The following is a 67,898-nucleotide window of genomic DNA, read 5'->3' on the forward strand; positions in this document are numbered from 1 at the left end:
AGGCCTAAGCGGCTAAATCAAGCTGTCCCTAACCATGTGCTTGTAGCATGCAGGTCCAAGTGAAAGGCTTGAGACTGAGTGGTTAAAGTCGTGATCCAAAGCAAAAAGAGTGTGCTTAAGAGCTCTAGACACCTCTAACTGGGGACTTTAGCAAAGCTGAGTCACAATCTGAAAAGGTTCACCCAGTTATGTGTCTGTGGTATTTATGTATCCGGTGGTAATACTGGAAAACAAAGTGCTTGGGGCCACGGCCAAGACTCATAAAAGTAGCTGTGTTCAAGAATCAACATACTTAACTAGGAGAATCAATAACACTATCTGAATGCTGAGTTCCTATAGATGCCAATCATTCTAAACTTCAAAGGATAAAGTGAGATGCCAAAACTATTCAGAAGCAAAAAGCTACAAGTCCCGCTCATCTAATTAGAACTAATATTCATTGATATTTTGAGATTTATAGTATATTCTCTTCTTTTTATCCTATTTGATTTTCAGTTGCTTGGGGACAAGCAACAATTTAAGTTTGGTGTTGTGATGAGCGGATAATTTATACGCTTTTTGGCATTGTTTTTAGGTAGTTTTCAGTAGGATCTAGCTACTTTTAGGGATATTTTTATTAGTTTTTATGCAAAATTCACATTTCTGGACTTTACTATGAGTTTGTGTGTTTTTCTGTGATTTCAGGTATTTTCTGGCTGAAATTGAGGGACCTGAGCAAAAATCTGATAGGAGGCTGACAAAGGACTACTGATGCTGTTGGATTCTGACCTCCCAACACTTGAAATAGATTTTTTGGAGCTACAGAACTCCAAATGGCACACTCTCAACTGCGTTGGAAAGTAGACATCCAGGGGCTTCCAGAAATATATAATAGTTCATACTTCATTCAAGTTTAGATGACGCAAACTGGCGTTCAACGCCAGTTCCATGCTACATTCTGGAGTAAAACGCCAGGAACACATCACAAACCAGAGTTAAATGCCAAAAACACGTTACAACTTGGCGTTTAACTCCAAGAAAAGCCTCTACATGTGTAAAGCTCAAGCTCAGCCCAAGCACACATCAAAGTGGGCCCTGGAAGTGGATTTCTGCACTTAGACTTATTTCTGTAAACCCTTGTAGCTGGTTTAGTATAAATAGAACTTTTTACTATTGTATTATGGGTCTTTTTCCCTATTATTCGAATTCATATGCCATTTAGGGAGGTTGGCCATTCGGCCATGCCCAGACCTCGTTCTTATGTATTTTCAACGGTAGAGTTTCTACACACCATAGATTAAGGTGTGGAGCTCTGCTGTACCTCGAGAATTAATGCAAAGTACTACTGTTTTTCTATTCAACTCTTATTTATTTCTATTCTAAGATATCCATTCGCGCCTAAGAACCTGATGAATGTGATGATTATGGGACGCTCATCATCATTCTCACCTATGAACGCGTGCCTGACAACCACTTCCGTTCTACAAGAAAATAAGCTAGAATGAGTATCTCTTGGGTTCTTTAACTAGAATCTTCATGGTATAAGCTAGAATCTATTGGCAGCATTCTTGAGAATCCGGAAAGTCTAAACCTTGTCTGTGGTATTCCGAGTAGGATTCAGGGATTGAATGATTGTGACGAGCTTCAAACTCGTGAGTGCCGGGCATAGTGACAGACGCAAAAGGATCAATGGATCCTATTCCAGCATGATCGAGAACCGATAGATGATTAGCCATGCTGTGACAGAGCACTTGTACCATTTTCACTGAGAGGACGGACGGTAGCCATTGACAACGGTGATCCCCCAACATACAGCTTGCCATGGAAAGGAATATACACGATTGGATGGAGACAGCCAGAAAACAGACGTTCAAAGAGCCATACAGCACCTTCGTACGCTTATCTGAAATTCCCACCAATGAATTACATAAGTATCTCTATCCTATTTTAATTATCTTTTAATATATTATAACCTCAAATCAATTTGAATCCGCCTGACTGAGATTTACAAGAAGACCATAGCTTACTTTATACCAACAACCTCTGTGGGATCGACCCTTACTCACGTAAGGTTTATTACTTGGACGACCCAGTAGACTTGCTGGTTAGTGATGCGAAGTTGTGAAGAAAGTGCTGAGATTATAGATGCGCACACCAAGTTAAATGCCATTGTTAGAGATCACAATTTCGTGCACCAATGGATATCGGTCATACTTTGAGGAAGGTCATGTTGACATAGAAGAAGGTTCTGGAGATAGTGAAGAAGGAATTGGTGCTAGTGTGGGAGATAGGATTGAATTTCAACACATAAATCTTAGTTCTTCTAAAAAAATTAATAGTCAAAAGAGTACAAAAAAAAAAGAAAGAGAGAGATGTGGTGTGTAAAACAACAATAAAGAAGAAAAATTTAAAGTCCCTGCCTCAAAGTAAATTGCATATGCAATAAGTAGAATTGTTTCTGCATCTGAATCACGCTCAATTATTGTGTCCACATTTCTAGTATCCGGTGCATCTATTGAGAAAATAATGGCTAAGATTCAAAAGATGAAAATGATCACTAGTGATTGTAAACCCCGTAAAACTAACGAATAATTAATCAATAAATTAATTTTGGTTAAATTACACAGTTGGTCCCTACACTTTCAGTTAAATTGTAAATTGGTCCCTACACTTTAAAAGTTTGTAATTGGGTCCCTAATGAGAATTAAAATTTACAATTTAGTCCCCGCCGGTCAAAAAGTGTTGATTTAATAGAATATTCTTAGTAATGAGGTAAAGCTACTTAAAACAAGAATTTTGACACTAATTTTAAAGAATTTGGCCCAAAAATAGGCCAAACGGGCCAAACCAAACGAATCGAGCTCATATTGGGCCCAAGCCCAACTCAACTCCATTTAATCAAGTGAGCACAACCCATTTTCTCTCCCCATACATGCAAGGAATGTTGAAACATTTCAGTAAGGGGAGGAAGAATACTCTTCCATTTCAAAACCCTCACTCAATCTTTGATTCCACACAACTTCTCGATCTAAGTTTCGATCGCTGTACTATTTGCGGTCACGCGACCGCAGCGTCGAGCTCTACAAAGCCTAGTCAATAATTAGGTAAGGAAACCAATTATGTGTTCTGATTTCTTCCTTTCCAATTTCGAAATTTATGAGCAATTATGTTGAAAATTTTTTAATTCCGGTATTTAGGCTCGAATTAGTTTGAGAAAAACACTTAATCTTGCTTCATTGGTGCTTGAATAAAGTGAGAATCCTAGAACCCTAGTTAAATCATTGATTTTGTATTTTGGGTATTAAGTTTTGGTTTACATATGTGGAAATGTGTATTAGGTGTGTGTATATATAAATTGGATCTTGATTATGAACATTGGAGTCTTGGTAAAGTTTTGGATGTCATTGCTTTGGATCCTTGGGGCTGAGTTTTGAACCTTTTGGTGGTGCCTTTGGGCTATACGAGAAAATCGGCCAAGGTATGGTTTAGGTTTCTCGTATTTAATCTATAATATCTTGTGAAAACTTAGGCTAGATGACCTTAAGATAGGTGTGAATGCATGAGTATGTTGAATGCTCAGTAACCTCTGCTGATAATTGTTGATATAGATTGTGTAATTATTTTGGTGGTTGATCTTGGAGATGAAAATGGAATGTTAAATGATGACTTAATGATAGTTGATAAAGTGATGAGAATGGGTATGTATATGTGATGAATTATTGATGATTTTTTTGGTTTCGGTAAGTAATATATGTAAGAGATTGGAGTAAAATTGAGGTATGATTTGGTTGTGGTAGGATGTGGGGCTGTGATTTTGTGATATGGCATGTTTTGGAACTGATTATGGGCATAGGGAGTTGGCTTTGAGTTGTGTTTTGATAAAAATAGAGATTTGGAAGATTTTGTAAAAAAATCTGATTTTTAGCCAAATTTCGGCGAACCTTAACTTGTCTTTCAAACCCCCAAATTGTTTCAAACTTGTTTTATATGAAAATTGGGTCCGTGAAGTTTATGCCGTTCGAAGAACGGATGAAAAATATTTTAAAATAAGAAAGTTATGCGCGTCAGAAATTTGGTATGTAAAATTAAAATTCTGCAGACTTAACCATTTTTTGACTAATCTGTAATGTATGCATACGCGGACCCCTCCATACGTGGACGTTTGATTCTGTCCAGCGTACCTACGTACGCGAATGAGGTAATGCGTACGCATGATGGCCAGATTGCACTCCCACGAGTACGCGTGGCCCACGCGTACGCGTGCCCCCTGTTTTAGCAAACATGAATTTTGTGTTTTAAAACTTAATTTCAAACCTCTAAACCTCTATTTTCATCCTTATAGCCCTAGATCTTAATAGTATGCCTAGTAATGAGATGAAGCTAGGAAAATGTGGTAACTTAGGGGTGAAGTAAGCTTGGAACATGACGAATTAAGAATGAAAAGTGCGAAGATGTGGCTGAATTGAGGGGTGAAAGTTGAGACTGACAATGACTGGGTATTGCCGGAATGGTCGAGATGGCAAGGTTTGGGTGCGAACCCGCTTGCGTGTTAATTGAAAATGTGTTCAGATGGCAATTTGAGGACGGTTGATTCCCTCTCTTGTTGTGATGGGATGTGCAGAAGCTGAAAAGGTACTCTCCTTCGTATTGTTTCTCCCACATTCTTCTCTGGTTGCAAGGTGGAAAGGCACACTCCTTCGATATAGAAAGGCACTCTCCTTCATGAAACCTCCAGGAGAAGGTGGAAAGGCACTCTCCTTCGTTAAAGTTTCTTCTGGAAATGTGCAACTTAGAGACAAATGTCTGGGTTAGCTACCAGATGTGTCGGATTCTGGAAAAGTAACCGACGCGTGAGCTCACGGCTAGTAGGATGGACATTCATCATATACATATGTATGCTTTGTTTGCTTGTGCATTAATTGGGCTTGCTTATGTGATTATTATGCTTACTTGCTATATTTGCTACCTGCTGTATCTGTAATCTACTTGTGTCTGCTTTTTTTGCTTTGCTTATCTGTGTGGTTCTACTGGAGTTTGAGATGATTATGGAGGAAGGGAATAGTTAAGGGTTTTAGTTAGAAATTGGTTAAGTTTAACAACCTTAGAAAACTACTCCTGTTTATGGTTTCCGTTTTAATTTTTTAAGTTTTATAATTTGAGTGACGAAATTCTAGGATTGTCTCTGACTTTTTCGGGACCTTATATCTTATGTATGCGGGACTATTACCATGCTGGAAACTTCTGATAGCGGAAATCCTTGTCTTTGGGGATTTATTTTGGATATATGTATATATGTAGATACTTTTATCTCTACTGCTTATGTATTTGATGTATTAACTTCTTCTTAGAGGCTATTTTAGAAAAATAAGTTATGTAACTCTGTATTTTGGACTTATTTTGAGTTTTCTTATATATATGTATATATACTTATATATTTGTACATGTTCAATAATATTTATATTTATATCAATAATTATGAATAATAAAAATATAATTAATTTAAATATAAGTGAGTATAAAATTAAAATAATATCTAACAAAACTATTGTATATTTTTAATATATAATTAATAATTAGTATTTAGAAGAATAAAAAATAGTTTAATGACAAAGGAAGCATATAATAACAAAGAGAATTTGAGTTCAAATCATATTTTTATCAATTTTAAATTTTTTATCCGAATGATTCGATTGGATCGATTTTCATCAGATTTGATCGGGTTTCACCGATTCTTAATTTTTGGCAGTCTTAAGACTAGATCAAACTAATTGAGAATCTAACTCATCAATTTTTTGATCGGACAAGATAACTATGAGTCTATGACCCAAAAAACATATCATTAAAGGAAAACAGAAAGAAAGTAGAAAGAAAGAGTGAAGGAGTAACAATGGATGAGAGCAATGGATGAGGCAGTGAGTTATTGTCTCAACTTTTTGAGAAAAAATGGGACAAGTTTCTATGACCGCTAGCAACCTGGTATAAGATGATAGCATCTCAATAAGAGGATGAAAGAATTAAAAACTAATTGCATAGTCTGATTGAACCGTGTAAGTGCTCATTTCATTTGTCATTTATAAAAGAAAGAAATTATCAAAATTATCCATCTTATTTGTCGATATATATAAGTATATAACTATAAAGATGATAACAATAACAAAATCCTTAAAAAATAGTATTAATTTGACAAAAACTATATATATTCTAAAATTTGTCAAAATTACTTTTATAAAAAAATATATTTTATTTTTAATATTTAAAAGATAAGACATTTTATTATTAAACTAATATTATCTTTTGAGATTTTTTTGCAATTTTTAGTTCTTAGTTATTTTTGTTAACTTTTTCACACGATTTTTTTTATAATTTATTGAGTAAATTGTCAAATTCATTTGTGAAAAATCATGTTTTCTAAATTAGTTCTAAAAGGTTTTTTTAATTAAATTCACTTTTTCAAAAATTTTAAGTTAATCATAAAGTTCTTTCATCACTTCCGTTGGCAACGTTAAAATTTTTTGATATGACATGTTAAGTGACACAACATTCATCACAATACATATTTGACAGTTTTAACTAGTAGTTAATATGATAAGTTTATGCAATTATATTAAATTAATCCCAAATTAAAAGACTTTGAACATTAAAATTTATTAATTTAGAGTTAAACTGATTTAATTTCATAAATTTATTATGTGTTGTAGTGTTATTTAACATATCATATCAGCAAATTCTGACGACATGAGCAATAAAAGTGATAGAATGACTAATTTGACGAATTTAAAATTTTAAAAAAATGAATTTGATTAAAAAATCTTTCGATGCTTTTAAGGATAAATTTGTTCATTTACTCATAATTTATTCTTATATAATATTTATACATTGAATATCTTTATAAATTTTAATTTTCTAACAAAATTTATTATCTTTATCATTTTGACATATGTTCTCAAAAATAAAAATATTTGTAGTTACACTTTTATAGTTTTGTCGGCAACAGATTTTATTTTATTTTTAATTAGGAAGACTTGAAGTCAATGGTTGAGCTGATCGAGCAATAATTCCTCTGGATTCCACTACCTATGCACACTTCCAAGTTCCAACTTGTTTCTTCCCATTTTCCACTGCAGCCGTGTGTATTTGGAAAGTGAAAAAACTCCTTAATGGAATATTGGAGGTCCTCTTTTTCCACCTCTCTGGCTTCTTTTTTTTTTTTTCACCCTTGCCTTAATAATAGGAGTGTTGGTGGTGCAGCTCGATCAATTTAAAACAAAAACAATTTGATCTAAAATATATAATTTGTTATAGTTTAAATTGTATCAGTTTAATTTTATTTTTAGGTCCAATCTAAATTATTTCGATTCGGATATGTTCGATTTATTTAATTTAAAAAAAAAACAAAATTTTAAGATTTTATTTTTGAAAAAAGAAATAACTTTAAATTGATAAATCATATAAGTAAATGAATATTATTTTATATTCACAAAATTCTGGTTCATTTTCTATTAGGTAGCATAAGCTGATTGACATACAATAGAGATTGAACTACAATTGGTGAAGCTTCAGTTGGCTGAACCAAAAAGGGATAGGTGGAAGATAACCAAGGATCAGTGAAGATTTTGATATTGTCTCCTGTGCCAATTCTCCAGTGGAGTCCTTTTTCAAGAACTTTTCTTCCTTGCAGAATACTTTGCCAACTCCAAGAAAGTATCAGATTTACTTTATTTTACGTAAATAGTGTTATTTAATTAGTTGATACTTGATAGTAGTTATGTTGCCATCATTAATTCGATTATGTTGTGTGTTGTTTTAGTCTATTTACAACTTGCTTCAATAGTTCTATCACAAATATATAATGTCTGGAGCTAAAAATAATAGTAAAGATGGTTATTATGCCTTTAATATAATAAAATGCTCTTAACGTAATCTATTTTATGTAAAACATTCCAGAAAAAGATGGAAATTGTCACTGCTGTTGCTGGAAAAGTTGTAGATCTCACAGTTGTTCCTATTGGACGTCAACTTGGTTACCTAATCTTCTACCGCACCGATGTCAACAAACTCAAAACCAGTGTTGAGAAGTTGAAAGCAAAGATCGATGACACCAACATCTCTGTTGAAGCAGCTAAACAAAATGGTGAAACTACTCCGTTTCCTTCTGTCCAGAAATGGATTGAGGATGCCGAAGAAACTGTTGCTGATGCAACTGCACTGATACAAAAGGAAGCCCAAGGAGAAGGTAGCTGCTTGAAGTGGCCATTTCCAAACCTATGTAAAAGATACAGTTTGAGCAGGGAAGCAAAAAAGTTGGAAAGAGATGTTTCCAATGCCATGTTAGAGGGAAAATTTGAGAAATTGTGTTACCGTTCTCGTCCTGAAATGTCACTCCCTCCATCTTCTAGAGATTATGAAGCGATGTGGTCAAGAACGTCAACGCTGGATGAAGTTAAGCAGGCATTAAAGAATCCTGGCATGTGTATGGTTGGGGTGTATGGCATGGGTGGAGTGGGTAAGACAACACTGGCAAAAGAGTTAGCTTGGCAAACAGAGAAAGAATGTTTATTTGGTGTTGTGGTTATGGCTGTTATAACCAGTACCCCAAACTTGAGAGGCATCCAAGGCCAACTTGCTGATGGATTGGGTTTGAAATTTGATTCTGAGACTGAAGAAGGCAGAGCAGTAGAATTACGTAGAAGGATACACGGGGAGAAGAGTATTCTTGTTATTCTTGATGACATTTGGGGTGAGCTTGATTTGACAAAGGTGGGGGTTCCTTATGGTGATCAACACAAAGGATGCAAGTTGGTGCTAACGGGTAGAGATCTTAATGTGCTGCATAGGATGGGTACTCAAACAGATTTTCCACTTGGAGTTCTGTCTGAAGAAGAAAGCTGGAGTTTGTTTGAGACTATGGTGGGTGATGTTGTTAGACACGACAGTATAAAACCCATTGCAGTTGAGGTTGCCAAATGCTGCTTTGGTTTGCCCCTTTTGATTGTTACCGTGGCAAAAGCTTTGAGGAAAAAGGAGGATGAAAAATATTGGAAGGATTCCCTGAAGAAATTAAGGAAATTTGATCCTCAAAGGTTTCATAAAAGTGTCTACGACAGCTTGGAGTTTAGTTATGATTGTTTAGAGAATGAGGAACTGAAGTCACTTTTCATGCTAAACGGTTCTTTGGTGGATTGTTTCTCCAAATCTGATGGTAGTTTCAACACTCAAAAACTGCTTCCATTTTGTTGGGGGTTAGGCTTATATAAAGATGTGCACACGTTGCTAGAAGGAAGAAACAGGCATCATGCATTGGTAAATGACCTTATTGCTTCTTCATTATTGCTTGACAGTGGAACGGAAGGTGTTAGAATGCATGATCTTGTTCGTGATGTTGCTAAATTAATTGCTTCTAGAACTTTTCCTACTTTTGATGAGCAAGAGTTCCGTAATATCAACAAATGGCCTAATAAAGATCAACTTCAAAAGTATCATCACATTATTTTGCCACATTGTCGTATTAGTAAGTTTCCTGATGAGAAATTGGAGTATCCAAACTTGAAACTATTTTTCCTTCAATCAGTGGTTGGCAAACTGAATGTCCCGGATAACTTCTTCTCAGGGATGAGAGGAGTAAAGGTGCTTCATTTTGATATTGGATATTATGCTTTCCATCCCCTACCTTCATCTCTTCGACTCTTGGCAAACCTCCGCTCATTAAAGCTATCTGGACATTTTGAAGGCTTGGCAATGATAGGAGAGCTCACAAGTTTAGAAATTCTTGAGTTAAAGGATAAAGCAATCAAGGAGCTTCCAAAAGAAATAGGACATCTCACTCAACTGCGGTTGCTCAATGTTAGAAGGTGCGAAAGGCTAAGGCTCATCCCCAAAAATCTTTTATCAAACTTGAAGTCGTTGGAAGAGTTGTATATGTGGGATTGCAATATTAAATGGGAGGCTGAAGGAAGCAACAAGAGCAGTAACAATGCAAGTCTGTATGAGCTGAAGAATTTGCACAAGCTAGCAACTCTGGAATTAAAAGTTGAACATGGTTCACTTTTGCCAAATGACTTGCATAACTTGGCAAATCTGGAAGGATTCAAAATAATTATAGGCTCATCAAGGAACAATTATATGAATAGTTACCCTGTATGGCCAAGATCACTTATACTTAAGGGTGCTTCAACCGCATACATTTTACAGAATGATGTGGTTAAAGTGTTGTTGTCTTCAGCTGAGTACTTGGACATATATGATTTGGAATGCCTTGAAGATATCTTTCCTGGACTGCATGGGGATGGTTTTGCGGAATTAAGATCTATGAGCATAAGATGTACAGGTTTGCGGTGTATAATTAACTCAAATTTCAACCATTTCCAACTTACATTCCCTAAATTGGAAAAATTGAATTTGGACACGCTGAATAATATGAAAGAAATAAGCCATGGTCCATTTCCCAGTCACTCTTTTCACGCACTGAAATCTATTGTTGTTTCAAGGTGTGATGTGTTAAACCATATATTCTTGTGGTCTGAGATAGGACACCTTTCTCAACTTCAAAATATGGAAATTTCTGAATGTCAATCTATGCAAGAGATTGTAGCTGGTGGAATGCTTGAGATGAAAAATATTGTGCTCCCTCAATTGCGTTCTGTTTCCCTGAAAAGCTTACCTAGGCTTGTTAGTTTTTGTTCAGTCCCTATGACAAGTGATGATATGGGATTCGTTCCTGTGGCACTATTTGACAATAAGGTAAAATCTTGATTTATAAAAACTAGAATATCCGATTCCAAAATATAATGGATGTAACGAAATATGTGATGGTACTGTTCTTTGATGTATCATGTCACTGCCATGTTGCATATATTTCTTCAATTTGATGTAGATTCAGTGTCTATTTTATTAGGAGCAAGTAATTAAGGTGTGTTTGTGAATTGAGACTTTGAAGGGTAAAAATTTAAATAGAAAAAGAAATTTCACTTTACACTTCAAGTCATGTATGTTCTATTCCGTTCCATTCCCTAACATGTGCATATCTTAGCAAGAAAAAATTAGATTATTTAATGTTCTTAGTTTCCCATCATGTTAATAGGTTGCAATGCCCAACATTGAAACCATGGTATTGTTTGAGATCAACATATATAAGGTGTGGGATGACGGTCTTCCGATGCACCATTCTTTCATGAAAAACTTGACAAGTTTGACAGTTGAGGGGTGTGAAAACTTAATAACTTTATTCCCATCCTCAGTGGCTACGGCACTCCAGAAACTGCATCATCTTAAAATCATGTCTTGCCCATCTCTAGAGCAAATATTTGACCAAGAAGAAGATCTGGAAAATCACCGTTCATCGCTTGAACAGGTGATCATTATCCTACTTATAAACAACATTATAATAAGTTGACTATTTGGACCTTGTGTTCTTGATTTACTGTAAAATGTTGACTAGTGGTTTGAACTTTGAATTTTATACTTGTGTGTAATTGAATATTTTATTGCAGGTCATGCTTCCAAACTTGAAGATAATAGAAGTTCAGGATTTGCTCAACTTGAAGTCGCTATGGGCCAATCATATGTCTCCAAATTCATTGCACAAGCTATGCAAAATGAGGATCATGAATTGCCCCAAGTTGATTAATGTATTCCCATCTTCAGTGACAAAGCGCCTAATAAATCTGGAGACACTGCTAGTTACCAAGTGTGGTGAATTACAAGTTATATTTGAAATACAAGAGCCAAGTACAGTCACTACCAGCCAGCAACAGGGACTACCAACTCGTTTGAGAACACTGGATTTGAGTTTTCTTCCAAAGCTAAAATACATATGGAGTAAAGATCCTCATGGAATTCTAAGCTTTCAGAATCTCTGTGAAGTCAGAGTCTTCGATTCTCAAAGCCTGGAACATGTCTTCCCAGTATCTATGGCCAACGAGACTCACCAATTCAAAGTGCTTGAAATATATTGCTGTGGGGTAGAGAATATTTTTGACAAGAGTGAATTTGGCAGATTGAAGGATGCTCATATTGAGGTATTGACATTGAATAGTTGTGATCATTTGAAAAATATATTCCCGTCCTCTGTGAATTTTCAAAATTTGGATGGGTTATATGTGGAATGGTGCAAGGAACTAGTAAACATCATGACCCCATCGATGGCCGCGAGTTTGACGAGCCTTCGAGTTTTGAATATATCTGAGTGTGACATGATAGAGGAGATTATTGCAAGTGACCATAATAATAATGCTGATGTTGTTGATGATGGCGATGCACTGAGTGAGATTGCTTTTATGAAATTGGAGAAATTGGAATTGTCCAACTTACGAAGCCTCAAGTGCTTTTGCAAAGGAACTTACAGCTTCAAGTTTCCATCACTTCATAGTGTAACTGTACGGTATTGTCCCATGATGGAGACTTTCTGTGATGGAAACTCAAAACTCTGTGCACCAAGGCTCACAGAGGTAATCTCATCACGGGGCATATACGAATATGACACACCTCAACGCCGTTGGGACGGTGACCTTAATACTACTATACGAAATATTTTTATCCACAAGGTAAGGAGGAGTCTACATATATGTATATAAATCAAACATCATAATCTCTAATAATCCTATTATTGTTATTATTATTACTACATTAACTCTTTCTACTTTACATTCTTACATCTTCCAGGCTCAGGCTCGCTTAGTCGCTTGACATGCCAAAGTTCAGAGCAAGATTTGAGTCTGCTGCCATGAGTCTTTTTTTTTCGGTCTTGGTGCTGCCATGAGTCTGAAGATATGGAATGCTACTTATAGTCCTCACTCACATCATGATAAATATTCATATCATGGTTATTGAATAGTATTTTGGTAATATAAATTAAGGAATAAATTATCTTAATCTTGTTTGAGAGAAAAATGTATATTTATAAATAAAAAAATAGTCATTGATAGGAATATTTTAATTCTTTTTTTGTTTTGAGACAAAGGATAATAGAAAGTTTAGAAATTCTGGAGAACTAAACAAAAAAAAATGTTGTTACTTAAATGCTTTTTATTTAAAAAAATGATGTATTTTAAGAGATCTGTACTATATATTTATTACGTTTTATATAAATAGTTTATATTTATAAAAATAATTTCTTATTATAATAATAAAATTTTATCATATTATATAAGGGATATTACATTTTCTGTTTTCTTTTTTCCCCCGAAACTTTAGCATTCCCTCAAAATCGTCGTTTCTTTAGAGGTCAAACACATAGTATGAAAAAACAGAGATGACATGATAAATTATCATATTTTATCTTCAAATTTTGTTAACTAGTATCTTTACTTCTTTAGTATACTAGAAGTTTCATATGTTATAAAAAAAATTTTATATAATAAATACTTTAAAAACTTACAATTTTAACTTTTCATTATAAATCTTTTATATTTTGGAATACTTGTTAAATAAATTCTTTATTTTCCGACGCAAAGGATGCTTGAAAAGAAAGTTCTCCTAATCTAGTGCAATGGAACAATAACAAATTTTAACCTTAAATATGGCAAAGAAACAATTTTTTTTTTTTTAAGAAATGTTGGATGACAAAGTATTTTACTATTTTTAGTAGTCAAGTACAACTAAATCCTATTATATGTACACTCTTTTTTCTTCATAGCACCTTCCTAGTTCTCCTCTTCTTTCTTCTCCTTTAAAAATATGCCCAACTCAAAACAATTTATATATTATGTAACTAGAAATTTTTACATTTTTCAACCAAAATTTTTATTTTTGTTCTTTTATTATTTAACTAAAAAACCTGTATATGTATATAAAAATCCCAATAAGGTTGGGGATTTGTGATGTTCAACAATCATTTTTAATGATGCTAACCCAACCTTATTACAAGATGTATATTATTTTTCATTCTTTCAATAAATTAACCAATCATTAAAATAAACAAACTTTTAAAGCAAAATAATCAATTTGTTCATGAATTCCAAACATTTACCAGCATATATTTTAATTCTTTTATTTCTATTTTGGTTACAAATGTAAGACTAGTTTGATTATATTATTTGAGAAGTTTGATTATAAAAGTTATCAAGTTTGATAATATTATTTAAAATGATTGACACTTTAGCCGTCACGCCCTTCTTCTCACCTCGCGACTCACCATTGTCGCGCCTCTACCTCTCCCCGTCATCTATGATTTCATACACCCATGTATTACACACTCACACAACTCACTCACACACACTACATGGGAGTACACGAGGACTTGAACCCGGTGCAGCTCTATTGGAGGGGCACAAAGTGGCCATCTAACCCAGGCCTCGGCTGCTATTTCTTTTTCTTTTCGAATAGATGAATTTTTTGTTTTAAATAAATAAGCGGCCCGTTTAGGTCTAGTGATTTGTGTTAAATCAGCCCATCCCGCAAATGGGGTCTGGTAGACAAAGTAGACCAATCCATTTAAGCTTGTTTATTTTTTGCATGCTTCAACGGGCGGGCCTACCCGTTTTGACAGCCTTGATAGGTGCTCATCCATCATAGAAAAGTATGCTGATTCTAGTAGCCATATGATATCAGGTGCTAAACGTATCTAAACATTTTTGCATGAACAAAGCTTACCCATTAAACAAAGAAAAACAAAAAGTGAAACACTTGTATAACATCTCCCTTTTACCAACTCTCTTGCAAACCATACCTTTTCATTTCTTCTTTCTATAGTTTATGATTTTATTACACTATTGTCACCGAGAACAACCATCAGTATGTTCTATTATTAATTTATTATCAGCCAACTATAACGTCAAGGTAAACAAAATAAATCTACCAGTAATGAAGAGTAATTCATACCAGGAAAGAGGGGGGAAAAGGTGGTGTATCATTGCATTGTGCATGAGCTATTACCACGTGGAGCATACTAGAGAGCTAAGATGAGACATGGTAGCTTAACTATATCATTTTCTCACATCCATTTTGAAGTTAATTTCCATGTTGTCTATAAGTCTCACTTTCCCAAACCATGCTGCAACACACAAGACAACAGGGCCATTGATAAATTCCACTTTCTCCAGATTCTCTTGATCAACAATCTGAAGAAAAATGCATCTATCTAGTTAGCGTGCATCTAAGTCAATGTCTTTTCAGTATTCACTCTATTTCTTGGGACAAAAGTGTCTTTTCAATGTTCTTAATTGATTCTTTGGAAGCCATAGAATACACTACCCCAAAATAAAATTGTGTGTTGATTATGGATCTTGCTGCTAACAGAAATTGGTGCATAAAAAAGAAAAAAACAGCATTGAGTTGCCTGGATATTCTTTCAAGTTTCAATTCACGTTACTCCCTCTATAAATGTGTAGTGCAGACAATTTTGTTCCATTACATGCAAATCAGGAACATCCAAATATGAAATTTCTCGAAGTTACTTATATTAAAAATTTGTCCAACATTGTTATTTATAATAATAACTAGAACCATAATCATGTTAAATCATCTAATGAATTCTCAGGATCATCCATAGAAAGAAAAAGGACAACAGCAATGAAAGGAAATCAAATTTCCCTGACCAATTATGCAACTAATATCTTTAGCAATAATCATATTGCACATCACTTGTAAATATCTAATAATATATTGACTGAGACTGAAATATTTTTTAAGTTGAATATGTAATTAAACTATAGATTGCATGTGCATTCAAGGAAGTTTATGTGATTATCTCATTGAATAATCCAAATTAACTGACTACAAGCACTCACCTCAGCATAATCAATCTGTCCACCAGCCTCAGTAACACATTGGACCACTAAGTTTCTCAACTTCTCACAATGCACCTGACCATCTTCTACTGCTGATTTAACTTTTAACAAAGATTTATTTATAGATAGTGCCTGCAATGGATTGAAAGGGGTGGCAAAAGTTTTGCTAGTTACAGGTATGAGGATAACGATATTAACAATTTTATAAGGTGTAGTGAAGTTAGAAATCTCAAGGATAACATGTTAAAGATTTTATGATCCCAGTGTTACGATTATCATTACTATCATCACATGTGCTTTATGTTAAATACCACGACTAACTTGAACTAATTAAAGCATACATATTTGAATAAAATAAAATCATACATTTTGCCTGTCTTTTGTAGAAAGCCGCACATTACGCGAACTCATTGCCAGGCCATCATTCTCACGTGTTATTTCGGAACCGACAATTTTAATGGAAAAATCAAGATCTCGAACCTACAAGAAATTAATCAGTTAGTCTGTAAGAAGTATGAATCAACATCCAATTACAGGGGCGAGTAGAGCATCGAACTAATCTAGCAGACAATATTTTCTTCAAGAGTGTTTAACATCCCAAATCAAAGTGATACTATTCACTTGGTAGAAATTATTAGCTGGGACAAGGAAAACTTTCTTCAATCAATTGGCATAACTATCATGTAAAATGATTTTAGATCCCTGCTTATTTAACAAAGTTTGTCTTTCTAAACAAAATAACAATGTGATATGATTACTCATGCAGATCAGATAATTCCCAATGCATACAAAACCTGAAAACCACTGTCAACCCATGTATTGGGTAAAGAACAACAATATAACTTATCTTAGAGATACCGGGCAACTAAATAAAATATAACACAATTAAATTATCATAGTTGGGTATCTAATACGCAGTCATCATTACAGTCCATCTACTTTGTAGCAGGAGCAGATATCAACACTATCGTTAATCACTTAAAATATGTCTAACAGAGTCTAATCAAATAATTAAAATCTGTGTGTGTGTGTGCGTGCAAAATCAGGAACAAATTAAAACTAGAGGAACTTTCAACATATTATTACCATTCTTTGAATAATTCGCCACTGCTGATAATCTTTTTTTCCGAACACAGCTACATCAGGTTCCACTATGTTAAATAACTTGGTCACAATGGTAGCAACACCTCTAAAAAAGATAGGTCTGCTATTTCCACAAAGACCCTTTTGAAGATTTTCAACCCTAACCCAAGTTTCATGCCCGAGTCCACCTTGGTCAACACAAGACACCATTTTGTCACCCTCAATTGCAACATTACTATTCTTCTTATCATTTCCATAGTCATACAAATTGTGGGGATGGAAGACAACATCAACACCACCAGGAACAGACATGAGCTTTCGGATATCACCATCAAAGTCAGAAGGGTATGTAGAAAGGTCTTCATTTGGTGAAAATTGCCCCGGGTTTACATAAATTGACACAGCTATAACATTCGCATGCTTGTGAGCTTCTCTGACAAGGGTAAGGTGGCCCTCATGAAGGTAGCCCATGGTAGGCACAAGTCCGATGACCTTCCCCTGGCATCTCATGGCCCTTGACCATTTCCTCATCTCGTCCTTGTTGGAGATCACCAGTGGCTCTTTGGGTGCCATTGGGATGGTGGTTTGGAAGCAGCCTTGGAGTGATTTGCCCAAGTACCTCAATTAAGTGTGTATTTTCCCCTGTTTCTGAAAAAGATATGTGTTTTCAAGTCAAAAGGAAGCAAAAGCATTTGGATAAATGCAAAGATGCTGGAGCCATTCCATTGCCTGAGATATTTTCATATGTTCCTGAAGTTGTTACAGATCTAAATAGTTTAGATATAAGGCTTGGATAGCATTTATATGTGCCACAATAAACCTCTCGTCATGAGCTAGCTTCTCTGATTAAGTCAATACATGCGAAGCGTTGGTAGGCATAGCAAACGGGTTTGTTCTAAGTTCTAACCCAGATTAGATTCTAAACCAGCAACAATTAAAGGAAAATTTGTGGAAGAGTGGAAATATAGTGAAATTAAAAAAAACCGAACTCCATAATTTTATCTTCTAAGAAAGCATACTTTAATAATGTTCATTCCTCTCTAATCTCTATCACATCCTCTATAAATATTAGGCTCAAATTAGGAATACTAGTCCAAAATGTGCGTTATAGGTTCAAATTAAGAATACAATTAGAAGCCATTCCAACAAAGCAAGACTAATTTATAAGTAAATCAATAAATAATTATAGACTAACTGATTACTTGTTATCAACATCACACAATAAAAAAAACGTGCCAGCAGCATCACACATTGCGTTAACAAATGGAATAATTTGTGCATGTTTCAATTAAAACAACCAACCTTTTAACTTGGAAAGATCTTAATCTCAGTTTTCTCAGCAACGTAGATAAAAAGACCAAATTATACACCGCTGTATAGCATACATACTACTAAACAACAACAAAATCAAAATACCAAAAATAAACGCTAAAAACTTAAAAAAAGCCATTCCTATTTAGTTTCTGGTTTCCTTCTTTCGGTTTAATTTTTTAGTTTTTATTTGGTGTTTTTGTTGTTATATCAGGTGCAAGCAGAAACATAATGTTATACCTGCCGGCTGCCGCTACAAGCCTTCAAGGATGAGAGCCAGAGCAATGAGTTCAGAACTATGATGTGGTTTTTTGCAAATAAATAAAAGGTGGTTCAGGGATCACCAACGGCTCTTTGGAAATGGCGGTTTAGAAGCAACCTTGGAGTGATTTGCTGAGTATCTCAAATAAGCGTGTATTTGCCCCTATTTCTGAAGAAGATAAGAATTTTCAAGTCAAAATGTAAGAAAAAGCATGGGGACAAATGCAACGATGCTGGAATCATTCCAATGCCTAAACATTCTCATATGTTCCTGGAGTTGTTAAAGATTAAAATAACGGCATGGAAATTCTACCATATCCTGATTTTTGAGGGGTTGGCTTGCTATAAAGGAGTTTTTCAAATTCTTTTTTAAAACTTTGGAATTTAAAAAAAAAAGGTTATTGTTATCTGGTTAATTAAAATGGAAATAAAATTCAAAACCTAATAGGAAATACTTGATAAAAGTGTCATATTACTTGTACCATACCATACCATGCAATTTCTAAGGTGCAGACCCAAGCACCCTCAGGTAATCCGTTTATTTTAAAATTTATTATCACAAACAATTACGTACCTACATTGTCAAAGTTTTTTTATTGCAGATGGCTGCTCATAAGGGTAAGCCAAAAATCTTCTGTAGAATTATGGCAAGGATGGCATTGTGGAAAGTGGCGGAAAGCAGATTAACTAAAAAATACATATATGCTTAAAAAAATGCAGAAAATTTGTGTATGTAATAAATTATAAAATCTAATAAATTTAAATAATTTTTCTACTCATAAGGCATGCAATTAATTCAGTAGCAAATTCAACAAATAAACATAGCATCACGTCATAACACACCAAGAAGCATAAGACATAGAACTTAGAGGGAATTGGAGTCAGGGGCTGTTGGTTGTCTTGAAGTAGACATAATGAACCTATGTAAATTGAAACAGAGAGGGGAAAGAAAGATGGAAGAAGAGAGATTTATAACACTGAAACGTTGAAACAGGGGAAAGAAAAAAGGAATAGGAAGTAGGAACAGACAGAACGGAAACGAACCAGAGAGAAAGAGGGAACCGGTGGCAAGCAGCAGCGGCGAGCAGCGAATTCGGTTCGAGTTCGACAGAACTGAAGAGAGAACACGAGAGAATGGAAGAGAGGGAAGACGGAGAAGGAGGAAGTTGAGCCGGAACTTGGTGCCCGGCAGCCCAGAGCAAAGAGGGAGAGAGATAGAAGAGTTTTGGGACCGTTAGAGAGGAAGAAGCTGTTTTCTGTAAAAAGGAGGCTGAGGGGGGTGAGTTGTTGCATTTATGGTTTCCTAAACTATCAAAATAACCCTCAAAGTTTAACGAAATTCCTAAAACATCCGCCATTTCTATTGTGGTCCGGCATGGCGCCACCACAATTGTGGCCACCATTTCGCCGCCGTGAAAAATTTGTTGTGCCGAGAACTGTATGGCGGCGGGCATGAATTCTGCCACCCCATAACGCCATGGTGGCGCCATAATCGCAATTTTAAAACATTGCTCAGATTGTTTTCTTTAATACCTATATTTCTATTTCTTGAATATGCATAAATCCCTTTAAGTCTCCAATTCTAAATTTTGCACTGTTGGACACAACACCAAAAGAATTACGAAAATGGTTCTTAATCATCATCTCATTGCCAGGAAATCATTTGAACCCTTGAACCCCTCATCCATCTAAATTCCATACCCTTAATGTTATGCTACATGACATTCAACAGGCTGAACATATAGTAGGAGCAAACACTAAACTAAAAAGAGTGATATTGCACTTTCAAAGAAATATATATGCATAATATTAATATTAATGATATGCATACAATATTGCATCTTCATATGCCAGAAAAAGCTTATTGCATTCAATGAAACCAAAATTACAGGTACAAAGAAATGAAAATTAATAACCTAAGCCAAAGATTGGTGATCATCAACATAGAGTGCTGCCGCGGTAGATATGCCCTTTAAGACATTCCTTGCCTCCTCCCATGTAAAAGTTACAACCTAAATGGAAAATTTAAAAACAATATTTCATCGACCAAAGGGAAAGTTGGCATAAATTGTGATAAAGGAATTTAAAAACTTCGTGATGTAACAACAACAGAACAAATCCCAAAACATTAGAAACTGCAAGTCCACCTGGTTTGCTTGCTGAAAAAAATCGACAAACTTAACTTATATTAACAGTTTATAAAGAATTTTAGGTTCCAAAAAAATGAATTTCACTACTTTACTCCAAAATGAGTGACGCACATATTTTATCAAATAATTAAATAAACAATAGCATTAAAACGAAAATAGAAATAAAGAAGGGGGATACATAGTTTGTTTGGTTGTCATTAAATTATGGAAAAGTCTAGAGAGTCAGTAATTTTTGTGTTTTTTGGTCAATATTTAATCATTAAAATAAAAATGAGTGATCTCCTATTATTAGATGTAATTTCAAACCATTAAAATCAATTGATGGTTACAAAATATTAAAATTGTTAGTTCTCTAACATTCCTCTTAAATTATTGAATGAAAAAAAAATTTAATATGTTTAGTAAATTTTTAATAGTAAAAATAAAATTATTAGAAAAATAAAAAATATTTATTTTAAAAGTTATAATTTATATCATTTTTAAAAGAGATAAATATTAATTCAATATTCAAAAGATTTATATGCTAATAAAACAGTGCATAAAAGATGTTATTAACAAGAATAAATAATTATTTTTAACTATTAAAAATTGAGATATTGATAAAATTAACCTTAAAAAATCTAAATTAATATTATACCCATAAAAATATATTCTGTTTGACAAAAATACTTTAACCTGAATTTGTTATTAACTATGTTAAAAGTTACTCATTTATTCATCTTCGTTTTTACAACCACTTGAACCTATTTCCATCCCAATCTTTTCCATCGTGGTTATCGTATTTTTTCAACTTTTTTTCCGTCTCTTAATCGGCTGAAACAATAAAAAATTTCCTAATTCACTTCAAATGGAACTACTCCACCACCACCTCTATTAATCTCTATCCAATCCTCTAAAGACCAGAAAATAAATAAATAAATAAATAAAGTTGTAGAGTCCATTCATCTTTATATATTTTCTTTTTCTATTCTAATTACACATCCAAATTCTTACTAATTTAGGATGTATTTGGTAAACACGTTGGAAAAAAGAGAAATACGTTTGAGTTTCTTATAAAAGTTTCACTTTTTTATTTAGTCATTTTTATCTTCTTGAACGCAGAATTGATTCTGCTTCTAAACGCACATTCAGGAGAAACTAAAATTTGTAGCTTCTGCGTTTCACGTTCATAGTTGCATGTTGTCTTTGAAAAATTAGGTGAAATTTTATTTTTTTTACTAACTCTACCCTTCATTTTCTTCTATAAAAGAATACTAGTAACTTTTACTTTCACAATAATTCTTTGTAATTCTTCTTATTTCTTCATAGTTCTTCGTTCTAATTTTTTTTATTAAAATAATTTAAATTTATTTTAATCACCATGTTATGTTTTTATGAGTTTTTTTATCATTTATTATACTATTTTTTATATGTATATTTTTTTATGAAATCTTTTTTTTATTTTTGTTTGACTTTTTTATTTATTTTATTATATTTCTTTTATTCAATGACAAATGTTGTTGACTTTTTTTTAGGATATTTTTATTATTATTTTTATATGAATTTTTTTTCTATCCTTTACTGCATTATATTTATGTTGTGTATGAAATTTTTTATTTTTTATTTAATTTTATTCATACGAATTTTATTTACTTTTTATTATATTTTTTTTGTTCACATGATACATGTTATTGATTATGGAGTTTTTATTATTTGTTATGTGTACGATTTTTATTTTCAATTTTTTGAAGTACTCTATTTTTGTTTTGTATTAATTTTTTTATTCTGACTTTGTAAAATTTATAAGTGTAATTATTATATACTACGTTTATTATCAAAATTTTGTATAATATAAATTATGAGCCTATAAAAAAGGACAAAATAAATAAAAAATTAATTATGAGTAACAACAAAATCATAAATAATAAAAATTTATAGTAAAAAATAATACTAAATTAAAGAGTACTAACAGTACTAGAAAAATTATAGAATATTTTCTTTTTGTTTGATATTATAAAATTTATAGTACTCTCTTTTATATTTTTATTTTTTTATTGTATTTATTTTATTTATATGATAAATATTTTTTATATTATTTTTGTTAGTATTCTGATTTTGCATATAAAAAAAAATTATTTGAATTGATGATTTGCATATATAAAAAAATTATAAATTGATATCTCTTTTAATAATTTTTCATCTAAAAGTGATTTTGAATAGTATAATTCAAACAACATTTATTTTACTACAATCAATTTTGATATAAAGATTGCCAAACAAAAATCATGTTAACTCAAACTTACTTTTCATCAAAATCAATTTTACAAAATTAATTTTATGCAAACGGGACACTTAGATACACATAAGTTATGCACAAGAAAGAAAAAAGGAATAAAAAAAATGAAAGGAGGGAGAAGAAAAAATAAAGGAAATGCTAGAGAGAGAGAGAGTTCATAGAATAGAAGAAAAGAATAATAGAAGATATGGAGAAGAGAATGATGGAAAGAAAGAAAAGTGAAAATGAGAAGGAAGTAGGGACGGATCTACTTATTATATGGTAGTAGGACGAATGCCTCTACTACAATTTAAAATTTTTTTTGAATAGTACATAATAATAATAATAATATTTATTTATTTGTACCCATTAAATTATTAAATTTGATCCCACAATAATTTTTTATTCAACTTTTGACACTTGATAGTCCATTTAAAAACTTCATAGTAGTCGTTCATCATAATGATAAATTCTCAAATTTAAATGACATTTGTGTTCTTTCTTAGAAATGGACTTGAAAGAATATTATCTATCTATTGATTTTTTTTCTTTTGAAATTAGTTTTAATTTTTTTCATAATGATTACACTAATTAAATGAACTTTTTTAACTGTGAATATCATTAAGATCAGAATTAATTGTATGAAAGGTGAATTTTAAATGTTTTTAAATAATTGTTTAATAACATATATATAAAAAAGAGAGAGATTTTGATTATGTTGTCAATAAAAAATTATTCAATCTTTTTCAAAATATAAAATATAAAAAAATAAAATTCTAAATTATATGTTATTATTTAAATTACTATTTTAGCTTTTTAATTTGTAATTAGATATTCTGAAGACTAATCATATTTTATAATAACAAAATATAATTATATCAACAATTATGTTACGTATACATAAAAAATAATTACTTGTGTAAAATAAAATTTGAAATACAAATACATATTGAAAACAAGTAGATAATTTGATAGCTAATTTTTTAGGTAAGCATAATATTTTTATTATAAAAATTATCATATTATACATATTTTACTTCTACTATCAAAATTTTCTAAATTCGTCATTGAAAGGGAGACGGTGTCAGAGGGAATCGCTGCCACCGCCATTCGAGCACAAGACGAAGAGAGAGACACTATGCAGAGAGAAGACGACAACCGGAGAAGAGAAAAATGGAGGAGGAGATAATGTAAAAAGATGTCACCGTCGCCGTTACTACCACTGTTGGTTTGCCAAAATGGTTCAGAAGAAGTTGAGAGGGGGAGTATGAAAGGCAACACGAGAGGCATAGAGAAAGAATAAAAAAAGAGGATGTGACCGAGTTGAAGAGTTGCTGCCATCTTTCACCGCTGCAAAAGAGAGCTGTTATTCTGGACTTGCCAATAATGCTGGCTGGGGTTGTCCTGCTATCATTCTAAAACTACTCCTGTTCAAAGTCACCTTTAACTTGCTCATCTACTTGGATTTTAACCTAATATCTAATTGGATGGCATTCAGGTATTAGTCAATTTCTAAGAACTAAATTGTGAGTAAATTCTGTACTTATAGTTAGATTTTGGTATAATTCTTATGATTATAAAAAAGTTAATTCCAAACTAAGTTACTTGATTAATTAATCAATTAATGATTAGCACGTTATTTATATTAGTTCTTATATAAAATAAAATTTTCACATGAGACATAATATTTTGCTTTGAATAAAATTCTAGTTTGAATATATATATTCTATAATAGAAACTGCAACTAAAGGTAATAATAGGTGCTAGACTTAGTTGATCGAATATAATTACATTTTTAAAATTATATGAGATGAAATGGTATATGTCTATTCTTTGTCCACAAAATCAGTGAAACATGTTTTTTTTAGAGTTCACATAAAGAAAAATCACCTAATATGATTTCTGTCTATTGTTCTGAGAATTTTTTGGATTAAATAATCTTTTGATTATTTTTGTATAAATGAATATTAAAAGTTTGAATGCTTGATATCTAAATTTAATCATTTATGTTGTGGAATATATTTCTATCATTATTATTATAGTAGATTTGCTTATGTGTTTGAATAGTTTTTATTCATTATTACTATAATAGATTTACTTTAGTCAGTGCATAATATTTTTACAATTGTCTCATGTGGGCTATGGATGCTTTGTTTACTACTGAGTTGAAAAACTTATAGAGGGACTCTCCATCTTTCTGTCTGAAGGTCTGGACATTCACTCTAAATTTACTCAGCTTCTGGGGTGGAAAGAACTTGGTCAGAAATCCAGTGACTATCTTGTCCTATGTGTCTAGGCTCTCTTTGGGTTGAGAATCAAGCCACTGCTTTGCTTTGTCCCTTACGAAAAAAGAGAAGAGCATGAGCTTGTAAACCTCAGAGTTCACTCCATTCATCTTTAACAGTGTCACAGATCTAGAGGAAGTTAGATATGAATTTGTTGGGATCCTTCTGCAGGAGTCTATGAAACTGACAGTTCTACTGCACCAGAGTGACCAGTTGAGACTTAAGCTCGAAATTATTGGCACCAATGGCAGGTATAGATATACTGCGTCTATAGAAGTCAGGTGTGGGTGCAATGTATGAGCCAAGTACCTTCCTTGCTTGCTCTTCAGTGTTCGGATTCCCTCCATTAGCTGTCATAGTAGGTTCTTCAATTTCCTTCTCAAAAGTTTCCTTGAGATTCTCTTTTAGCTTGTTGTAAATGCCACCTCAAGGTTCTTTCAGGTTTAGAGTCAAACTCGAGAAGGGGTTCTTTGTCCCTGTTCCTTCTCATAAATAACAAGAAACAAAGAAAAAGTAGGAGTCTTTATGTCAAAGTATAGAGAACTCTCACTAAGGTATCCTATGTAAAAAATGAAAAAATAAAACAAAACAAAGTAAACAATTAACAAAAGGATTCGAAAATAAGTGTGCACAATTCAAGTTGAAAATTTTCGAAAATTAAAAAGAAAAGGGTTAAAAAAATTTTGAAATTCAGAAAAAAGAAAGGAAATACACTAAAGGGATACCAAATTTAAAATCTGGAATGAAATGAAAATAAAATGACTAAAACAAAATTTGAAAATAAGGGAAAGATAAATAAGATAAAAAGAAAAAATTTAAAAGAAAAAACAAAAGAAAAAATAAAAAATTAAAAGAAAAAGTGAATGAACAAAACTAAGAAAAATACCTAATCTAAGCAACAAAACAATCGGTAGTTGTCAATCGCAAACAATCCCCAGTAACAGCGCCAAAAATTTGGTGTGCAAAATTTAGAACTCGCACAACTTAACCGAAAAGTGCATCAGGTCATCTAAGTAATACCTCAGGTGAGTGAGAGTCGATCTTACGAGGATTGTCAGATTGAGCAAGTTATCTTGTTTGACTTAGTCAGGCAAACAGTAAAGAGAGTTGTTGTTGTAACGCATAAAACAAATAAACTAGCAAGTAAAGGTTTAGTGAAAGACAATGATGAGAAATCAGTTAAGATTTCGGAGATGTTTATTTTTTCAGATTAAAATTTCTTACTAAATATTTTAACAATGAATGATTCATTCTATGACAAACTGTAAATGATTAAACCCTAATGCCTTGGCGATTTAATCTCCTCTAATCTTCATCAAACGCCACTCCTGTTGTCATTCAATTCAGATCGGAGGGTGAAGTTCAGAAAACTAGTTTATACCACAAAGGCCCTAATCAACCCCCAATTCCGGCTGAATACATGTTGCTTATCCCATCAGGTTGTGTGATTAGCCATATAGGAGGAGTATTTTCAAGCTATAGTTCAAGCGAGATAACTCTCCCGAGCATCACAATAACTCATGTAGAAAAGGGTCATACTCCTGTTTCGCCAAATTCATAAGATTAAGAACGAAAAGAACACCTTAGAATTGAATCAAACATATAAAATAGAAAAATAATAATATTAATCTATAGAAATAAACAGAGCTCCTAACCTTAACCTGGAGGTTTAGTTGCTCATAACTTACAGAAAAAATATGGTTCTGAAAAAGTGCGAAAGGAAGAAGATCCTAAACCTAGGTGATCTTTTCTTTTAAATACTAACCTAATAATAAATGCTAGACCTAAAAGATTATTATTTTTGCCCCCACTACTAAAATTTTATGGATCCGTCACTGGTTATAACATGTGCATTCTATAATAACCAATAAACTGAAACATGTGCATTCTGTAAATTCAGAAACTCCTGCATTCTATTCCTTATCACTTTATTCAATTGCATTCTATTGTATTCGATTCAGAATGAACCAAAAATATTATCAAAGCGAAACCACTGTATAAAACTAAATGAACCGAAAATTGTCCATTATAATTTCAAATTCAGAAACACTTGCGTCTGGAATGAACTGAAAATATTATCATAACGAAACTAATATACAATATCAAATGAACAGAAAATTGTGTTCATAAACAATTGGATTTAGCGATTACATTCCATTCAATTCAAAATTGAGTAATCCAAACCTAGTCCACTTGATACAATTTAGAAGAATAATCCAAATCGCGCTGATTCAATTTATTTAAACTTGAAGCATTTATTATTTTGATACACTATTGAAATCTGAAAACGAAGAAAAAATTTGAAATTTAAAAATGAAGAAGAAAACGAATAACGTAAATACAATGTAGATTGAAGAGAGAAAACGAAGAACATAAATACAATGTAGATAAAAAAAAATGAAAAAAAAAATAAAAAAATCAGAATAAAGAAAAAATGAAAAGAAGCTTTACATTGAAAAAGAAAAATTCTATGGTGAGGAAGAAAAATGAACACAAACTTTACTTTAAGAAAGAGAAATTTTACGTTGAAAAAACTGCTTTACGTTAAAAGACGACGGACGCGTGAAAAAAAAAATGGTTAACTTGGTTAAAACAATTACATGGATGCGTGGATCATTTCTATTAATGTGACAAGTGGCTTTCTAACTTGAGAGTAAGTTAAGAATATTAACACTATTGACGACTACTCCTTGCACACCATTTTACCACTGATACTTTCGTCGCGAAACCATCACTTCGGCCACTTCTGCCGCCATTGCACATTCCGATATAATCCACCGTCGCCGAAACTCCTGAAGCTCCGGCGACTCCGATGAATCTTCTGTTGTGAACGCCAAATCACTCCATCGAACAAGAAATGGAATCTAGCTCCGGCAGCAATCACCGCAATTTGGCTGAGGAAAGCGAGAGAAGCATCGCCGCGGTTCATGATCAACCAGAGCCCCGCACCACCGGCGGCGGTGACGACGATGATCCACTCGAGAGAAGCTCCGAGGTTTTGGCGAAGGGATTGTCATCGATGCTCTCGTCCGTCATCAAGGACTTCGATTTCAGAGCACGAGAAACTCTTGGCAGCCAGGACCAGCTCTCCTCCGCCATCGATCGTCTCACTCGAGGTTGTTACAATTTACAACTGGTTAATTTAGTTTGTTACGTTATCTTTTAAGCTTAGTGTGATTCGAATTTTGAAGAATAGCAAGTGTTAGTCATTGATTGAAAATTATTAGCGACCTGACATAAGAATTAAGAAATTGAATCCGTTTATAATTTATATTGCTTTGGTTATAATTATATTTTTCTTACTTAAATTTTGATACGGTCGTGTAATTAGTGTTTAAATTTTATAATAAATTATCAATTATGCAAAATCAATACTAATCTTCTGTTGGTAGTTTGCACTTTGCAGTCACTTGGATAATTAGTGTAATTGCAAATTTGATTTTGGTAAATCTGGGAGAAATATCAAGTGTGGCCTTAAACGATAAATCAAATAATATGTTTTCTGTGACCTGTGTCTCAGATGCAATTTTGTGTATGTACATTGACAGGTTGTTGGGTTCAAAAGTATTGTCATTTGTTTTCTTTGTTACAGTAAGGAGTTGTCATGGGTGAAAATCTGAATTTGTCAATGAAGTAGTAACATTGTCTCTTAACTGTCTAAACAGTGTTCTTCTTTCAAGCTACTATTGAACCAAAAGTAGCATGATTCTGGGACATAATAAAGGAATATCCACTTCTCTAGTTATAGAAGCAGTTCTGAGGTTTAGCTATGAGGTTGTAACTTGTAAGAGAAACAGTCAGTCCACTACTACTGTGCATGTCTCAGCCATGTTGACTGCCTCGGAATCACTCAAACCTAAGACAACAGTGAGGCAACTAGGCACTTTCACTGCTTGGGGAGGGCTTTTTGTGGTGCGGTATTTTTTTTTTAATCTTTATTTTAGAAACTCAGAAATGGCATGAGAGATTAGGACATGATTGTTATCTTACATACACACTGGGAATAAAGAATATTGTGTGTAACATATGAAGATGAATCATCTTCTGCCCTTGTCTGGTTTTTTGGTCTGCACCTTACCAAAGGCCTTCTTATGAAAGTAAAACAAATATTCATGCAATGTTGCCTGCCTCAGGAAGGTAATTTTCCCCTTTGTCCATTTGCAGGAATGTAAACCAAACAAGTCAGTAGTGTATTCAGATTCCCAAGGGTCAACAAAAGTATGATTTCTATGGTTGGATCTGTCCTTGTCATCATAGTATTAATGTTCTTTATCTTTATATTTATCACTAACAAAGTGTCTGGGGCAAAAGAACTACCACTTGAACACAATATATATTCCTACCGAGGGAAAAAAATGCCACTTGGTCATAATATATATTCTCAAAATTACCCTTTTGTTATAATTTGGTCTTTTAAATTTCAAGCAAAAAAATAACGCAATTGCGGTTATATAAAGCTTTTGAATAGAATAACTACCTTTACGCAGTTTTCCTTTAACTTAACTTTTAAATTATTCCTTTTCTGAATTTATACTAGGCATGGAGCACCTATCAAGGTTTTAATTTATATGGTTAGATCTTTCCTTGTATTTATAATACTAATGTACTTTATGCTTTTGTTCTTCTGACAAGTATCAGAAGATGGATTTTTGTATCGGTTAAATTAAGTCTCTTAGCAAATAGAAGATAGTTTAAGTTAGTTTTAGTCCTGGCTTTATATAGCTTTGCTAACCTTATCATTGCTATTATAGAGTTAAAACACCAGAATACATTTCATTTGATCTAAGTGAATGCTTTACCATGAAGTGTCAATGCTCTGCAGGACTACTACAGTACTAAAATTAACTAAGCCAGAAGATTAGGGCACCAGAAATCAGATTTAGATATTTCCACAGCATAAGAAAATAATATATTACTTAAATTTTCTAGTAAGATTTACATATTCCTTGTCTGCATGATGATAAAAACTTGTTCCTTGGCAATATGCACTTGGTTGGCATGCTAAACTAGCTTCTGTATTATACCGGTTTTGGTTCCATTTGCTGTCATGCCATAATGTCATTTCTTAAATCTCTGTCTACAATTTGCTGACTCGAAATCCATCTTTCTTTTGACAGAACTTGATCAATTACTTGAAGATGCACCTTTACCGTTCATAATGCAACATGCTGCTAAGATTTCTAGTGTTAGGAAGAGAGTTTCATCACTGAATTTACTTCTAAAATCCATACAAGGGCGGATTGATAACATAGACCGCATAATGTCAATTGGCACCACTCATGGTATATACTTGTCTCCAGAGGCCCAATTCTATAGTCATTTCTTAATATTAACTAGTGCTAGTTTTGGTTTTTTATTTTTTGGATAAAAGTATAATTTTTGTCTCTTAACATTTTCAAAAAGTTTCAAATTGGTAACATTTAATTTATTTCAATTTTATCTCTAATATTTCAAATATATTTCAATTTTATCCTTGGACATTGACATCATATGACATGACAATCATAAATTGACGTGCTTATTTCAATTTTATCTCTAATATTTCAAATATATTTCAATTCTATCCTTGGACATTGACATCATATGACGTGACAATCATAAGTTGACGTGTCACTAACACGTCAATATAGCGTTGCGCTAACCCCCAATGGGATAACTGAAACATATTAGAAATGCTAGAGACAAAATTGAAATAAGTTAAACGTTATGGGCAATTTTGAAACTTATCGAAAATATTAGGTACAAAAAACATATATCCTCGTTTTCAGTTTTTATTTTGAGAAGTTTCCATATTATATTACAAGTCATTGTATTACATACTTGTAGTAGTTAGAAAGCTAAAAACATGGAAAATGAGATGACTCTTTGAGATGACCTATTATAATTTTGTCCTCCTTTTAAACTGCGGGCATGGTAGCTCTACTCAAATGATTCAGAATTTGTGCTAATAATATATCAGCTTTTCATCTATTTCTTGTGCATTGCATTATCATTGTTCTTAGTGCTAATATTATACCATCTTTTCATCTAGTTCTTGTGCATTGCATTATCATTGTTCTTAGTTTGAATCTGATTATTATTCACATATATCATCTTGACTGGATTTCTCTATAGAATGCAAGTTTTCTGAGAATAGAATGTCTATGCTTACTAGCTTGGTAGCCATCAAAGATAATTAGAACCCAAGACTATGTATTTTCCCTCTATAAATGAAATACTAAAGACTCCCTTCACATAAGTACGTATAGAAAGCCTGTATTTTCTGCTATATTCGGGATAATAATGCTTCTGTCACGTCATGTAAATTAGCTGAAGTGCATTACCATGTACGACTTCAGGATTACTTTTGCTTCCTTCTTCCTTTTGGTAAGAGAAACTGAGAAACTTCCTTGACAACTTTTTCCCATTACTCTATCATTGAGCTTTATTATTGAAAGAAAACTCTTGAACCCCACATGTACTTGCCATGAGTAAAAACACTGTCATCAATCAGTATAGCTGACATAGCGCAGATCAATCAGCTCACCATGATAATAGTAATCATATCAGATAGCCCAGAAGCCTCGTGGCTGCTCTGGCTTGATATGGAAAGTAGTCAGATTGCATTGTATGCTTAAATTACCTGCTAGATCCACCAAAGATTTTGACATCCCTATTAGTTAGTGTCTACAATGTCATGCTAACGAGGACCAAAGGACTTGAGGTACTGTCTCTGTAAAAGGAAAGGTACCTTGAACTGGTGTGGGTAGGCTACTAGACAAACTGACCAGAAAAGCCAGGCATGTGGCTATCTGATTCAGATCACTGATAATTCACCAAAGTGTAGACTATGCCTTTGTAGGTGCTAGGAAAGCAAACATTTCATAAGATATTTTGAAACATGTAGAGTTGGATAGTATTGTCTAAGTACTTGTTATAAGACTAATTTGTTGCAGTTATGGGTGGCTTGTGCCACATTTTGCTCCTTCAAACAAAAGACTAGCATTGGATTCCTAATATGCATTGATTACAATAATATGTATACCTTCATCCCTTTTTTGACCCGTATTCTTAGTAGTTTACCAAGATGTTTCATTTGTGATTTTGCAGAGAAGACAACCCCTGAAGGTTCTGAGTGAAACGTCAACATCTGGATCAACTTCAATTGTTTCCAATCTCCATACGTGTACTTTTGTGATGCACCCTTAACCCCTTGAGTTGTATTATTCTTAGGCATGTATTTGCATGGTTGCCAGTTAAAGATTCCTAATTGGCATTTATTACAAGTGTGTATTCAGGTTGCTTTTAATCATCAGTGTTATTGCTTAATTTCCAGTACGATCAAGGAGTTACTTTTGATTTTCATATTTAATTTTTTTAGTATGATCAAGACTTCTAAAGGGAGTTGAAGCGGTCATTGATCCATTATATGGATGAGGATGGCTTGTTTCGGGATCGTAACTCCCTTCATGCCTAGAGCAACACGGTATGACCCTAACTCCCTGTTAGTTAAATCTGGCACAATCTAAATTCTAAAATAAAGAAAGAGTTATAATTCATTTACTAATGAAATCTGTGTTAAATTGAATTGCGATAACTTTAAACTAGGCTTCCTTGAGATCTAGCTCTCTTTGCTGGAAGGTTAATCTTTGATTCAGTCACTCTCACTTAAAAATCTCAAACTCAAGTATATAATTGGATGACCATATAAAATTTTTTATACTGCAAATGTATAGTAATTGCACTCAATTCAATTTGCTTGCAGATAGTTTTGTTGCATTTAAGGATCTGTAAATTTAATCACCTTTTATGGTATTTATAATCCAAGTCATTGTATATTCATATGTATCCCTTTTAATACATGAACCAGTCATCTCATTCCCTACAGCTACAAAACGAAATAAAATGAAGAAAACAGGAAACCATAACACGGTGGGGCTTATTTGCAGGTGCCCCATCTAAAGTAGCATGCCCTGTTGGTTGGTAACAAATTGGCCCATTTAATTTTCCTGAACTACTGAAACAATGTTCAACCCAGTTCCATTAAACTCTAGGGTCCACCATAGATGGGGATATATAGGCTCATAAGCAATGCATATATCCGAACCCCCCTCCCCTCCCCCCACCAAAAAGATAAAAAAAAAAAAGGGTGCAATGCATATAGCCATATATATAGAAGCAGGAGATTCGAACAATTTTGATGAGGCATGCAAATTTTCGGATGCATTACCAAATCTTTATTACTTGGAACAATTGGCCTCAGTTATGCTTGGTTTACTATTGTCGCTTTGTTGCATAAACTGAAATAAAAATAACCCTTCTGATTCATCTGCGGTAAAACCGTAAAAAGAAGTTGTCCATGGTGTACAAAATTCCAAAGGGACCCAAACCCATCACTGTTTATTGCATACTCTAGCATACATAACAACAACAAATTATACTTCACAGTCCAGCTCATATAGATACTGTGATGTGACCTCTGTAGTTCACATGCCCCCACACTGTAGTACGTACTTCATATAGGAAATAAGCATTATTCTATTAATAAAACATCATCCATGCACTTGGTCTTGAATCTGGTAAAGAAAGACACTGGAATGCAGATCAAAATGAAGGATAGGGATATATTCCCAAGTCAAGCTATATCTTTTCCCAAATTCTATGTCAAAAGAAAAGTTTGTGGAAAGTGAAAATGACTAATTAATAATAGTACTAATTTGATTAATTTAATCACTTGCATGTTAACTAATATATAGCTTTGCCATGAAGATATTATTAACTATTTGTCTGTCTTCATCATCTTAGATACCAACCAACCCCACCCGTTTTTCTTAGCCGTTAGCATTTTAGCAAGAGCACCCACGCTTTCTCATGCCTTTTTTTGTAAAATGACCCACACACTCCGTATACAAGAGAGAGAAAGGTTTAGGGGGGCAGTGATGCATATGATAGGGTCGAAGGTATTGGAGGAAGGGGAATCTATGCAGAGGCCCCGGACTGTGCATTAGCACGTTCTTTCTTTGATGCCCCAAAACTCTCTTCAGCCTTTTGCAGGCAGGCTCTTTAATTATTTAATTGCAAACAAAACCCAAGTTGTATTATATATGCTATGTGACACAGAATCGGATCACCAAGATCACGCTTTAAATACGCGCCCCCGTTACGTAACAAAGAAACTATACGCTCCCTTATTGAATATTTAATCAGTTGGGAGGGGCCTCTGTTGCTGGGTTAGACATTGTTGTTCTCTTCCATTAATTTCCCCTGGGGCTGCTTTTCAGCTGATTTACCTCGCAAGATGGACATGATTGCACGTATCCTCAATCCTATATAAAGTGAAGAGAAAGTAATGACAAAGTTGAGCTCACTAACCAAAAGAACCAAACTATTATAAATCACATCACACCATCCTGACCAGGGCTTCCATGGGGCAATTAAGAACGGGGATTTAATGAGCAAACTTGGCAAGAATCCAGGGTTTATTTTGGATACCGGGTTTCATTTCGGGTAGTGAAGTGACCCCACAGGCCACATTACAAAGGCCACAGCATTTTCCTCCAATGGTGAAAGGACACAACTGCCCCGCTTGTGATGCTGCCGTATTGAGAGACACCAACATACGCAGAAGCAAAATAACTATATATTATCAAAAGATGTGACGGCAGGTGCATCCATTTTCACGTTGTCACAAAGCCCAAACTCAAATGGGAACAAATGTGATGGGTGGTATAATAGGAGTACCACCACTTATGACTGGTCAAACACCACACCCGTATCATATCATATAGTGCATCAAAATCTGAGCTTGATTAAACCCCAGAAAAAAAAAATTGAGTTGGGAACTATAAGATAACAAATCCATTACTGCAATGCAATGTGGCATTAGCACTGCATATGCTATCTATGAGCAGCCGAAGGTAGGTTGGGTATCTTACGGCTTATGAGCTACAATTATAGGCTTGAAAGTTGCAAAATCTACTAGCTATGCAAAGCTATACAACCCAACAAAATGATTCATAGGTTCTCATGCTATGTACCTATGCCATGGATGCAAAGATGTCAAATCAATAGTGGGGATTAGTTTCCATAGCCACCGCATAGCGCCAACCCTAAGCCCAAACCCCAAAGCATGCGCAAGTGAAAGATGGGACGGGACTCCGCTAGACAAATACCACGGCACCCTCTGCTGGACAATGACAAATGAGATTTTTGTGCAAAACGAACTCGTGTTTGGACCATTTAAATATTTTTACCCAATTAAAAAATTAATATTCGCGATGATAAGCTATGATCCCATCCACGTTAGTGTTTTAATAAAATAAAATAAAAAAGAAAAGACCTTTTACAAACGATTAGTCGATTAGTATGCACATAATTGATAATTCACATTTTGCTTTTTATTTCGGTGAGTAAAGCATAACTAGTGGAAGAACAATAATACGTATAACATGCTAAGGAATTAAGTATGAAAAAAAGAGTTAAGAATTCATTTATAACTAAAGAATTTATCTATTATATTAACAAGTTACTCGAAAGTATTCTTATAAGGGTGTCATTAACGAGACAAGATTCATTGTATAATCCGATTTGTATAGATTGCGTTGTGTAGATTTAAAAGTAGAGTAATGATTAAAATTTATTACTAATACTGTCATCATTCATTATACATAGAGCCGAATATGAAATTACTCTATTAAATAATTAAAACCCGCAGAACCATCCACATGTGATCTGGCTTACGGTGGGTAGGCTCAAAAGTGTGGCAACATGTTAGCCACGTGGTTTTAGGCTTTTAGCATATTTCTGTTCAAAATGCCATTGAGAAGCATTGAAGAGTGATTACGATTTTCCTTTCCTTGTATTTTTGTTTTCTTTTATATGGCTTCTTTTGTTGAGAATTGTTAGGTTGATGTCTATTGTCCAAGTCCTGTAGGAGAGGGAAAGGAAGCGTTCAAAATCTTCCAAACGGGTAGGAATCGATATGTGGAAGCTTATTCATGAATGGTGAATCAATAAAGGCAACTAACTAGATAAGGTCTAATTCAATGTTAATCAAGTGATACCATGTCTAGCCCCATAGTACCACGGAACAAGAAACCATTTCCATCACAAAGGGGAGAATAAGATAAAGAAGAGAAGGGGTCCAAAGGCAATGAACTTTTGAACATTATATCCTTCAATAATGCACTTGGATAGCATATATATTGCTTTGCAGCACACAGCAAATGGACCTACCATATCTAATTAGAGATGGACCCATACCAGGATAATCATGTCTCTTGGGTGTTAGATCTTTTCACTTCAATGGGAGATTGAAGTGAAACAATTTTATCAAATAGATAAAAATGAAAAACAAACATGTGAGAACAAAGATGACCAAATTTGTGGATGTTCTCCCATCCATCCACCAAGATCTTGGGACACACACAAAAAGTAAACTTAATGGTGAGATCATGTTAAATTATTCATTGAAGGATGGTAATCCCTTCTGGGAACTTATACCATGTCCCCAATCAAAGTACACATTTTGATTAAAAGTAAAGAAACTTGACCCACCTCAATTGAATCTTCCATCAAGGTCACACACTCAGCTCATGTGTGGACCACCGACCACTCAGCCCAGTGAGTAAATTCTACCACTAAAATAAAATCCCAATATATATATATATAATATTTGTCATTTAGCATACGTAAATAATCGAGTTTGAATGCAAACACTGTAAAAAAAATAAAATAGTAGTAGACATGAAGGTTTGGGATCAGACTGACGTGCAATAAAATAATTCAGCAGAGCTGGCGCCTTTGTTTGAATCTTAGCATCATTTCCCAAAACTTCACACACTAAAAACAACTAAAGGAAGAAAAATGTTTAAAAGGAAAAAGATCAATTAAAAACTGTAAAAAAAAAAACTTAGATGCGGACAGACTAGATAAGCACAACATGATGCTACTACTGTGTACTACTACAGTCTACAGATCTTGAATTTTTTAAAAAGAAAATAAATAAAAATTCACATTTAGTAAAAAGAAAGAGCGAAAGAGAATTTGTAGATTCCATTCCATGTGTTCCTGGTCAGAAAAAATTACAAGCAGCAGCCATAGAATTGCACTGGAAAAATCTCAACAAAGTTAGAAACATAAACAGGAAAAACATCATCATAATTATCAGCATCATCTAAAATTGACCATTATTTACATGAATCTAAGGCTCCTGTTAATTAAAAACAACCAAAAAAAAAGCAACTAGTCCCTTCCCCCTCTCCGAATCAATCACCAATACCCTGCAATATCTCCATTCCAAACATTAGAAGAACCAAAAAAACAACACAGATTAATTAGTAGAAGTAACAAAAAAAGGACCAGAAAAAAGGATCAAAAATAAAAATTAAACCCTAAGCAACTGTTACCCTCTCTTTTCATTTACTTTTTTTTCTTGTGTCATTTGACTCAATTTCGATCGCAACGGTTCCTACCCTTACTCCCTCCTCCAACATTATTATTGCCAACTGAACCACCTTCCTTCTTCTGTGGTGAACCGAAAAGCTGCCCGAACCCGAAAACCGAACCGGATTTCGAACTGCCACGGAGAGAACAGACCGGAACGTTGAGAACTGGAGTGACCCTAACGTTGGAGGAGTAGGACCGCTCCATTCCCCTCTGCTTGAACCTTGGGCCGCCATTGTTGAAGCTGCTTGGGCTGCTTGAGCTCCGTTCCAAGCTCTGGAACACGATCTTGCCAGAAGAGTTCATCCGCGGGCTGTCCACCGACACGCCCCTACTGCAAGCTCCGGGACCCGATTCTGATCTTCGGATCGGGCTCCGCCCCACCCGGTTCGTCGTGTGCGGGTCCGAAGATCCCGGTTTCGCGTCGAATGAGTTCGCCCGGGGCTTTACGAGCCGGATCCGTGGGTGGTTTGGGTTGCGGTGGAGCGAGATCGGGTTCGGGTTTGTGTTAGGGTTTGGTTTTTCGGAGTCTAATGAGAGTCGTGGAAGCTCTTCGTGCTCGTGGCCCGAGGAAGAGGATGATAGAGAGAGGCGTGAGGAAGAGATTGAGAGGGATTCACAATCTGAATGGTCCTTCGTCAGCAACGGCGCGTTTTCGGAGGAAAACGACGTCGGTTTCGAGGCGGCGCCACGGTGGAGGAAGAGTTTCAATGATTTAGATGACGAAGACGACGAAGACGACGACGTCGTCGCTTTAGATGAAACGGTTGTGCTTTGGTAGAGCTTCTTGAGGCCGAGGAGCTCCCTCCAGCGGCTAGAGCATCTCGGGGCTTTAGGAGAGAAGAGGTAAGGGTCCGCGCCGGTGAGTGAGTCGCCGGCCGCGGAGTAGGAGGAGGAATCGAGTCTCCGGCGAAGGTTGGTTGTTTCCGGCGATGAGGAGGGGTTGTTTTTGTGGTTGGTAGTGGTGGTGCTGTTTAGGGATGGTAGGTTGAGGGGTACGAGCTTCCCATCGGAGAAGAGCTGGTCGGCGGAGAGCATCGCAGCGGGGGGTCCGTCGAGACCGCGGAACTCAAAGTCGGGTTCTGGATCCGGGTCGTGGATCGGGTCTGATGACTTGGATCCAGAAGGTTCCTCTTTGCTGAATGAGAGACGGGGACTGAGCCAGCTGCCATAGGAGAAGTTCTCGGGCGGCGGGACGAGTCCCATGTTGTTGACGCAGGCGGAAGCCATGGTGTGGCGTGGATCATGTACTGTTGGGGTTGCTACTGTGTGATTTATGCAAGTGGGAGTAGCGGTACACGCACAGTGACTGTGAGTGAAGTGTAATACTGTGTTTGCAGTAGTGTATGTTAGAGAGTGAGAGAAAATGGAAATGGGTGGAGAATGATGAAGTTGTTGGTGAGAGGATTGAATGGTTAGGGTGCCATGGTTGGTGGCTGAGTCAAGGAGGCACACCATATATAACAGTTTTTTCTTTCCACCTACAGGGAAACTAGGGCCACGTGTCGCTTTCTTCTCTTTCTATTTGAAATATTCAAAAACGAAAAAAAAAAATGTGAGAATTTTGTCCTGAAGAGAGTAATGTGCGAATAAGGACATAAGATGCACCTACACGTATTAAAATTTGGGTATATTTAAAATGAGCTCAACAATTATGTATTTATTAAATGAGCCACATTTATATAGTTATTAGATTTTATTAGATAAAAATTAAAGACTAATATAAAAGAAGAATATTGATAGACTCTAATAAATATAAAATATCTTAGTACATAAATAAATACATTAAATAATAATATTTTAATACATAATAGGTCCCCAACGTAGAGGTTGAAAATCAATTTCGTCCCCAACTTTTTTTTTTTTTGCTACAAAATGGTCCCCCAAAATTTCAGTTTGTTATAAAATCGTCATTCGGACAAAAATACCCTTCTTCCTTCACCCCAAAATCAACCACCACCACCACCACCACCAGAACAGAAGTCTACGCCCAACCAGAACCACCACCACCACCACTAGTATCATCATGGTCATCATCATCTTCATCAAAACTTTTCCTAAAATCAACCAAAATCAACTAGAAGCCCAAGATGAACAAGAACCCACCAGTCCACCACCACCATTATCATCATGGTCATCATCATCATCATCAGAAAATTCAGCAACAACAATGTTCCAAATTCAAATTTCATCAACAACAATATTCCACAACAAATTTCACAAAAAATTCTAAAATTTCACTAAAAATCCAATTCACAGGGTGGTGGTGGTGCGGTGCGGCAGGACGGTAGGGTGGCAGGGCGGCGAAGAAGAAGTTGGTGGTGGTGCAGTGGTGCGGTGCAGTGCAGTGGTGCAGCGATATGACGGTCTCCATTCTCTCCCCCTTTTCTCGCGCCCCCTTTCTCTCTCTCCCCCATATATGTTTCAATTATGTGACTTTATTTATTTTATTTTATAATTTTATATATATGTTCAAATTATGTGATTTATTTTTTAAAATAAAGATGATTCTATTGATAAATATTATTTTGAACAATTTTATTGAAGTTAAAAATTTAAAAAAAGATAGTAAAAAATTATATTATAATTTGACTATTTTTTATTTGTATTTAATTGTTTAATTATTATTTTTTATTAATTTTAATTAATTTTATTTAAAAAAAAAAACAAATTCAAACAGCTAGCATTTTGTACCCACTTTAGTTGGCAAGGCCGGCCGCCTCGCATTGCCACTCCTAATATATACTATATAGTAATCTTTTTATATATGAAATAATTATAATCATATAATAACATTGAGATCCGAAAACATATTAAATCTGTTATAGTATAACTATTCAAAATATCATTTTAATATAATTTTTTAATATTATAAAAAAATTTGCATAAAAATTTTGCATGTGTAGCGAATTTTTTTAATTTGACAGGTTTCAAATCCTAATCCGACCCACCTTTTTTAGCGAGTTCGGCAGGTCGGCCCGACGGACTCGACCCGTTTTGCCACCCCTAATATATATATTAAGAAGATTAACACATATTTTACTATATAAAGGTAGAAACTTTTTGTTCTAAAAAGTATAAATTAAATAAATACAAAAAATATAAATCTTTTTATTCATTAAAATTAATTATTATGCAAAAAAAAATTTATAATATTAAAAAATTATATTAAAATGATATTTAATTTGACTATTTTTTATTTGTATTTAATTATTTAATTATTATTTTTTTGTTAATTTTAATTAATTTTATTTTTAAAAAAAAAAACAAAGTCAAATGGTTAGTATTTTGTACCCACTTTAGTTGGCGGGACGGGTCAACCCATCCCACTTATGATGCGGGCCTAGGTGGGGCAGGACGGGGCAGCCCGCATTACCACCCCTAATATATATATACTATCTAGTAACTTTTTTATATATTAAATAATTATAATCATATAATAACATTGAAATCAGAAAACATATTGAATCTGTTACTGTATATCAATTTAAAATATCATTTTAATATAATTTTTTAATATTATAAAATTTTTTTCATAATAATTAATCTTAATAAATAAAAAGTACTCATATATTTTGTATTTATATATTTTATATTTAATTATTTAAGAATAAAAAATTTTGTTGCCGTTTAAAGTATTGTGTATTAAAGTATTGCCATTTAAAGCATTTATTTATGTACTAGGATATTGATGATTGGATTTTTGATGGTATAGAATTTCACTATTGAATTCTCGTTGCAAGTATAGTTTTTAAACCAATCAATAATCCTTTCATACAAAAAGTTGTTTGTCACTAGTACAAACCCCTAAATTTATAAACCGAAGTATTGAACCTCGGGTCGTTCTCCCTAGGAATTACAATAAAGTGTCTTGTTATTGGTTATGAGTTATTTTTGGGGTTTTGATAAGAGGCATGAAAGATAAATAACAAGGAAGTAAACTAATAGCTAAAAAGGTCTTGGCAAGGGTTGGTGGTCAAGGATCTCTATCCTAATCACTAACCACAATATGAGAATTGGTAAGGATTAATCCCATTAAGTCATCCTCTAACTAGTAAAGGAAAGTCAAATGAGTTATATCAATCTTAGTCCATATGTCCTAACTCTCCACTAATTCAATTAGTGAGAACTAGAGTCGATGGCTCCCAATCATCAATTACTTGGACATGTAACTCAAGAGTTCCTAAGTTACCTTTCCAAGCCAAGAGCATAAAATTCTATTCTAAAATCCAACCAAGCATTTCATCAAATACTTGGAAGGCATAAAAGGAAAGCATATGAAATCTAAAACAAGAATGAAATCTAACAACAATTATTGCAATGAATTAACAACAACAATCAAAAGGAACACAATTATTATGAATTACCTCAAATTGAATTGAAAGAAAAGAGAAGAAACAAGAGTAGATCTACAACAAAGCATAAGAACGATATAAAGGAAATTACAACAAAAGAATGGAAGAATAATGAATGTAACAACAAAGAATTGAGAAGTAGAAGATGAAAGCATGAATTAAAACCTAGATCTAAGAACTAAGCATAATCCTAATCCTAATTCTAGTGAGAAGTGAGAGCTTCTCTCTCTAGAAACTACTTCTAACTAATCCTAATGTGTAAAAATGATTAAAAGTCCCTTTGCTCTTCAATCCTTGGCTTTAAATAGCATCTTTGGCGCCAAAGTTGGTTGGGATTGGGCCCCACAACTCCTGAGAATTCGCTGGACGTGAATTCACTTAAAAATCAAGTATCAGCATCGACGCGTATGCGCACAGCACGCGTACGCGTCCATGGGCCATTTCGCAAGGTGCGCGTAAGCGCCTGGTGCGCGCACGCGTCTATGGGCGAGTTCAACTCTTTGGCTTTTCATGATTTCTCCACTTTGCATGCTTTCCTCTTCACTCCTTTGATCCATTTCTAGCCTTTTCAATCTGAAATCACTAACAAATACATCAAGGCATCTAGTGGAATCAAAGGGAGATTAAAATCATCAAGTTAAAGGCCTAAAAAGCATGTTTTCACATCTAAGCACAAATAAGGAGACAATCACAAAATCATGCTAATTCATTGAATAAATGGGGGTAAAATGTGTTAAAATCTCCTAAAATCAATACAAGATAAACCCTACAAATGGGATCAACCTCCCCACACTTAAACCAAGCATGTCCTCATGCTTAAACTAAGAATGAAGTAAAGGGCATGACATTTATTCAATGGAACTAAACTATATGTAACCTATCTAAATGCAACTATCTAAATGAATGCAATTGTTTGGTCAAAATAAATCAATTTCCAAGAAGCATATATGCACAAGGGCTAAGGACTAGCAAGTCTAATCCACAATTAAATTGAGTTATTAAATATTTTTACAAACTTGCATGAAAGGAGATGATCATAGGTGGAAACATGTAATCGAGCAATCGAACCCTCACCGGATGTGTTTGCACTCTATTCGCTCAAGTGTTTAGGGTCGATTCACTCAATTATCCCCTAATCATGCTTTCCAAGATTTGTTCTTCTTCTAACAATCAACACATATTTCATGCATGCACACATCTATCATGAGGTCTTTTCTTTAGGTTGTAATTGGGTTAGGGTCAAGGTAGGATGCATATATGGTCAAGTGAGCTTGAACTTTGAATCTTTGATAAGCTTAAACTTTCCACCTAACCTATATAATAACCTATACAATTAAGTGCTAACCTAACTACCTATCCTTCTCACTTTTTCACATACTCATGCATTTTTTTTCTTGATCACAACACATATGCATTGACTTTTATTGAACTTTACTTTGGGACATTTTGTCCCCTTTTTATTTCTTTCTTTTTTTTTCTTTTTTTCTTTCTTTTCCTTATTATTTTTCTTCTTCTTTTCTTTTTTTCTTTTGTTTTTCTCATTTTTTTATATATAAGAACATCAATGCATAAGGTTTTACATTTGATCCATACATGAGTATGCACCCAATTCCCAATATTTTCAATAACAATATAAAACTACCCTTTTATTCACCCAATGTCCCAAGATTCCCACACTTGAATGATACACACACTCTAGCCTAAGCTAATCAAAGATCCAAATAAGAACATTTATTTATTTTTCACTTTAGGGCTTGTAATGTGCTAAATTAAAGAATAAAGTGGGTTAATCGTAGGCTCAAATTTGCTAACAATGGAAGATAAAAGGTAAGGCCATTTGGGTAAGTGAGCTAATGAAACAATAGTCTCAATCATATAAATGCATGAATACACAAAATAATGGACATAAAGAATCAAACAAATCAAAGATGACAATCATAGAAAGAGAATAATTGCACACAAGAAGGAAAATAAGTGGTTATAAGATGTAACCACACCATTAGGCTCAAATCTCACTTACTTGTGTTCTTAGCTCAAAAACATGATCCGCAATATCAAGCAAGTTCTATGAAAAAGTTTCTCACTCAAATCAATTGAGGTGCCCTATAGATAATTTTCTCGAAAATCTCGAAAAATTTCATTATTTTGACTAAGCATATTATGTATATATATGCAAAATTAAGAAAACGCAACAAAAATCCTAAAAACCTAGAATGAAATGTAAAAGTGTTGGAATTAGAAACTTGTCACCCAAAATTGCCGATCAGTCGGACGACCTCCCCACACTTAAAAATTTGCACCGTCGTCGGTGCACTCAAAGATGAGTAAGGGGGTACGGCGACTCTCCGGATTGCTACCTTCAGCTGGTAGATCAATCGGCTGATGCGTATTATTTCTTCTTCTTTTGTTTTTGCTTGCGGTGCATCATTCATGAAAAAACAAAAATATAACACCATAAGATGAGAAGATATAAGAGCAGGGAAGCATATATTGTTGGAATGAGGTAAATCACTAGAATTGAGTGAGTGAATTAGTGTGACATGAATGTGTGTGAATTCTAAATTGCGCGGTTTAGAATGCATGTTAACATAAAAAGTGATGTCACAAAAGAAGTATACACCTCACTTATCCTAGTGTGCTTAAGATGCTTTAAGTGAACTTGTAAGGTGAAACAAGCATTGAAGAAGCATGAAAGCATTCAAGCTAAAAATATATGGATGCATATAATCATGAAACACAATGCATTAAGATAAATGCTCAACATCCAATATTAAGAGATTGCCTAATCAAAGAGTAGGGTTCAAATCACATGGTGGCCAAATCATGCAATTTAAAAAGATTAAACATGCTTGAAGGCATTTCTCATCACTTAGTATTCTTAAAAGGTAAGCATGAGAAACTCAAAACCAAGTAGCAAAATATAACCTCAAGAATAGAATCCAACAAAGATTATAAACATGATGATGTTAAGATAACATCCCTTTTTAATACTCAGCAGCAATTAATGGTAAACAAGAATAACAATCCAACACTTATAATGAAAAAGAGAAAATGAAATGAAAACTAACTAATCAACTAACTAAGCAACTAACTAACTAATTGGTTAACTAAAATAAATAGTTATCAATGGTGTTTGGGAGTGTTGGATGAGGGGTAGAAGAAGGGAAGAAGAAAGGAGGAGGAAAGAAATGGAAAGGGGAGAAGAAAAGAAACGTAGTGAAGGAAGGACATCCGTGCGTACGCACGCATGGCGCGCGCGCGCGGATGGTAGTGGAATGGGCACGACGCGTACGCGTATATGGCGCATCCGCGTTGATGGCTTATTTTGAGAGTGGCGCGTACGTGTCATGTGCGCGTACGCGCTAGTTGGTTTGTGCAAAAGGCACAGTACTAGCGCAGCTTAGGCACAACTCTCGGGTCAATGTATGGAGGAATGAAATTTTGCAATCCACGTGTACGCAAACATGGCGCGCGTGCGTGGATGGTCAAAAATGCTTGATGCACGCGTACGTGCGCAGTGCGCATACGCGTGGATGGTGCTCTATTTTTCAAATTTTTTCTATTTTTTTGCACCAATCCAAGCATTCCAAACCTCCAAACAGCTACCAAAACACCATAAAACCTTATATAACATACTAAACTACCAATTAGACTCAACAAACTCAACAAAATATGAAATTAAACTAATTCTATTAGTATGTACAAAAGAGAAAAAAATGAAAAGAATTTACCATGGTGGGGTGTCTCCCACCTAGCACTTTTGTTTATTGTCCTCAAGTTGGACTTATTGGGAGCTCCTCTCAAGGTGGCTTGTGCTTGAAGCTATCTTTGAACATCCACCAATGCTTGGTCCTCCATTGTGTCCCAAGATTCCTTATTTGTTGCACCTAGTGTTGATGGAGTTCTTCACAAGCTTGGGGCTCCCAAAATTGATTTTTCTTATGTGATCCGGGATCCCACACTTTATTTTGACACCCATCTTGAAGTTGATCATTATTAGTCTATCCGGGTGGCATGACTTTAGAATTCTCATTTAAGCGACCAAACATCCTCCTAAACCCAAGCAATCTAGCTCTATACCAACCCTTACAATGCCAACCACTAACCATCTCCCTTTTACTCTTAAAGCCACAAATATATCTAAGTTGACCATCCATCTCTAGCAAACCATATTCAAGGGGAATGATAAAGTTTAAATATAAGCAATTTACCCACTTGAATGAAAGAATGGATGGTGGTGACTTGGGGAGAGGTGTCTCCAATATCCTTACAAACTCTACTCCCTTATATTCTTCCTTGGTTGCCTCCACCTCTTCACAAAATACTTCAACTTCAATCCTTTGTTCATCATTTTCATCTAACTCTTCTCCATCACTCAAGTCATATATGGGAGGAAGAGAGAAATCTACCTCCACATTGCTTTCTATCTCATTGGGAGAATGCTCTTCAAACTCAAAGGATTAACCACCAAGAAGATTGGATGCATGGTCTTCATCACCAAGGAAACTCAATTCTTGCTCCACTCCTTCCAAGACCTCATATAGAATATGCCTTGGAGATTGTGCACATTCCTCTTCAACATCAAATTCACTCTTTTTGGAGGGGTTCTCTTCAACTTTAGGTTCCCAAGGAGGTTCCGCATCTCCTAAGTCTTCAACCACTTCTTCCTCTTCTTCAATGATCATAGGCTCCTCCAATTGCTCTAAAATAAAATAACATTCCTCATTTTCCACCGGAGTTTCCAATCTCTCCTTCATGCTATGATTTTCAATTGACTCTCTACATGTGACCGTGGGAGTGCTTTAGGTGCTCAAATATTGGGAGACTAAAATGCTTACTACCTTAGTCAATGTAGCCACAAATTCGATTGTCTCCCTTTGCATTTCTCCTTGCCCTTGAAGTATAAGGCTAAGGGCTTCATCCTTTGAGGATTGGGGTGGATAGGAGGGTTCAATGTCTTAGAGAATGAGTTCATAATAGGAAGGTGGTTCTTCTTGGTAAGGATGTGGTGGTGTGTATTGAGATGGTTCTTTGGAGTAGTAATCTTGGAATGGTGGTTCCATGTAGGGCTTATATGGCTCAAAAGGTGGTTGGTATGGTGGATATGGATTGTGGTCATGTGAAGGTGTTTGGTGAAAAGAGGCTTGTGAGTGTGGTTGAGGTTCATGTTGAGGATATGATTCATAGGCATATGGTGGTAGTTCTTGAAAGTCATAAGAAGATTCACCGTAGCTATTGGATTGATATGCATCAAAAAATGGCTCTTCTTCATAGTGCATTGGTGGAGGTTGTTGCCATGAAAATTGATCATATGCATATGGCTCCTCCCACCTTTGGTCATCCCATCCTTGATGCATCTCTTCATTGTAATCTCCACTTCCTATAACATAGTTGTAATCAGACTCATAGCCAAAGTGAGAAGTCATGATGAAAAGAGAAAAAAAATCAAAAGCTAATAGAAAACAAGAGAAACAAAATTCTACAACTAGCAAATAAAGCAAAAAGCAAGATATTCACACTATTCACATATGTACAATAACCAATAACATCACACCATTGCAACTCCCCGGCAACGGCACCATTTTGATGATTGGATTTTGATGGTATAGAATTTCACTATTGAATTCTCGTTGCAAGTATAGTTTCTAAACCAATCAATAATCCTTTCATACAAAAAGTTGTTTGTCACTAGTACAAACCCCTAAATTTATAAACCGAAGTATTGAACCTCGGGTCGTTCTCCCAGGAATTATAATAAAGTGTCTTGTTATTGGTTATGAGTTATTTTTGAGGTTTCGATAAGAGGCATGAAAGATAAATGACAAGGAAGTAAACTAATAGCTAAAAAGGCCTTGACAAGGGTTGGTGGTCAAGGATCTTTATCCTAATCACTAACCACAATATGAGAATTGGCAAAGATTAATCCCATTAAGTCATCCTCTAACTAGTAAAGGAAAGTCAAATGAGTTATATCAATCCTAGTCCATAGGTCCTAACTCTCCACTAATTCAATTAGTGAGAACTAGAGTCAATGGCTCCCAATAATCAATTACTTGGACATTATTAACTCAAGAGTTCCTAAGTTACCTTTCCAAACCAAGAGCATAAAATTCTATTCTAAAATCCAACCAAGCATTTCATCAAACACCTGGAAGGCATAAAAGAAAAGCATATGAAATCTACAACAAAAATGAAATCTAACAACAATTATTGCAATGAATTAACAACAACAATCAAAAGGAACACAATTATTATGAATTAACTCAAATTGAATTGGAAGAAAAGAGAAGGAACAAGAGTAGATCTACAACAAAGCATAGGAACAACATAAAGGAAATTACAACAAAAGAATGGAAGAATGATGAATGTAACAACAAAGAATTGAAAAGTAGAAGAAGATGAAAGCATGAATTAAAACATAGATCTAAGAACTAAGCATAATCCTAATCCTAATTCTAGAGAGAAGTGAGAGCTTCTCTCTCTAGAAACTACTTCTAACTAATCCTAATGTGTAAAAATGATCAAAAGTCCCTTTGCTCTTCAATCCTTGGCTTTAAATAGCATCTTTGGCGCCAAAGTTGGTTGGGATTGGGCCCCACAACTCCTGAGAGTTCGCTGAGCGCGAATTCACTTAAAAATCAAGTATCAGCATCGACGCGTACGTGCACAGCACGCGTACGCATCCATGGGCCATTTCGCAAGGTGCGCGTAAGCACCTGCTGCGCGCGCGCATCCATGGGCGAGTTCAACTCTTTGGCTTTTCATGATTTCTCCACTTTGCATGCTTTCCTCTTCACTCCTTTGATCCATTCCTAGCCTTTTCAATCTGAAATCACTAACAAACACATCAAGACATCTAGTAGAATCAAAGGGAGATTAAAATCATCAAGTTAAAAGTCTAAAAAGCATGTTTTCACATCTAAGCACAAATAAGGAGACAATCACAAAATCATGTTAATTCATTGAATAAATGTGGGTAAAAGGTGTTAAAATCTCCTAAAATCAATACAAGATAAACCCTACAAATGGAGTTTATCAGATATTCTATATTTATTAGAATCCATCAATGCTCTTCTTTTATATTAGCCTTTAATTTTTATCTAATAAGATCTAATGGTCTATATAAATGTGGCTCATTCAATAAGCACATAATTGTTGAGCTTGTTTTAGCCATACCCTTAAAATGTCCTAAATTAACTAAAATATTGCGCTTATTTTAATAATATTACTTTATAAATTTGATTTTAATATATTGCTAATACAAAAAATGTATACATATATCTTATTATGTATTGTTATATTTAAAAACATTATTATTTGTAAAACCATTATAAAAATAGTTATTCAAAAAAAATACGTAACTGAACAATTATGTAAATAATTTATCCATCAAAATAAATACTATTTTAGTTCTCTTCTTATCCTTAGCTATTGTATAATTATTTTTATGCAAATTTTAACATGCAAATTTATAAGTCTTAAAATAAACATATATAATAACTATTATAATATATATAAAAGGTATATCAAGGAAAATATAGTAATAATTAGAAATAATATTGAAATATTATTTAATCTCGTTTTATATATGTAGTAATTTATTAATTAATGACAATCTTTTAAAATTTAAATAGAACTCAAATATATAATAAATTAGTTTTTTATCTGTCAGATTAAAGAATACCGTGAACAATAATAAAAAAATAATAGAATTAGAATGAATTATAACTATATTTCCTTAGAATTGCTAAAATTATACGAAATGCCAAACTTACTAAAAAGAAATCATACCTGTCCGATTTTAAATTACAAATCCAAACAAGATTTAACCTTTTTATTTCCATCAATTAGAGTATTTATGTCATGTATCGATTTAGTTTTTGAAATTTTAATTGCACTATTATTGTTTTTAAGATTGATCTCTATGTACTATAACGGTCCCTCAAGCGCTTTTCAATAGTGACTCGACAAACGGAATGATGAATTGACATTCTACGCTGAATACTGGTAAAACGACGTTGTTTGCTTTTGACGCCCAATGAAAGAAGATGCGATGTTTTATGTTGGCATCTAAAACAATTTTCGAATATATCAAAACGATGTTGCATTTGTTTTTATTGGGTGCTAAAAGCAAATGGTATTATTCAACCAAAGTTCAATGTGGCATTAGAGTGTTTTGCCTCACATTGTTTGCTAAGTCATTGCCAGAAAGGAGTTTAGGACTACTACGGTGTCTGGAGATTAATTTTAGGGATTATAATAGTGTAATTAAAATTTCAAAAGGCCAAATTGGTGCATGGTGTTAATATCAGGGAGTATTTTGGGATTTTGTTGAAGAAGTATGATATTTCAAAAAGTTTATTTCAGGATAATAACTCAAAAATAAATATTACATATTTTTGTTGTTATAGTATGCACCATGTGTAACGCTTATTTATAGGCCAAATATACAATTTAATTATAACTATTAAATCTATAACACTTAAACTATCAAAACTTACGCTTCCGGCTGCGTGATTCTGATAGTTCTGATGTTACGACGACTTTGAAAGTATTTAATACTAAAATATGAACTTGTTTAAAACTCATACCGAATTTTTCAAAAACATACATTCATACTTACAATATAAGTTACAATACTCACAGGAAATCATAAGTACTAAACAATACAGAAATATCGTCTAACAGAAAAGAAACAAGCTCTTCCAAACTTCGTCGTCCGCAACCTGAAAAAGAAAAGACCTGTAGGGGAGTGAGAACATCATCCTCGAAAGGGTTCTCACTATAGGGTTGCAGAATTACTATAATAGGATACGCGAGATAAAATCGTTACAGTGATTAATAACCACCTTATGCATCTTTTCAAAAGCAAGGGCTGACTATATAAAAAAATTTTGAAATCTTTTTTGAAAGAGAAAACTGTTCATTTTCTAAAAATTCAAAAGCCTTTCGAAAGGTTTGTCTATGCTGAACCATATTAGTTTTTCATACTTTTCTAAACCAGAAACACAATACCAAAGCCAACCATCGGCCTATCTCATAATCAACCACGGCCCTAAGCCCAAACAATCCAAACGCAGCCAATCTACCATAATCCAACAGATTTTCAGTCGCAAACACAAGTAGGAGGCTCAAGCACAAACAAGCAGTTACATCAAGTAGAGAAATTAGCAATTAGACACAATTAATCACATAGAAAAACGAAGTACAATATGCACACCCAAACAATGTCACATAGATGCAAATGATGAATGCCTATCCTAGTGGTTGATGAGTCTCATTTGTCGGTTATAAAGCCAACCCGACAAGTCTTGGTAGCTAACCATTGGACTGTCCCTCTGTCGTGCATCCCCAACTCAAGCTATTCACAATCATAATCATAATTCACATCCAACACCCTCACTGGTGTATATTCACGGGGGCGAGATCATCCGGAACTTTCACAGTGTCCGGCCACACTTACGACATAAGGTCAACAGAGTATCGAGTCTCCACTTGGAGCACGTGGTGGCTAGCAACTGCTTTCACCCAGGAAAACTCGTATCTCAGATAGGTGAAGTGCAACAATCACTTTATCAAATCAATAATCATATACAGCCATAATTCATTATCATAACAGCCATTCCGGCTCATAACATAATAGCACTTCTACCATCCAACATCATCAAACATATAATCATCATTCAAGCCGTAAATCGCTTTTTTCTCAAATCACTTTACTTTGAAATCGAAATCAATTCTTTTCAGCCTTGACTTTAAAAACCATATTTCTCAAATCACTTCTAGCTTATAAGCCATCTTTCTCAAAAGAAATTTTCTCTTTCAAAACTAGCCACAATTCCGCAACATCCTTCTAAAATTTCCAAATGATTCAACAACTAGGCCAAATTAAAAATCTCTTCTGAAAGATTCAAAAATCAGTCATCCAAAAACAGAATTTGGTAATAGAAATTTCTCAGTAGAGTCTCAAGACTTTAGGGAAGGACAACTTATCTCAATTTCTTAAAATTATTGATCCTTGGTTTAAGTAAATAGAAACAGAATTTATTATAAAACCGAATCATATAAAGTCACAAATCCCAACCAAATCTTAAACCAATTCACTTGAAATGGAGCCAACCCATTTAAATCAAAACCACTTACAGGTTCCTTCTTAAAACCAATTCTCTGACTTCTTCCAAAATGTCACACTCAATTGTTCAATAAAAAATCCAATTTCCTTTAAAATCAATACAAGCTCCTCTGAACAAAATCCTTAAATCTAACTAAAAGCATAAGCCCTTTTTATATTTAAAATTAATATTAGAATATAATTCTTTTCTTCCGTGATTCAAAATGGTAAAGTAATTCCTTTCTAAATAATTCGAACTCAAGACATATAGTTTTTCTTAAATAAATTAAACTCGAAAATATAACTATTTTCTTAAGAAATCAAATAATACAATTTCTCAAATCCAAGCCTTTCTAAATAACTTTTCAAACAAAGTCTAAGATTTTTATAGAAATTTCGGCAGCACCTCCCATAAAACTTGGACTTTGCCACCCTTTTCGGGTCCCAACCAAACCATTCCACAATCCTTTTCAATGGTCCAAAACCAAAAATCAGTTCGAAGCAAGCTAAATCCAACATTCACCTCATTTTCATATCTCAAGGAAACCGTCTCAAGATCAAATCATTATCAAGTGACAAAACTCAGTTCCAAAATTTTAAAGAAACAGTTCAGCAGCAATCTATTTATCAAAACCAAACAATAATACAATCAAACATATAATAATATTCATCCAAAATAGCCAGACAATACATAAGACTTGTACAATCACTAAACAGTATATTTTCCACATCGATATCCATTTATAACAACTCCAAATTATAAAATTGAGATTTTTGAAAAGCCCCTACATCGACAAATTGAAACCATACCCAAACGCCTCACCAAGTTCCTTTCGCCTCAACCCGAACGAATGGTAACCAAAACCTCGGCTCCGCTTGCTCTCTCAAAGGCGGAAATAGCTTCAAGAACCACAAGCAAACTCAGATTCTAACTCCTAAAACCATTAACATCACAAATACTTTATTACACGGAACAGAACACTAACGCAGGGCTTTCGAAACAGAAAAACTTACTGAAGTAGCGAAACGAAACAGCGGCGGGCTCTGAAATAGTTTAGCAGCGACGACTGGACTCCAGCAATGGTGAATGAAACCCACATACAGAGACGATAAAGTTCCCTGAATCTTAAACGAATGAAAACCAAACTCGAAACCCTTACCGGCAAAGGATTTCAGTGGCAGCAGCAGCAACCTCAGCGCCAAACTACTCGTAGCAACAACAACAGCTCTACCCGCGACATGCAATAACCTGAACTCATCCTTACGTTATCAAAACCTCAGGATTTCTACCCAATCATAACAAAATACAGATTTTCAAGGATTCCGGAATGTAAATGCTTATCGCAACGAGAAATAAGAACGGAGCAGCTTAGGATAGGCCCATCCCATCTCTCCTTCTATTCACAGGCTACCTCCCTCCCAGCTCGTCACAACGGTGATGGCAGACTTGGTTTAACGGTGGCTGGGCAGCGGCTTGAATGGCACCCAGGAGCTGGCAGCAGCGGTGACATTAACCAAGCACCAGCACCTCCCTCTCGCACATCCTCTTCCCTCCATCAACCGACGACGGCAACAGGAGGCACGGCGATGCCTTCCCTTTCTCAGCGGACCAGAGCAGCAGAAGCGGAGGGGGTTCATCTTGCTTATCTCTTGCTACTGGCATGAACAACGACTACATAGGCTTCGGCAACAGCTCCATCATCGACAATGACGGCGACCTCAACTGATGATAGCGACGGCGTTGCGGCTTGACGACAGTGGAAACAACGCCTCCTTCTTTATCGCGGTTTCCCTCTCAACGCCTCTCTCTCTCTCTCTCACCTCTAGGCTTCCTCCTCTGCGACAATAATGGCGGCGACGACATGCCTCCTCACACGCGGCAATTCAGCGGCAGCTTCATGGGTTGGCGGCGACGCGGTTAGGTCGCAGCAGCAGCGTGGTGACGGTATACAGAATTATAAGAACTCAGGGTGTAGATAAATTTATGAGAATACGGTATGCAAACAAAATTGCAAAAATTTAGGATGCAAATGAAGCGGTAGAAATTTAATATGCAGATAAAATTATAGAAATTTGGAGTGCAAATATAACTACAAAGAGCAGGCCAAAATGTGTAAAGTTAGTGCTGTCGATGACAAAATAAGTGTTGAAAATGTGATAAATTTAGAACAAATAATAGGACATAAAATCTATGCTAGGAACAAAATTGTAGAAAATAGACATAAAAAGGAACCAAGACGGATAAAGAATAAAATAATAGTGATAGCGATATATCATGATCACAACATCCAACGATAACTAAAAAGAAGCAACAAAAATATGAGCAAAATTTGTTTTCAACAGAGAGTTTAAGACAATAATCTCAAAAGGTTCAAATAAGATATGAGATTGTTATATCATATTAGAAATTTTTATAATTATTTAAGAATAAATATCTAATATTTTTGTCATATATGTACAATGAGGCCAAAGAGACAATGTCTAATCAGCTACAAGAGCATTAAAAGTTTTAGTTTATTTTTATAATTATTTTTTAATACTTAAATGAATAAAAATTTTAGAATATAATTTGAAATGAAATGATAGTGAGTGTAATATAAGATATGAGTGGTATGGGAGATGTAACACCTCATTACCCTAAACCTTACCTCTAGCCGTAAAGCAGATGATAATAAAGTGCTACGACAGTTCTAAAGTTTATAATATATAATATATATATCCAAGAATTCATATAACTAGAAGCCCGATGAAGTAGTAAACTCAAAGTTTCTTAAAGCGGAATTACGAAACGCGAAGCGTTCACACACGATAACTAAATGCATAGGCATAGACGAACAAAACATAATATATATAATTTATAAAGAAATTATTTTTAACTGGATTTTTATTACAAGTCTTCTTGATAAGCCTCAAACATTTTATAGTTACAACTTTGAAGTAGCAGTGAGAACTGTTAATACGTTGGTCACCCCAAATCGTAATCCCGGTTGTAAGTCCTAGAAAGGCAGTGAATCTGTTGGTTAACGAGGGTGGTCCCGTAGCTCACAAAGTTCTAACCATAAAATGGCTAGTTTATTGAGAACGATGAGTCGTTTAAATCTAGGAAAAAATAATTCCTTAGTAATAAAAACAGATAATGATGAAGCCTCCACCTCTGAAACTAAAAATGAATTAGAAATAGCCAAATTAGAAGAAAGTTTTCATAATTGGAATATACCTATAGTAGAAAAAGATAAAATATGTAAAAAGAGAAACTTCTGGGAAGGAAGAAATTATGAAATCCACATGTTAGAATATTGTAAACCAGGAACGAGTAGTAATAAAATTATCACCATCTTAGAAGAAGATAAATTGAAAGAGCATAGCAGTAAAGGATATAACTTCATCCATATAGGATTAATACAAGTAGCCATAAAGCCTAATTTTAGAATAGGAATTAATCTGTCTATATTATTAACCTTAAGAGATACCAGATTAAAAAATTTTAGTGATTCATTAATAGGAATATTAGAAAGTAACTGTCATGATGGACCAGTTTTTTTTTAATTGTTACCCAAATTATGCTATGAATATAAAAAATGAATACACCTGGCAAGCCTTAAAATTGCAAGTAACATCTGATGAGACCATTATAAATGAGAAATATGATCCATTCGAAATAATCTATAGGATATATTATAAAATTACTAAAGTTGATTATGACTTTAGAGCATTAAGACAATTCTCAAAAGATGAAACAATAATTATGCATGCAAATCTAAAAAGATCTAATATACAAACACCTAGAAGATTAAGACATGAAGAATTAAAAAGTGGTATGCCTGAAGAATGGATAATACCTGATGGTATTGAAGAACCACAAATACAAAATACTAGAATAAGGGAAATAATAAGAGAAGGACCTGATATTAGAATTAGGATGAATAGATCCCAATCATTAAGAATTTCTGATAATGTTGAAACTATTAGTCATAAAAATTCTATAGATAACTCATCAATAGGAAATATTGATGATATTGTAGGAATTGACAACAGAAGGCCACATATAGCCACTGTTGTATATAAATCACCTTCAGAATTTGATCCAAGAAAATCACAAGTTTTATCAGTAATTATAAAGGAAGAACCATTTGAGATTGATAAAGAGTGGATAAGACAAGATTTTAATACTGATTATAATAAATCACTAAGAGATTGGTATTTTACCAACCATTCAGAAAATGAAGTTATTAGACTAAGAGAACTATTCTATGATTTTATGAAAGAAAATAGAATTAGCTTATACTTCTTTGACTGGTACATTAATTATTACTCCAAACCCGATAAGAAATTATGTCCTTTAATAAAGCCAACTGTTGTTTGGAAAATAAGTTCAGGATCAGTAATAGAATCTGAATATCCCCCTAAAGAAACTATTAAAATACCAATTGGAAAAGACTTAGAAGTTGAAGCAACACCCTATAAAGATAGCAATGCAGATGGAAATATAAAAAAAAGAGATATTAAGAAATTACATCAGCAATTAAACTTTACTAATACCATGTTAGATATAATGAAAAATCAGTTAGGAAGAATGAAAAATATGGAAAAAGTTATTAAGGTAGAAAAACCCATAGAAAAACCTATATATAAATTACAAAGTTTAGATAATATTAGCTTAAAATCTAAAGTAGAAACAGAAGTTGAAGAACTAAAAGAAAAACTTAGAAGTATTAGTCTAGGAAAATTAACAATTAATACATTGCAAAAGGAAGAAGAATTAGAACTAAATAAAATATCCTATAAAAGAGATTATCCTAAAACCAGAAATTATTATCCTAGACCATCACCAGTAGATGTAGGCCTAGAAGAACGAACACAATTAGTACAAAATAGTTTGTCAGGATCAGACTTAGTAGAATGGAATATAGATGGATTAAGTGAACAAGCCATTTTAGATCAAATGTGTAATATGACTATGGCTGCAACTGCCTATAAGATGAGAAAGGCTTCTGATAAAGAAGCAGCAATCATGATAACCCAAGGATTTACAGGACAATTAAAAGGTTGGTGGGATAATTTTCTCAGCGTCCAAGAAAAAGAATTAATTATTAATAGTATTAAACAAGAGGATCAGTCACCAGACGCTACATCCACGTTAATATATACCATTATTAAAAATTTTGTAGGAGATCTCAGTATTTTTAAAGATAGAATATATACTCAATTAATGAATTTAAGATGTCCAACTATGTCTTATTATAGATGGTATAAAGATGTTTTTATGTCAAAAGTTATGATAAGAGATGATGCACATGCGCCTTTCTGGAAAGAAAAATTCGTAGCAGCCTTACCAAAATTATTCTCTGAAAAAGTATTACAAAAACTACAAACACAGTTTGGGACCCAGATTCCCTATAATTCATTAACCTTTGGACAATTGCATAATATAATAGTATAAACAGGTATAGAAGTATGCACAGATACCAAGATACAACAGAAAATAAAACAAGAAAGTATCACGGGAAAAAGAGAGCTAGGCACTTTCTGCTACCAATATGGAATAACTCCTGAAAAAGCACCTAGTGGACAGCATAAAGTTAAAAAAATTTTTTTATAAAAAACCTAAATATAATATAGACAAACCCCTTTATTATGAAAAGAAATATCATAAAAAATTACATAAAACCCCTAAAGGGAAACCTAAATTTTCGAATACGAAAAAACAAATAACATGTTGGAAATGTAAAAAATAAGGACATTATGCTAATAAGCGTACGACAGAACAAAAAATAAATAAAATAGAAAATAAAGAAATTAAGCATGCTTTGACATCTATACTAATCAATTCAGAGTCAGAAGAAGAATCAAGTTATGAGGCTTCTTCTGAAACTGAAGACTATTTTATACAACAATTAGACTTTATGTCAGAAGAAGAGAGCTCAGGAGGAAATAGTGGAAAGGAGGAACAGGATAATAATAATTGTTTAGGAATAGGATTATGTAACTGTAGAAACTGTGAAAAAACTGTAAATATTTTAACTAAAGAACAAACTTCTACACTAGTTAAAATAATTGACAAGTTAGAAGATACACCATTAAGGGATGAGTTTATAAGACAACTAGCTGAATTAGTTAAAAAAGAAGAAGAAAGTAAGCAAGAAATAAGACCAATAGAAATAAAAGAAATTTATAATCGTTTTAAAAACCCACAAGAAGAAGTTTCCCTTAATTGAAGTTATAGCTCCAGGATACACAAGGTAATAATTAAAGTAAACAAGATATATATAAGTATGATATACAAAAGAGGACTAGTCACAGTCTGCGGAGTTTAGGCCAGCTAGTCAAACTGAATACAATAGAGTTTTTAAGTTTAAAATCACAACAACTTATCTTTCAAGGTTTTCAGAAATAAAGCCTCTAAGGCAACAAAGTTAAATACACAAAAGATGAGAGAACTACAACATAATAATCAAAATACAAAAAGATAGCAAAAGATCCTCTGCTCTGTCACCATCCTGCAAGTCACCGAGGTGGGTTATGACCTGCATCTGAAAAGCAACAACAACATATGGTACGAGAACCCGAGATTCTCAGTATGGTAACAGTGCCCAATATGTAAGATGTAAGGTTTCGAGATGCCGAAGGCAATCCTAGAACTTCACACCAAACAGATATTCAAGCTTAACAAAATAAATAACTTAAACTATAAACCATAAATATGTTATCTAAACTTAGGAGATTTCTAACTAATACTAATCACACATATGTATTCCACAGCCTTCGTCAACCTAACCTCCGTGCGATCTCTATTGCCACCGCCTCCTAATCCTCCTTAACGCCAGACAATCACAAGTATATACAAGTAAATAACACACAGGTAATATTCATGTATAGCAAGTAAACAATTAACATTTAGGCATGTTATTCAAATAGGCATAACTCAAGTAATCAGAGCAAGCAAGCATGTAGAAGATGCATATGATGAATGTCTGTTCTATTGGCTCGTGATATCACTTGTCGGTCCATAAATGCCAACCCGACACATCCTTTCGGATGTCGCCTTCCCTGCCACGCCAGGGATATAGTGCCCTGCACACTCATGCAGTAGAGAATCTGCCTCGCCAGAGATATAGGCTCTGCACACTCATGCAGCATCTTAGGGATATAGTGCCCTACACACTGTCATTCCATATCCGACAAGTTCACCATCTTTTCATCTCCATCTATTCTCAACCTTCAAGCCTCAGAATCCCAAGGATATAGTATCCTGCACACTCTTACAGCAGAGAATCTGCTATGCCAGGGATATAGTACCCTGCATATTCTTGCAGGAGAGAATCTGTTATGCCAGGGATATAATGTCTTACACACTCTTATTCTCCAACGGATTCATTGTCCTTTTCTAGGTTCTCAAGTTCCAATCTCATCATTACCATCATCAATCCTCAAGTTCCTCAAATACGACATAATTATTCCATATCTCAAAGTCTCGTCAAAGAAATATCTCACCACACCACATTCACTAATCTCGTCCACAAACCTTCCAAAGCCTAAGTCATCGGCTCTAAACTCATATCAAAGAAAATTACCATTTCAAATTAACTATCCCTTCTTGACTAGTCATAGAGTCTAATTACTAGCCACAAGTTTTAAGGAAAAGTTATGGAAGTTTGGAAAGCTAGAGAACCTTTAAAAGTGAAGAAAAATCATTTCTTCAGCAAAACAGGGTATATGCATACGCATGTCCAAGTATGCGTGCGCACACTTCAGTTTTGGACCATCATGCGTACACATACTATAAGTTTGCGTACACATGGGTGCTGGACAGAAACCATCACCCGCGTATGGCGCAGGAGATTGCGTACGCATACCTGCTTTTGGCCCATCTCACATACGCATACATAGGGCGGCGTACGCATGAGAGCCTAGCAGAGACGCATGCCCGCGTATGGGGGTGCTCGCGTACGCATGCCATCCAAGAATTGCAAAATTCTGTAAAGTTACAGAAATCAGTTTTAAACACCAAACTTTAAATGTTCATAACTTCCTCTACAAAAGTCAATTTTCATCAAACTCTATACCAATTTAAAGATCTTCAAATGAAATTTAATTTAAGACAAATTTTAACCAATTTCAAAAACAGAGGCTCAAGTTATGATCCGTCAAAGTTTACCAAAAACTGATTTTTACCAAATTCAACAAAATTCTCTAATTTCCAATACTTCAAATCCAAACCAAAACAAATACACCTAAAACCAAAACAAAGCCTCATACCAATATTTCTCAACCATCTCCCATCATTCACTATTAAAACCATTTAACCCTCACTAACTTACTTAGATTTTTATCAACCTCCTCGCTTCCTCAACTCAATCAAAATCAAAGCTCACCATCACCACCAATTGTTAACAATACCAACCACAATATTCTATACTCATTATCATTATTAAGATTCATAATCAAACATAAACAATCACCATCTCAATCCATCGAAATCATCGCAAACATCAATAATCATCAAATATTATTAACACCAATAATCTCCAACAATCACCATTACCCACAAAAATCAATAACCACCAACAATTAACATCAATCCATCATTATATTAGAATCCACCACAATCATACCTCAACATATATATTTTTCTCAATCTTCATCATCATGCATATACCACAAACATAGGTCAAACAACCACATATCCAATTCAATCCTATCCTATGGTTCACTAGCTTAAGTTTCCAGAAACATTATATATTACATAAAAAAATCAAAACCATACCTTCGTCGATTCCTAATATGTGCAAACACCCAAAGCTTGATTCAAACAAGATCAACAAGCCTCAAGCACCAACACCACTTCCAAAATCCACCAACTATCAAGCTATACACATATAACATACCAAGAATCAATACTATGGCAAACTAAAATATCAAACGACAAGAGTTTGGAGAGATTTACCTTACTCAATAATATTAGGGGCAAAACCCAACAATATTCCAATGCTAGATCACCCCTAAATAACCAAAATCACACAATCTACTCAAAAATTATAACAAAAAATACACAAAAGCTAGGGCAGGAAAATGGAGAATGAGACATGAGTTCTTACCAGAAAAACTTTGTTAGAAATGCAGAGCTCGACAAGAGCTTCACATGGCTGCAAACGGCTCGTCAATCGGAGTTTCGAATCAAAAGTTATGGAACTTTGAAGGAGGAGGTGAATAGTAAAACCCCAATCACCCGTCTTCTCTCATCTCACTGCCCGTCTCTCTCTTGTTTCTAAAAAATGTGGCCAAATGGTCTCATAACTCACTTATATATGTTGGGCCTTGGGCACGGTTTGGGTCCGGTTTAACCCGTTAGCATTCTTAGCCCGTTTGGCCCACTTTTGGCCAAAACCCTTAAGATTAGCGACCGATTTTCAATTCTAAATTATTTTTGTCCTTTCAAACCAAATAAATTCAATTTTCAAAATCTTATTTTTCTCAATACACAGTACTGGACAGACTAAAGTCGGTATGTATTTTTACAAAAAATTTTCATAAAAGATATATTTTTCTACTCAGAAAAATTCACTGAATTCAAAATTTACCTTTATATTTTAAGAAGAACACTTCTATATTTTTAAACCTATTCCGGACAATTAAATTATTATTTTATTAAAATAGTTTTACGTAAAAACTCCGATTCTTACAGGAGATGTATATGAATATGACATAATTGTTTTTCACAAAATGCGAAAAGATAGACTTGTTACATCAAACCTTTTTGCATATTGTGAGAAGCGACAAAATAAATGTACTAAGAATTCATCTAAGTACATTGTGAAATTTTTTCTTTTTAAAAAAAGAAGCTTCTCACAAGATGCTAAAAGTTCAATCCCATATTTTCAGATTTCGTTCATAAATCCTATTTTGGAGCATTATACAAAAACAAATCTTATCATAAAAAAATCTTAGAACCATATGAAGAATACTCAAAATATTATATCATCACATTAACATAAACGGATATACAGAAAAAAACTATAATGTTCCTTCCACTTTTCATTTCATTTTCATATATGTATTTTCTAACTTTTGCTTATGTTGTAACCTTTTACTTCAAAATTTTGTAAAGTTAATATATCTATCTATATTTTAATATTACTATTTTTCCTTTCTTATTCTTGAATTTCTATTTATATACTCTTTAGGTTATCAAGCCACAATGTTTGATAGTCGCTCAACGTCAATGACAAATTGTAAAAAAATAAGCTAAACACCTTTCACTTCTCATAAACTAGAAATCATGAGGAAAAAAACAAGATGAGATATAGCACCTAGCAACATCCTAACCATAACCACTTCATTGTCATGGAAGTTGCAACAACTAACACTACTAGAATTTGGACATATACTAACACTTTTTATCTAATATTTTTTAAAATGTTAGCTATACTAATAAAATTATACTTTTAGTAACATTTGTGAAATAAATGTTAAAAAATATATATTTTTTTAAAAGAAAGAAGAAAAACTAGATCTAAATGTTACCAAATGTGTAAACATGTGAAAATTATACTAGGACATTATTTTTTAATCTCTTTCACGTTCTTCACAACGGAGAAAATCACTTCCAAGTTCCATCGCATCTCCTTCCTCTGCATTTCATCTTCTTCCTCGATCTCAATCGCAATCTGAATCGTTCTCCAGATTCGGATTCTCCTCTCAATTTTGGTAAGCATTTTCTCTCTTCTTTAACTTTTTTCTATTCACCCAGTTCTTCAATTTCTCATCTCTTACTGATTTTGATCCAGATTTGAATCATGCATATGTAATTTCTTGTCTTTGGTTCATCCTCTCGTTGCTTGCACTGTCGTTGCGCCGTCGTCTTCTCACCGGTTCCATCGTTTGCTCATCCGACGGCTTGGTGAGTTCCAGTTCTCTTGTTCAGTTATCTTCTTGCTCCTTTAATCCTCTTTAATATTTACTTAATAATTAATCTGTAATTAATTTAACCTATAGTTAATAGTTATTTTAGGTTTTTAATTGGTTATTTAGAAGTTATGTTTTGAATTTAGGTTTTTATTAAGTTATTTTTTTGAATTTAGGTATAAATGAGTTTAATTACAGTATTTTTTAATTATTATTGTTATTGAAAGTTGAAAACTACCAATGTAATTTTTGTATTTTCCTTTTTTCAATTATATTATATATACCATAAGCTGTCCTCTTTCTCTGTTGTGATACTATTGTCTTTTTGTAAAGAAACGAAAAGTATCAGTGTTTGCCTTTGAGAATTCATAACATTTTATGTGAAGTCAATCCAAATTATGTTGTATTGTATCTTCAGAACTGAAAGAATATTTTGTTGGTTCATAGCTATCATACAGCAAACGGTCTCCTTATTTACTAAAACTGAAAGTGATGGAAATTGTGAATTGATAATATGTTCTCTTGGAAAAAGTTTAGTTCTTGAATCTGTTTTTGTCCTACTGCAATAGGTACTTGGAACTGATGAATTAAATGTGTATGTGAACAAGTACCACATAAAGTTGGACCCAAATCTAGCCGCACTCTAATTTTAAAGAATATGGCCTAGAACCGGGCCAACGGGCCAAACCGGTCAAACCGAACCCATGGCTCATCATATAAAACCCAATAATTCAACTTTCTTTTTTTCCATACCACCAAAACACGTTGAAAGCTTAAGGGGAGGAGAAAACAAAAACTCCAAACCCTAACCTCACCTTCAATCTCATATAACTTCCAATTCGGAGCTCCGATTGCTGCACCATTTGTAGCAACGCGTCTACCACGTCGAGCTTTACAAAGCTCGCTAATCAATTTGATAAGAAAACTTCAATATCACTCCTAGAATCTCTTTCTCCCAATTTTTGAAAACTTGGATAATTGGTTATTGAAATTTGATATTTTAGTGTTTAGGATCAAGCTAGCTTGAAGAAATTAGTGAGTTTTGCTCAATTCAGGCATGAGTAAGGTAAGGACTCTCAAAACCTTGTGAAATATTGGAATATGTGAGTTTAGGTATTGAAATTTTGTATATGGATGTAATAATATGTATTAGGTAGTGTATATGTGAACTTGGAACACATTTGAGGATATTGAAAGCTTGGATTGAGCTTAGGTGCTGAAATCTTGGTGGTGAAGGCTTGAGATTGTGCTATTTGAGGTGTCTTTGGCTTAGGGAGGAATCAGCCAAGGTATGGTTATAGTTTCTCATAGATAATATATAATGTTTCATGAAAACGTAGGCTGGACGACCTAGGATAAGTTGAATTATGTGTTTTGTGCATATTTAGTGGTTTAGTTGATGTGATATATATTGAATTGATGAGGTATGGTTGGCTTGATGGTTAATGATATGGATATGATTGATGTTGGTGAAATGATGAGAATTGATGAATGATTATGATTTATGCTATGGTTTGTTGATGAATTGTGTTGTTGTTAACTATTAATTGAAAAAGTTGAGCATTAGAAGATGGTGGAAGGGAAAAATAGTTAAGTGATTACTTTGAGTGTATTTGGAGTTGTTTTAAGGTCTGAAATTTGGTTTTGAAATCGAGAATTTGGAAAAATATAGATTTGGACGCTTTTGTTAAAAGTAGATTTTTACCAAACTTCAACGAACCATAACTTGATCCTCACATTTTGGATTTTAATAAGTTTCAAAATAAAGATAATTTCAAGAGCTTTAAAATGGTATAAATTTTGTGGAAATCGAAATTTTGTAGAGGAAGTTATGGTCGTCAGAAGTTAAGAGCCAAAAGCTGAATTTTACATAAGTTGCAGAAAACCAAGTTTTCTGGTGTGTGTGCGTATGCACACTAGTATGTGCATGCACAGGCCAGGGAGTGTGTTTTGGCTCATGCGTACACACGAGGGGGTGTGCGTACGCATACCCTGAGGTTTTGGCAACTGTGCGTATGCACACTATGATGCGTACGCACAAGCGTGGGAAGGCTTGCTGTTGCATGCATACGCACACTTTAACAAATTTGGGTAGTGTGTGCTCATGCACACTACCCTGTTTTGCACAAAAACTCTATTTTTCAATGTTTGATCTTTTCGGCAAACCTATAACCCTCTAAAACGACTGTTTGGATAAAAATATATCATTTTTGAACCATCACCCATTCCTCTGACTTTCTGAAACTCTGTTTAAAGTTTATTAGTGAGTTTTTGAGTTATGAAGTAAGGATTAGTGAGTGGGAGAAGATAGAATTTGTATCGGAGAAGTTGGAGAAGGGGATATTTGATTTGATGAAATCATGAAAGTAATGAATGAGGCAACTTTAAGAATAATGCAATATTGAGGAATGATGAATGATAATTGATGATTGATTTAAGATCAAATGAATTATGTGGCTTATTGCATTTCTTTTATCTGAGATACGAGTTTTTCTGGGTAAATGTAGTGGCTTGCCACCACTTGCTCTAGGTTGAGACTTGATACTCTATTGACCTTACATTGCAATATGTGGCTAGAAACTTTAACTCCCCAGAAATTCTCCCAATGAGCTGAATTTGATAAATGATTGAGAAAAAGCTATGCATAGACTCTTGGGGATGCACGCACGAGAGACTGTCCAGGGTTAGCTACTGGACATGTCGGGTTTGGCTTGATAACTAACAGATGAGACTCATCAGCCATAGGGTAGGCATACATCATATTGCATATGTTTGTTTTGTTTGATGGTGCATTATTTGTGATCACTATGCTTATTTGCTATACTTGCTACCTACTGTATCTGAATCCTGCTTGTGCTTTCTATGTTTGTGTACCTGAGATGCCCCTTGTCTGGCGAAGGAATGACGAGGGCTCTTCCACCAAAATTTTGGAGGATTGGAGGAAAGGGAAAAGCGAGGGATCAAGTTAGGATTGAGTTAGAATTTTAAGAACATTAGAAAACTTATCTTACTTATGCCTTTCAATTATACTTTTAAGTTTTGAATCTGAGTGTTGGAGTTCTAGGATTGCCTATGACTTTTTCGAGACCTTATATATTATGCATGCTGACACCATTACCATGCTGAGAATTCCTGGTTCTCACCCCATACATATGTTGTCTTTTTCAGTTGCAGGTCGAGAGGCACCTCGCTAGGCATCTGGAGTTTCCTGTCGTCAGCAAAGTTGGGATATTATCTTTTGGGTGTTGTTATGTATATGTATATATATGTATAGACTTCTCTTTTATATGTTTTGCTTTTGTCCCTCATAAAGGCTTTTGGGAGAACTAGTAGTTTACTTTACGTATTTTGGATTACTTAGGTTGTATGTATATGTATATGATATTCTCCGGTCAGCCTTGACTTCGCAGGTTGAGCTTGGAGCTCAATAGTTTGTACCTTTGACACTCTGATCTTATTATATGTATATGTCTTTTCTTTTCTTCGTACACAAGTAATCGTTATCTTGAGCGTTGCGCTTTTATTTTTTGACAATTTTGCTTAAACCAACCTTCAAGGCTTCTCGAATATTCTATTCTTTCAATTATATTATGTATGTATATTTTATTTTAGAGATCGTAATACCACACCACCTCTATTTTACGGCTTAAGCGTAAAGTTCTGTGTGGTAGGGTGTTATAGTTGAACTCCAGGTCTCCGACAACAACACCAATGTTCTGGGAGTTACCTAAAACTGGTGTGATTTGGACCTGAACGTGAGGTCCAAGCTCCTTTGGGTGAGATGCTCTGACGTCTCCACCGATGGAGTGAAGCCATCCAAGTCCTTCAGAGAGGTTTGTGGGGTGGTACTTGCAAGAGACTCCGATACTTAAGTTAGCAAGGGATTTAGAAAAGTTTTTATGTAGATTAGAGTTAAGTGTTACCTGAGATAAAGAAGGTATTTATATAGTAATGAAGATAAATTATCTTCGGTAACTTGTCCACTTATCTTGGTAGGAGACTATCCTCTCTTTTTTATCTAGGGGTTGGTGAGATTTGATATTTGAATATGGAAACTTATTTGTAGGAGTAGTTAGGATCACGCGTGTAGGTCGGTCGGTCGTACAGACCTAATGAGTCCATTTTTTTTTGGAGGTTGGGTTGGACATGAGAAGGTCTTCTAGACCCTTTATATAATGGACTTGTCTCTTTTAGACCTGGCTTCATTGTTAGGCCAGGATATGAACCATATTTAACATATAAATTCTGTTAGTTTAAACTGTCGAAAGAAGGATTCCCATCGTCTATGACCCTTTGTTAATGTTAACATGAATCGGCCATTGACTTTTTGGATTTCTCTCACCTGAGGTGGAACTTCTACTAGAGTGACTTTCATAAGACATACCCACTTCTCTTGAAATAAAAAGCACATTAACTCTATGAAGAATTCTTGGCTTTATTACAACAATACACTTAGCTTCAAATACTCGATGGTATTAATTTTTTTTCCCATTTCTAGTGTATGTTAAAAAAAATTATAAATTTAATATCACATTCAATAAAAATTTATAATACATGTATAGCATGTATTCAATGTGTTCGAGTCTGTTCTACCGATATATTAAAAATAATATTTTAAAATGAGTATAAAACTAAGTAAATAACTTCTATCCTAAAATCGAAGGACCGTATCAATTATAAAAATTTAAATTCGCCTATTCTATAAAATTTTTAAGAGTTCAAATTTATTTATGACATCAAACAACCCAAAATATGGGTCTAATTTATTAAAACCACCTCTTTCTTTTTTTTTAATCAGATAATCTCTAAATAACCTGAATAAAATTATTTTAATAATTAACCTCATAAAATACAACTCCCCCTTCCCATATGCACATGTACACACACGTACACATACGTATATAAAGTGGGATTTGACTTCATCAAGTTCTATAAATTGCATTTTAAGTTATGTTTGCGAGAGATAACGTGGGATTTTATATTACGGATGGAAACGGCCCAAATTATAATTAAACGCATCACCAAGACACCAACCAAACCATGAGAGATGAAACCATGTCCA

At 34.1% G+C, this 67,898-nt stretch overlaps 4 protein-coding genes and 1 non-coding gene across 10 annotated transcripts; 2 read left to right on the forward strand and 3 right to left on the reverse strand.

Annotated features, from left to right (window-relative positions):
• Window positions 1–7,001: 7,001 nt before the first annotated feature.
• Window positions 7,002–12,912, forward strand: LOC107458573 (probable disease resistance protein At4g27220). The gene is made up of 6 exons (XM_021127753.2): window positions 7,002–7,150; window positions 7,483–7,680; window positions 7,924–10,716; window positions 11,057–11,326; window positions 11,466–12,518; window positions 12,637–12,912. Exons 3-6 carry the CDS (start codon window positions 7,930–7,932, stop codon window positions 12,658–12,660), a joined length of 4,134 nt encoding a protein of 1,377 aa, XP_020983412.2. The 5' UTR covers window positions 7,002–7,150; window positions 7,483–7,680; window positions 7,924–7,929; the 3' UTR covers window positions 12,661–12,912.
• Window positions 12,913–14,149: 1,237 nt separating this feature from the next.
• Window positions 14,150–20,574, reverse strand: LOC107458579 (pantoate--beta-alanine ligase). 4 transcript variants are annotated; one of them, XM_052251800.1, is made up of 6 exons: window positions 20,273–20,572; window positions 18,336–18,525; window positions 16,788–17,432; window positions 16,068–16,181; window positions 15,702–15,833; window positions 14,150–15,032 (listed from the first exon to the last, which is right to left on the reverse strand). In XM_052251800.1, exons 3-6 carry the CDS (start codon window positions 17,355–17,357, stop codon window positions 14,898–14,900), a joined length of 951 nt encoding a protein of 316 aa, XP_052107760.1. In that variant the 5' UTR covers window positions 17,358–17,432; window positions 18,336–18,525; window positions 20,273–20,572; the 3' UTR covers window positions 14,150–14,897. The 4 variants fall into 4 exon arrangements, with proteins under 4 accessions (XP_052107760.1, XP_015932286.1, XP_052107761.1 ...); XM_016076800.3 differs by lacking the exon at window positions 20,273–20,572 and adding an exon at window positions 19,401–20,055; XM_052251801.1 differs by lacking the exon at window positions 20,273–20,572 and adding an exon at window positions 18,931–19,018.
• A 7,115-nt stretch (window positions 20,575–27,689) lies between these two features.
• Window positions 27,690–32,717, forward strand: LOC107458580 (uncharacterized). Of its 3 annotated transcripts, none has more exons than XR_008001236.1 (4): window positions 27,690–28,161; window positions 30,163–30,327; window positions 32,135–32,322; window positions 32,406–32,717. XR_008001236.1 is itself a non-coding variant. In XM_016076803.3 (3 exons), exons 1-3 carry the CDS (start codon window positions 27,903–27,905, stop codon window positions 32,161–32,163), a joined length of 453 nt encoding a protein of 150 aa, XP_015932289.1. In that variant the 5' UTR covers window positions 27,690–27,902; the 3' UTR covers window positions 32,164–32,389. The 3 variants fall into 3 exon arrangements, 1 of the variants encoding a protein (XP_015932289.1); XR_008001237.1 differs by having other exon boundaries at window positions 32,135–32,310; XM_016076803.3 differs by lacking the exon at window positions 32,406–32,717 and having other exon boundaries at window positions 32,135–32,389.
• A 3,741-nt stretch (window positions 32,718–36,458) lies between these two features.
• Window positions 36,459–38,917, reverse strand: LOC107458568 (uncharacterized serine-rich protein C215.13). Its single transcript, XM_016076786.3, has one exon. It carries the CDS (start codon window positions 38,696–38,698, stop codon window positions 37,472–37,474), a length of 1,227 nt encoding a protein of 408 aa, XP_015932272.2. The 5' UTR covers window positions 38,699–38,917; the 3' UTR covers window positions 36,459–37,471.
• Window positions 36,777–36,855, reverse strand: LOC127741016 (small nucleolar RNA Z122). The gene has a single exon (XR_008001871.1). It is a non-coding gene; the product is annotated as a small nucleolar RNA Z122 (small nucleolar RNA).
• Window positions 38,918–67,898: the final 28,981 nt, after the last annotated feature.

Source organism: Arachis duranensis, chromosome 7, assembly GCF_000817695.3.
Source record: "Arachis duranensis cultivar V14167 chromosome 7, aradu.V14167.gnm2.J7QH, whole genome shotgun sequence".
Lineage (NCBI taxonomy): Eukaryota > Viridiplantae > Streptophyta > Magnoliopsida > Fabales > Fabaceae > Arachis > Arachis duranensis.

Coding starts and splice junctions, on each gene's coding strand:
- LOC107458573 (XM_021127753.2), top strand. CDS start 7,930: ATGGAAATTGTCACTGCTGTTGCTGGAAAAGTTGTAGATCTCACAGTT. Junction 11,327..11,465: donor ACCGTTCATCGCTTGAACAG/GTGATCATTATC, acceptor ATTTTATTGCAG/GTCATGCTTCCAAACTTGAA. Junction 12,519..12,636: donor GAAATATTTTTATCCACAAG/GTAAGGAGGAGT, acceptor TACATCTTCCAG/GCTCAGGCTCGCTTAGTCGC.
- LOC107458579 (XM_052251802.1), bottom strand. CDS start 17,357: ATGGCACCCAAAGAGCCACTGGTGATCTCCAACAAGGACGAGATGAGG. Junction 15,834..16,067: donor CTACAAAAGACAGGCAAAAT/GTATGATTTTAT, acceptor AATCCATTGCAG/GCACTATCTATAAATAAATC. Junction 15,033..15,701: donor GACAGATTGATTATGCTGAG/GTGAGTGCTTGT, acceptor ATTTTTCTTCAG/ATTGTTGATCAAGAGAATCT.
- LOC107458580 (XM_016076803.3), top strand. CDS start 27,903: ATGGAATCTAGCTCCGGCAGCAATCACCGCAATTTGGCTGAGGAAAGC. Junction 28,162..30,162: donor CATCGATCGTCTCACTCGAG/GTTGTTACAATT, acceptor TTCTTTTGACAG/AACTTGATCAATTACTTGAA. Junction 30,328..32,134: donor GTCAATTGGCACCACTCATG/GTATATACTTGT, acceptor GTGATTTTGCAG/AGAAGACAACCCCTGAAGGT.
- LOC107458568 (XM_016076786.3), bottom strand. CDS start 38,698: ATGGCTTCCGCCTGCGTCAACAACATGGGACTCGTCCCGCCGCCCGAG.